Below are 66,970 nucleotides of genomic sequence, written 5' to 3'. Positions count from 1 at the left end.
CCTCTCTCTCTCTGTGTCAGGAGGAGAAAACCCACCATACTCTCTCTCTCTCTCTCTCTCTGTGGCAGGAGGAGGAGAAAACCCACCATACTCTCTCTCTCTCTCTGTGGCAGGAGGAGAAAACCCACCATACTCTCTCTCTTTGTGGCAGGAGGAGGAGAAAACCCACCATACCCCCTCCCTCTCTCTCTCCCTCTCTCTCTGTGGCAGGAGAAAACCCACCATACCCCCTCCCTCTCTCTCTCCCTCTCTCTCTGTGGCAGGAGAAAACCCACCATACCCCCTCCCTCCCTCTCTCTCTCTCTCTCTCTCTCTCTCTCTGTGGCAGGAAAAGGAGGAGAAAACCCACCATACCAGTGCCGAGGACCCAGTGATGCTAGTGCGTCGCTGCATTACGTCTCTGCCCTGCTCACAGTGTGTTCCCTCGGTCCAGATTTGTTTCCATGGCAACTGGCAAGCAGAACGCATGTGTCCCCATCTAGAGGAGAAATAAGAAGCTGCAGGATGAAGATTTCTTCTTGTGTTTGTAGAGCAGGTACAAAGCCAACAGCCATGGGACATCTTGCTGGCACTAAAAGAAAGATGTGTGTGTGAGAGAGAGAGTTATAAAACACTTAAAAAAAACTATTTGCGTTGATTAAGTGATGTGCATCGATGAACAAAATAAGAAATAAGCATAAAAATAACACTAAAATAATACATAAAATAGCTATCAGAAGAAGAACAATTTTATTCAAATTCCTCTCTGCATTTAACCCATCTGAAGCAGTGAACACACACACACACACACACACACACACACACATACCCAGAGCAGTGGGCGGCCATGCTAACAGCGCATGGGGAGCAGTTGGGAGTTTGGTGTCTTGCTCAAGCGCACCTCAGCCCAAGGCCATCCCATATTAACCTAACTGCATGTCTTTGGACTGTAGGGGAAACCCATGCAGACACAAGACACCAGCAGGCTATCTGTTGGTACCTCGTATAGTGAAGGCTACATCAGGGGGCAGAGCCTTTTCTTACAAAGCCCCACTGTTATGGAACAGCCTTCCAAGTAATGTTCAGGAATCAGACACAGTCTCAGCGTTTAAGTCTAGGCTGAAAACATATTTGTTTAGTCAAGCCATGTGTTAATGGTGTTTGTGAGGTAAAGGTGTAGATCTGGAGGGTCCTCAGACAGAGTGTTTTGGTAAACTGGGATGTATGGATGCTGTCAGTCCCCACTCGCTTGCTCACTCGAGTTTGTTGACGGTGTAGTGGCTGCTGCTTTATGTCCCGGGGCTCCCTCATGCCTGTGTTACCTTTTGGCTCTCCCCTTTTAGTTATGCTGTCACAGTTAGTTGCCGGAGTCCCTGCTTGTACTCAGTGCAATATGTATACTGTTCCTACTTATTCAGGTGACATTGGGCATACCTAACAACCTGTGTTTTCTCTCTCTTCTCTCCCCCCAAATCTGTCCCTCTGAGTTACGTGTCGGTCCTGGGATCGAGATGCTGACCTCTTCTGCTCCTCGGACCTGCCTGATCCATCCTGGTGCCCTGTGTCTGGTTGGACTCTCATCGCATCGCTCCTGTGGAGGACGGCCCCATGTGGACAGTTGAAAGTCGCACCTGGAGGACGCTCTGGACTCTTACAGTAATGATCTTATGGCTGAGGACTACAGTTGACTTGCTAACTTTAGGACTGCAGTTGTCATGAACAGTTTTGCACTCAAGTTTCCATCAGTGAAGAGTTTATAACATCAACGAAGCTGACTTCATGTTAAAACTGTGAATGTTATAGTCCGCCACTATACAGAGGTCCAGCAGCTGCTAAAAGAGAGGAACACCGCCTGGTGGTCTGGCAACAAAGACCTCTACAGCACAGCTCGAACCAACTTAAAGAGGGGCATCAGAGAGGCCAAGGCAGACTACAGGAGGAGGATAGAGGACCATCTAAGCAGTAACAACAGCAGGCAGGTGTGGCAGGGAGTCCAGCATCTGACCAGCTACAGGACCAACTTTGAAGCTGCTGAAGGTGACCCCACCCTGGCAGAGGAGCTGAATACCTTCTTTGCCCGCTTCGAGGTCACAGCACCAGAGTCGGTACCGCTACACCATACGGCATACAGCAGCGTAAACCTCACAATTGAAGAGCATGAGGTGAGGCACACGCTGCGGGCCGTCAACCCGAGGAAGGCGGCTGGTCCTGATGGTGTCCCGGGACGCGTGCTGAAGGACTGTGCAGATCAGCTGGCTGGAATCTTCACAAAGATCTTCAACCAGTCCCTGGCACAGTCCACTGTCCCACCCTGCCTTAAATCCTCAATTATAGTCCCCCTGCCCAAGAAACCTCACATTTCTAGCCTCAACGACTACCGACCAGTGGCACTCACCCCAGTCTTGATGAAGTGCTTTGAAAAACTGGTCCGTAGTCACATCACAGCAGCCCTGCCCCGCAGCCTTGACCCCCACCAGTTTGCCTACAGAGCAAATCGATCCACGGAGGACACCATAGCCATAGCACTCCGTACTGCACTATTACACCTGGAGCAGCAGGGGAGCTACCGTATGTGCCGATGCTCTTTGTGGATTATAGCTCTGCATTCAACACCGTCCTCCCTCACAAGCTAGTGGTCAAACTGGGGGAACTGGGGCTTCCACACACTATCTGCATGTGGATCAATAGCTTCCTCTCTGATCGCAGAGGGTTAGAGTGGGCCACTACACATCCACAGCCCTAAGCCTCAGTACCGGCTCCCCCCAGGGCTGTGTGCTGAGTACCTTGCTCTACTCCCTGTACACACACGACTGCTCCCCTGTCCATCACAGCAACACCATGATGAAGTTTGCGGATGACACCACAGTGGTGGGGCTTATCCCCGGGGGGGGACGAGTGTGCCGACAGAGATGAGGTGGAGCAGCTGTCAACGTGGTATAGAGCCAACAACCTGCTCCTCAACACCTCAAAGACCAAAGAACTCATCACAGACTTCAGGAGAAAGAAAACAGAGGTACTATCACTAATCGTCAATGGGGACTGTGTGGAGAGGGTGGCAGACTTCCGATTCCTGAGAGTCCACATCAAGGAGAGCCTATCCTGGAGTGTGAACACCTCTGAGCTGCTGAAAAAGGCCCTGCAGAGACTGTATTTCCTGAGAATACTCAGGAGGAACAACATCACAAAAGACTGCTGGTATCCTTCTACCGTGCCTCCATTGAGAGCATACTAACATACTGCATGTGTGTATGATACACCAGCTGCACAGCGGCTCAGAGGAAAGCGCTCCAGAGGGTCATCAACACCGCCCAAAAGATCGTCGGCTGCCCTCTTTCCACACTGGAGGAACTACACAGTTCTCGTTGTCTCAAAAAAGCACAGAACATTATAAAAGACACCTACTATCCTGGTCTCTCCCTGTTTGAATTGCTGCCTTCAGGCAGATGGTACAGGTCAATACACACAAGGACAAATAGACACAGTTTTTATCCAACTGCAATAATAACCCTCAATGCTGCTAAATAATGTGCAATACAAAACCTGACTGTGAAACAGACCAATGTAATGACAAAGTATGCATGTCTGCAGATGTATGTTTATATGGTTACTATCTGTCCGTACTATCTTTTTTTTGATGACTGGGTGTGTTCGTAATGACAGGAAGTATGCATGTCTGTAGATGTATGTTCATATGACAACTGTATGTCTGTACTGTCTTTTTTTGCAATGACTGGGTGTGTTTGACTGTGTGTTCATGTATGCTGCTAATACTGTTACATGTTTTCTATGTATTCTTTTTAACTTAAATTATATTTTAGAGACTCAATGAATGAGGCACTGACTGGAGAGCACTTTAAATTTCGTTGTACTTGTGACAATGACAATAAAGACCTATTCTATTCTCATCTCATCTCATTATCTCAAGCCGCTTTATCCTTCTACAGGGTCGCAGGCAAGCTGGAGCCTATCCCAGCTGACTACGGGTGAAAGGCGGGGTACACCCTGGACAAGTCTCCAGGTCATCACAGGGCTGACACATAGACACAGACAACCATTCACACTCACATTCACACCTACGCTCAATTTAGAGTCACCAGTTAACCTAACCTGCATGTCTTTGGACTGTGGGGGAAACCGGAGCACCCGGAGGAAACCCACGCGGACACGGGGAGAACATGCAAACTCCGCACAGAAAGGCCCTCGCCGGCCCCGGGGCTCGAACCCAGGACCTTCTTGCTGTGAGGCGACAGCGCTAACCACTACACCACCGTGCCGCCCTATTCTATTCTATTCTATTCTATTCTATTCATGTTGTCTGTTGTTGCCCAAATGAGGATGGGTTCCCTTTTGAGTCTGGTTCCTCTCAAGGTTTCTTCCTCATGCCGTCTGAGGGAGTTTTTCCTTGCCACCGTCGCCACAGGCTTGCTCATTGGGGATAGATTAGGGATAAAATTAGCTCATGTTTTAAGTTGTTCAAATTCTGTAAAGCTGCTTTGCAACAATGTTTATTGTTAAAAGCGCTATACAAATAAACTTGACTTGACATGGGCAGAACATGCAAACTCCACACAGAAAGGCCCCTGCCGGCCTCGAACCCAGAACCTTCTTGGTCTGAGGCAACCGTGCCGCCCATGTACAACACTTACACTCAGTGCACAATGCGCTTAACACTTAGGTGATACTAGGCATACCTAACAATCTGTGTTTTCTCTCTGCCCCCCCTTGATTTACATGGCGATCCTGAGATACAAGTGATGCTGACCACTTCTGCTCCTCGGACCTGCCTGATCCATCCTGGTGCACTATGTCTGGCTGGAGTCTCATCACTTCGCTCCTGTAGAGGACGGCCCCATACGGACAGTCGAAAGTTGCACTTCGAAGACGGCTCAGGACACTTACAGTTTTGCTACAATCAACATGATAACTTTAGGACTACAGCTGTCATGAACAGTTTTGCACTCAAGTTTCCATCAATGAACAGTTTATAATTTCAACAAAACAGACTTCATGTCAAAACAATAATGAATTTCCTGGTTACATATTTGTACTTTTTGACCATACAGGACACAGTTATAGAAGTGAGTTATTTATAACAACACTATCTGTTATCAACCAAATGAGAAAGGGTTCCCTTTTTAGTCTGGTTCCTCTCAAGGGTTCTTCTTCGTGTCGTCATGAGGGAGTTTTTCCTTACCACTGTCACCTCAGGCTTGCTCATTAGGGGTAAATAAATGTATTAGTTCATCTCATCTCATCTCATCTCATTATCTCTAGCTGCTTTATCCTGTTCTACAGGGTCGCAGGCAAGCTGGAGCCTATCTCAGCTGACTACGGGCGAAAGGCGGGGTACACCCTGGACAAGTCGCCAGGTCATCACAGGGCTGACACATAGACACAGACAACCATTCACACTCACATTCACACCTACGCTCAATTTAGAGTCACCAGTTAGCCTAACCTGCATGTCTTTGGACTGTGGTGGAAACCGGAGCACCCGGAGGAAACCCATGCGGACACAGGGAGAACATGCAAACTCCACACAGAGAGGCCCTCGCTGGCCACGGGGCTCGAACCCAGACCTTCTTGCTGTGAGGCTAACCACTACACCACCGTGCCACCCATATACACACATATACATACATATTTGATATACTGTGTATTTATATAAAGGGTCTAACTAAGGCGGCACGGTGGTGTAGTGGTTAGCACTGTTGCCTCACAGCAAGAAGGTCCTGGGTTCAAGCCCAGCGACTGACGAGGGCCTTTCTGTGTGGAGTTTGCATGCCCTCCCCCTGTCTGCGTGGGCTTCCTCTGGGTGCTCCGGTTTCCCCCACAGTCCAAAGGTTACGCTAACTGGTGGCTCTAAATTGACCGTAGGTGTGAGTGTGAATGGTTGTCTGTGTCTATGTGTCAGCCCTGTGATGACCTGGCGACTTGTCCAGGGTGTACCCTGCCTCTCACCCATAGTCAGCTAGAATAGGCTTCAGCTTGCCTGCGACCCTGTAGGACAGGATAAGCGGCTGCAGATAATGGATGGATGAATGGATGGGTCTAACTAGACCAAAATATCAGTGTAGTGCTACCAGTCATGATGGCTGGGGGTTCGGGGGATCTCAGGGTGATTCATTAAGGTAGAAGGGAGCCAGGTTATTTAGAGCTTTAAAGCTATATGGCCTTTTGATTTCATAAAATCGGTGAAATTTAGTCCCCTCTGAAATTTGGTCATTGTGATGTACGTTTATTTCTGCAATATCTCAAAAAAAAAAACCCCAGGCCATTCTGTGGCTGGGAAATTATTTAATTTGAGGGGATTAAAGCAAATAATGTGCATGAAATCACTCGCTTCATGCAGTCAAGCAGACAGAGGAAGTCCGTGTGTGCATGTATAGATTTACCTTATTCTTCTTTTCCTTCTTCTCTTGGGTTTTACGGCAGCTGGCATCCAGTGTTGCATTACATCTACATCCATCTACAGGTTTATCTTTGACCGTGCACTGACAGTTACATCGTTCTGTCGCTAAACAAACAGCTGATCACACCAAGGTGCTTGCTGACCGCCGATATTTATTCGTTTGGTCCTGCGTTTCCTTTCCTTTGTATAGAGCAACTTTTCTTCTCGCTTTCCGTTACTGGAGTCAGTCTTTCACATTTCATTCGCACACTCACGTCCTCCATTTTTCTCTCCTGTTTCAAATTTGTATCCCACAATGCCTTGTGCGAACGGGGAACGCCCACCACGTGATACATGACATAGTATCTTGAATTGGGTCATGGTGAAGCAGGAAAAATAGCAGAGAATTTAGGACCATGTGGCCCTAAATTCATTAATGGTTCTGTTTAAAAAAAAAAAGCGACGAATAAAATTGGAAGACTGATTCGAATTCAGTAGCATTTGGTCCACTAAACAAAAATAATTGGATCTCATCTCATCTCATTATCTCTAGCCGCTTTATCCTGTTCTACAGGGTTGCAGGCAAGCTGGAGCCTATCCCAGCTGACTACGGGCGAAAGGCGGGGTACACCCTGGACAAGTCGCCAAGTCATCACAGGGCTGACACATAGAACCATTCACACTCACATTCACACCTACGGTCAATTTAGAGTCACCAGTTAACCTAACCTGCATGTCTTTGGACTGTGGGGGAAACCGGAGCACCCGGAGGAAACCCACGCGGACACGGGGAGAACATGCAAACTCCACACAGAAAGGCCCTCGCCGGCCATGGGGCTCGAACCCAGACCTTCTTGCTGTGAGGCGACAGCGCTAACCACTACACCACCGTGCCGCCCTTTTTATGACCTAAACTTGAAAAATCTGAAAGGCATCTTAGAAAATTGGGAGGATGGACCTACACAAAGCAAAAATGAAATTCAGTACATTCTTGACCTGAGAGCAAAACTCCACACACTGATTTACATGACTCAGGAGAATTTGCTATAAGCGCCAGAACGTCAACCCCACCTGTACAACAGAGGGACACAGCAAAGAAAATTTGCACAGGAGATGAAGTGCTCATTTTACTGCCCATGTCAAGCTCAAAATTACTCGCCAAGTGGCAAGGGTCCTTTGCGGTTACATGGTGAATAGGGGAAGTCGACTGTGAGGTCAGGCACACAGATGGGGCGATGCATGTCAAATTTACCACCTCAGTCTCCTGAAACTATGGAGAGAGGAGGTTCCTGTGGCTCTGGTGATGGTAGTTCCTGAAAGGGCGGAGCTGGGATCGGAGGTAAGTCCAAAAGGTGCAGCCCAATTTACCCAGGTCCTCTGTGAAGTCAACCTCTCACCGTCCCAGAGAGCACAGGTTAGCAGGTTGCAGGAGAAATTCTGCGATGTGTTTTCGCCCCTTCCTGGTCACACTGACCTCATAGAGCACCACATAGAGACTACCCCAAGGGTGGTGGTATGCAGCCACCCAAATTGGCTCCACGAGCACAAGAAAAATATGGTTCAGGATGAACTCAAGGTGATGCTTGACATGGGAGTAATTGAGGAGTCACACAGCGACTGGAGCAGCCCAGTAGTCTTAGTTCCAAAGACTGATGGGATGGTCTGGTTCTGTGTGGACTATAGAAAAGTCAACGTGGTGTCTAAATTTGATGCATATTCATTGTCTCGCATTGATGAACTGCTCGATTGGTTAGGTGCGGCTCACTTTTATTCAACACTGAATTTAACAAAAGGATATTGGCAGATCCCCTTGACTCCATTATCCCAGGAAAAAATAGCCTTTTCCACTCTGTTTGGTTTACATAAACATGTCACCCTTCTGTTTGAGTTGTTTGGGGCCTTAGCGACGTTTCAGCATCACATGGACTGAATCGTCCATCCCTATAATGTGTATGCCGTTGCCTATTTAGATGACATCATTATTTATAGTAATGATTGGCAGTAGTACAGTGGTGCTTGAAAGTTCGTGAACCCTTTAGAATGTTCTATATTTCTGCATAAATATGACCTAAAACATCATCAGATTTTCACACAAGTCCTAAAAGTAGATAAAGAGAACCCAGTTAAACAAATGAGGCAAAATATTATACTTGGTCATTTATTTATTGAGGAAAATGATCCAATATTACATATCTGTGAGTGGCAAAAGTATGTGAACCTTTGCTTTCAGTATCTGGTGTGACCCCCTTGTGCAGCAATAACTGCAACTAAACGTTTGTGGTAACTGTTGATCAGTCCTGCACACCGGCTTGGAGGAATTTTAGCCCGTTCCTCCGTACAGAACAGCTTCAACTCTGGGATGTTGGTGGGTTTCCTCACATGAACTGCTCGCTTCAGGTCCTTCCACAACATTTCCATTGGATTAAGGTCAGGACTTTGACTTGGCCATTCCAAAACATTCACTTTATTCTTCTTTAACCATTCTTTGGTAGAACGACTTGTGTGCTTAGGGTCATTGTCTTGCTGCATGACCCACCTTCTCTTGAGATTCAGTTCATGGACAGATGTCCTGACCTTTTCCTTTAGAATTTGCTGGTATAATTCAGAATTCATTGTTCCATCAATGATGGCAAGCCGTCCTGGCCCAGATGCAGCAAAACAGGCCCAAACCATGATACTACCTCCACCATGTTTCACAGATGGGATAAGGCTCTTATGCTGGAATGCAGTGTTTTCCTTTCTCCAAACATAACGCTTCTCATTTAAACCAAAAATTCTATTTTGGTCTCATCTGTCCACAAAACAGTTTTCCAATAGCCTTCTGGCTTGTCCATGTGATTTTTAGCAAACTGCAGATGAGCAGCAATGTTCTTTTTGGAGAGCAGTGGCTTTCTCCTTGCAATCCTGCTATGCACACCATTGTTGTTCAGTGTTCTCCTGATGGTGGACTCATGAACATTAGCCAATGTGAGAGAGGCCTTCAGTTGCTTAGAAGTTACCCTGGGGTCCTTTGTGACCTTGCCGACTATTACATGCCTTGCTCTTGTAGTGATCTTTGTTGGTTGACTACTCCTGAGGAGGGTAACAATGGTCTTGAATTTCCTCCATTTGTACACAATCTGTCTGACTGGATTGGTGGAGTCCAAACTCTTTAGAGATGGTTTTGTAACCTTTTCCAGCCTGATGAGCATCAACAACGCTTTTTCTGAGGTCCTCAGAAATCTCCTTTGTTCATACCGTGATACACTTCCACAAACGTGTTGTGAAGATCAGACTTTGATAGATCCCTGTTCTTTAAATAAAACAGGGTGCCCACTCACACCTGATTGTCATCCCACTGATTGAAAACACCTGACTCTAATTTACCTTCAAATTAACTGCTAATCCTCGAGGTTCACATACTTTTGCCACTCACAGGTATGTAATATTGGATCATTTTTCTCAATAAATAAATGACCAAGTATAATATTTTTGTCTCATTTGTTTAACTGGGTTCTCTTTATCTACTTTTAGGACTTGTGTGAAAATCTGATGATGTTTTAGGTCATATTTATGCAGAAATATAGAAAATTCTAAAGGGTTCACAAACTTAAGGGTTGTCCTAAGGTTGCTGAAGCATGCGAGGCAAACCCAAAAGAGTGGGCAATTGGACGGGTGGAAGTCCAGTATCTGGGCTTCCACTTGGGTCATGGGCAAGTGCATACCCAAATTGATAAGACTGTAACAATTGCGGCCTGCCTAAGACCTAAGACCAAAAAGGGAGTGAGGCAGTTCCTGGAGCTGGCTGGCTATTATAGGCAGTTTGTGCCTAACTTTTCAGACATCACCAGCCCGCTGACTGACCTCACTACAAAGGAGGGAACCAGATCTGGTCTAATTGACAGAGCCATGAAAACGGGCTTTTGTGCAGGTCAAAGCAGTTTTGTGTGGGGGTCCGCTATTGCATTCTCCTGACTTTTCTCTGCCTTTTGTTTTGCAGACCAACGTGTTGGACAGAGGGCTAAGCCAGTTTTGTTCCAGGTGGAGGAGTGCCCAGTGTTGTCCATCAGCCGCAAGCTCTCAGTGCAAAAGTCTAAGTACAGCACCATCGAAAAGGAGTGTTTGGCCATCAAGTGAGCAGTCCTCACTCTCTGATACTACCTGCTAGGGCACCCTTTCACCCTCTGTTCCAACCATGCCCCACTCCAGTGGCTCCACCACATGAAGGATGCCAATGGGCAGATCACTCATCGGTAAAGGCCCTTAAAGCCCTTTAAATCCAAGGTGGTCCACAGGCCGGGGGAGTAGATGGTGGTGGCGAATTACCTCTCCCGCCAGCGGTGGCAAACAGCTGCAGGCCAGATGGCTCCCTGGCCTGGGTCAGGTGGTGGGAGTATGTGGCAGCAGGGGTGTGGTCAAGTGTTGGCTGTGAACAGGGAGGAGTCAGGCTGAACCAGCAGGTAACGTGATGAATTACACCGGTGTCTAATTACTGGCTGTCGATTAATGTGTTTTTCACAGAGTAAGTAACAAGAGAGATATTGTTCGCCAACATGTGTGGTGTGTGCCTATAGGGAGTCTGGCCAAAGTGAAACTTGTGAAGGAACATTTAACCAAATATTAGTTGTGCTGTATGTATAATTATAATTTTGACCTTGTGTTGACTTCAGAAAACCCAAAATAAATAAAAACTTGTGCACTAAATTCTTTATTTTATTTTTACATTAGATGTTTGTTGTGTACATGATTATAATCATTCTGCCTCAGGGAAAAAAAAAACAAAACAGTTCAAAGGAACACTGAAAGCCCACCATTATCATGATATTCATGTCCATGAGGTGTATATGGGGGCGGCCTGGTGGTTAGCACTGTCACCTCACAGCAAGAAGGTTCTGGGTTCAAGCCCAGCAACTGGCGAGAGCCTTTCTGTGTGGAGTTTGCATGTTCTCCCCGTGTCCGCATGGGTTTCCTCCGGGTGCTCCGGTTTCCCCCACAGTCCAAAGGCATGCAGGTTAGGTTAACTGGTGGCTCTAAATTGACTGTAGATGTGAACATGAATGGTTGTCTGTGTCTATGGCCAAGTTTACATTAGACCGTATCTGTCTCGTTTTCTTCGCGGATGCACTGTCCGTTTACATTAAACCGCCTGGAAACGCCGGGAAACGGGGATCCGCCAGCGTCCACGTATTCAATCCAGATCGTGTCAGCTCCGGTGCTGTGTAAACATTGAGATACGCGGATACGCTGTGCTGAGCTCTAGCTGGCGTCGTCATTGGACAACGTCACTGTGACATCCACCTTCCTGATTCGCTGGCGTTGGTCATGTGACGCGACTGCTGAAAAACGGTGAGGACTTCCGCCTTGTATCACCTTTCATTAAAGAGTATAAAAGTATGAAAATACTGATGCAAATACTGCCCATTGTGTAGTTATGATTGTCTTTAGGCTTGCCATCCTTCCACTTGCAAGTGGTAAGTGATATGCGCTGGGATCACACACAGCGGCTCAGTCCCGAATCACAGCTTGTTCACTTCACTCGCGCGCTCTGTGAGCTGCGCAGGGCTGGAGTGCGCACCCTCCAGAGGGCACTCGCTGTTCAGGGCGGAGTGATTTGGAGTGCAGGATGCCTGCGGAGCCGAGCGTATCCGTGTATTGGTGTTGCTGTGTGCACGCAAATCGTGTATTGGTGTTGCTGTGTGCATGCTAATCGTTTTAAAAACGTTAATCTGATGATCCGCTGATACGGTCTAATGTAAACATGGGCTATGTGTCAGCCCTGCAATGACCTGGCGACTTGTCCAGGGTGTACCCCGCCTTTCGCCCGTAGTCAGCTGGGATAGGCTCCAGCTTGCCTGTGACCCTGTAGGACAGGATAAGCAGCTACAGATAACGAATGGAGTATATGTAAACGTCTGACCTCAACTGTAACTACAAGATGGTGAACACTTTCTGGAGGCTTTATATCTAACAAGGGGGTTACTCATTTATCTTTAAAACTTTGTAGGTTAAACCCCCCCCAGGCCTGCTGCTTTTCCACCTTTCATTTTAGTGCAAGTTTCCACTATTTACTCATTTTGTTGCAAATCCAACTGATGTTTAACTGCAACAGTCAAGAAATGATGAGATTGTTTCAGAACCAAGATTTTTATTTCCATTCTAATTTATCCAGGGCTTGATAAAACAAAGTGTAGAATATCATTTTGGACCTGCTGATAATTGTCTAGATGCAGTCTTAATGTTTGCGTCCAGCCTTTACCTTTTATTTTTGAAGGTTATTAAAAAAAAAAAAAACCCTCCCTGCTTGTAAGATTTCTTTAATGTATATGAGGCTTCCTCTGAGAGAGGGAGAGCGCTCATTAGAACATGAAGACTCAGTTCTTGCTGTAGAGACTGTGATCCTGTGAAGTCTGCAGAAACCTGAAGTTACTTCTCTTTTATGTCTCCTTGAAAGAAATCAGTCATCAGAACCTTACCTTGAATTTGTAATGTTAGAAAGAAAACCATGTAAATGTGATGTGAAAATATTCAATGTTACAGACACTTCCATTTCCCATATGGCCCAGAAGGCTTATATTTATTTGTCAAATCAAACAGTTTTTACATTTCCAATACAGTGCTGAAATTTTACAAAGCTAACCAGAGAATGCTAGCACCTCAATTCTAAGATCAAGTTTATTTGGAGACACACACGGCTCTCTTTTTCCAGGACGGTCCAAGTGAAAAATGAGGACCAGAAAGTCATAAAGGTAAAGCCAAAGCTACAAAACATTCAGATAATTAAAACAGCCACGTACACAATTCAGAAGTTGTTAGTGGTCATGGGTGGATGATCTCCGTGTTCATCTGAGCTCACGTCCAGCTTCCTCTGAGGGATGTACAGGCTCTTACTGGCAGTGGGCGTGGCCATGGTGGAGACTGGCGTATGGAAAAAGCACTGCTGAGGGACAGAGCCACTTTTGGGTGTGGTCAGGGCCGGCTAAAGACAAAAATTAGGAAATACATTTCCCCAATTTATAGTTATTATATAATTTATATTTAATAACTTTTCATGCCACAATAATTACTCAAAGTTGCATTCGTATCATGACATGCAGGTCACAGCATGTGTGTGTATATCTGTATTGTGCTCACCTGTTGCAGGCTGATGAGTGTGAGCGGCGAGACGGGCTTGATGAAGATCATGCCATGCGTTTGGAGCGGTGTGTGAGCATGTGTGCAAGGTATGGGGCTCGGCTGCTCCAGTGCTGGTGCGGTGTGTGTGGTGCTGTGTGTGTTGTGGATCAGAGCAAGGTTCTGCAGGGTGAAGTTCAGGATGGAGGGGTTTGGGCTGATGCGATGGGTGGGGCGATGGACAGGTAGAGGAGATGGGGTGAACTCCTGAGGAGGAGGAGCTACTGAACCTTTAAAACCACAAAAGAACTCCATGAATAATTAAACAGAGAAGCTGGACACCATGATATCGACAGGTCTGTCCAAGTCCTATTAAAATCATGAATTAGGATTAGTATTTAATATTAAAGAGCATTTTACTCTATCCCGCAAGAAATAAAAACATCCATGATAACTATGTAACAGTACACAAAAGGCCATGGAGTACTTGTTTCTGATCAACTGACCAGTGTGTTATTTTTCTTTTATACCACAACACTTCTGACTTCTTGATTCTGATTGGTCAGAAAGTGTTGGTTAATGTTCAGTAACAGCATGACTCGGACAGTAATTCCAACTGTAATTCAATTCGGTTTTACTTTAAAGCACCCGTTCTAATACTTTATCGTTTCCATAGTAACTACTCATTCAGAAGGGCTATGGTGGATGCTTCCCATAATCTATTAGTATTGACTAATAATAAACGGGTCAAAAGGCACATTATTTTACGGAAGCCGCGAGAGGCCCTTCATATAATCTTTTTTTTTTATTCACCTTGTTATCCTGAGATAACGACATAATTAATTCAGGATGTCGAGAAAACACCACAACTAATTCGAGATCTCAAGAAAAAATTATTTCATGATCTCGAGAAAACAGCTGAGATTTGTAGCAGAGCTGCGCCCCCTGTGGGTCAGACAACGAAGACTTGGGGCCTCTGCATGCTCTTGCGACAAGGCTTTCGCAGATAGCTTTTCGCAGACAGTTGTAATTTATCGTTGAGCGGGGAGTAATAGGCGTGCGCGATGTTATTCACCGCCACAACGCAAGGGGGTGCGAAGTCGTGAAATCGCTAGGAGTAGTTGGTGGGTGTGGTTAGTGGAGTGTTTATCCTCTGGTTACTTATAATGACTAGAACTGGAGTCGTATAGATGTACGTACTTCCTCACTTCCTCGATCAACCGCTCTTCGTGCCGCTCCATCTTCGCTCGTGTTTTTAAAAATGCGATCGTGAAAACAAACCAAACCGGGAAAGTAGGGAAGCGGAAGTGCGTGTACAGCGGATGTAGAGTGGACCAATCGGAGCCCTCTGGTCTGCGAGGCTTCTGTGGTGGTCACAATTTTTGGGAGGTGCGCGCAGAGCGCTACGCAGACGCCATCTGCGATGCCATCTGCAAGGACTGCGTTGTCAGCATAAATTGGCCTTTAGAAATTGGCGGACATGCAACAGAGCAGAAATGGCTTTTTACGATGCCTTGGGGGGGGGGGGGGGGGGGGGGGCAGTCTTCTGCGGAGGTGCCGCAGACCAATTTTGAAATGATCCCTTATTAAAAGACTTAATGCAATCTCTCCCGTGTCAACCCCTGATCAAAATATTGCCTTATTAGGTGATCGATTATTCCAGACATTCTAATGACCAAAGTTGCGTCTAGACAGAATGAGAAATAGCCCCAAAGTCAGCATATCACAAGTCTCTTGGCGCACCTGAATGAACCATTTCTCAGCTGTTTACTCGAGATCATGAAATAATTGTGTTTTCTCGAGATCCTGAATTAATTGTGTCGTTATCTCGGGATAACAAGGTGAATTAAAAAAAAAAAAAAAAAAAAAGGATTATATGAAGGGCCTCTTGCGGCTTCCGTATTATTTCACAAAGAAAAACATTATGCTTTACATACTGGAATAATAACTAAAATAATTTCTACTAGGGCGGCACGGTGGTGTAGTGGTTAGCGCTGTCGTCTCACAGCAAGAAGGTCCGGGTTCGAGCCCCGTGGCCGGCGAGGGCCTTTCTGTGTGGAGTTTGCATGTTCTCCCCGTGTCCGCGTGGGTTTCCTCCGGGTGCTCCGGTTTCCCCCACAGTCCAAAGACATGCAGGTTAGGTTAACTGGTGACTCGAAATTGAGCGTAGGTGTGAATGTGAGTGTGAATGGTTGTCTGTGTCTATGTGTCAGCCCTGTGATGGCCTGGCGACTTGTCCAGGGTGAACCCCGCCTTTCGCCTGTAGTCAGCTGGGATAGGCTCCAGCTCGCCTGCGACCCTGTAGAACAGGATAAAGCGGCTAGAGATGAGATAATTTCTACTTATCTGACCAATGTGTACATTCTGGGTTTTGCACCATGGCAATGTTTTGAGATGCTGATGAATATTATTGTACTGTACAATTTCACACGACCCTGTGAACAGCAATCATTTTCAGCATGGGATCAAGGTAGGCGGGCAACTACTGATCCCGCCCACCCCAAACAATATTGTACAGAATACTCAATCTATAGGAATAAGAAAATCTCAAGACTTTTCATGTTAATCATTTGATTAAAGAAAACCAGCCATAAAATACAAATGAAAAGGTTGGTTTATGGATTGCTATTTTAAATAAAAACAAAACCGCTAAAATAAATAAGCAAACCAATGAAATTTTTTTTTTTCCTCTCAAGTCTCGTCTTGTACTTCTTTGAGGACTAAAATCTGTACAGCATCATTCACGCCATAGCACCTTTGAAATCCGAAATATCTAAGAGTAAGAGCGAAAGTACTGTGTGTGTGAGTGAGAGAGAAAGAGAGATTACCTGCAGTTGGTGTGCGATAGATGTATGCTGGGGTTTTATTCGTCTCTCCACTGGAGGTCAGAGTCTCTTTAAAGCTAAGCAGAGGCTGTTGGGAAATTGGAATGTAATAACCTGTAGGGATCAGAGTCTGACACACATACACACGAATTAGAAGATATCTCAGGGGTGTAATTAGACACTTGCTGTAAGGCATGTGCTTTAGATTGTGACAGTTAATTATTTTACTATAATTTACAATATTATCAGGACAGATTTTTATATTAAAAAAACAAACAAACAAACAAAAAAAAAAAAACATTATTTTATCTCTAGCTCTACTCACTGGACAGTGTCTGAACAAGAATTAAACAGGGACACCATCTCCGCTCTGCAATGCTGTTGGTCATGCTGCCTCCACCCAAAGGAGGTAAACAAGGGGGACGGGAGACATCCATACTAATAACGTGTTGAATATTGTGATCTATTATATAACTGGTTATGGCTTGGGAACATGACCTCACGCAGTGGTGAGATCAAATACATTCAAAGCATTGTTACTTTCATGTTCTAAATTTATTATTCATTCTCATGTTAGTATTTAGTCAATTCGTAGCCAAAAGTCCTAATCTAATGGCATATTATAAATAACAAAATAAACCACACACCACTAACATACCCTCTCTGAAAAGACCAGTTTGTTGGTTTACTGCCATGGATGGATGGATAAAAACCCCAAGAACTCTCATTTAGATAAATATTCAGCCCCTTTAAAGGAACAGTCCACCGTACTTCCATAATGAAATATGCTCTTATCTGAATTGAGACGAGCTGCTCCGTACCTCTCCGAGCTTTGCGCGACCTTCCAGTCAGTCAGTCAGACGCGCTGTCACTCCTGTTAGCAATGTAGCTAGGCTCAGTATGGCCAATGGTATTTTTTGGGGCTGTAGTTAGATGCGACCAAACTCTTCCACGTTTTTCCTGTTTACATAGGTTTATATGACCAGTGATATGAAACAAGTTCAGTTACACAAATTGAAACGTGGTGATTTTCTATGCTATGGAAAGTCCGCACTATAACGACAGGCGTACTAACACCTTCTGCGCGCTTCGGCAGCGCAATGATATCTGAGCTCCGTATCAATGCGCTGCCGAAGCGCGCAGAATGTTTAGTACGCCTGTCATTATAGTGCGGACTTTCCATAGCATAGAAAATCGCCACGTTTCAATTTGTGTAACTGAACTTGTTTCATATCACTGGTCATATAAACCTATGTAAACAGGAAAAACGTGGAAGAGTTTGGTCGCATCTAACTACAGCCCCAAAAAATACCATTGGCTATACTGAGCCTAGCTACATTGCTAACAGGAGTGACGGCACGTCTGACTGACTGGGAGGTCGCGCAGAGCTCGGAGAGGTACGGAGCAGCTCGTCTCAATTCAGATAAGAGCATATTTCATTATGGAAGTACGGTGGACTGTTCCTTTAAAATTCATTACTTTTTAGAAGCCCCTCTTGGCACTAATTATAGCTTTGAATTTTCTTCAGTAAGTCTCTAGAAGCTTTGCACACCTGGATTTGAGCAGTTTCTCCCATTCTCCCATCACATCACTCAAGCTCAAATCAGACTGAATGGGAATTGCACGTGTGTATGAGTGAGAGAGAGCGCGAGTGTGAGAACCTCCATCTTCAGGTCTGGGCTTTGGCTGGGCCACTCAAGGACATCCATATTGCAATTCTTTTCCCTGTCCCGATTACCTGCACCACTCTAACATGATGCCACCACCATGCTTCACTGTCAGGATAGTATTACCAGTTGAGGAGTTGTACCTGGTTTTTGCCAGATATAGTTCTTGAAGCTCAGCCCAAAGACTTCAATGACGTTTCCCTCATCAGACAGAGAATCTCTTTCCTCATGTTCCCAATCTCCTTTATGTGCCTACCACATTAATTTTAAACAGGGTTACACAGGATTTGTCTCGCTTCTCTACCATAAAGATGGAATATTTCTGAGATGGTGGTCCTTCTGGTAGGTTCTCCCATCTCTGCAGAGCTCTTCTGAAGCTTTGTTAGAGTGGCCAATGGGATCTTGGTCACCTCTCTGTCTAGCCCAGTTACTGAGTTTGGCCAGCTCAATGAAAAGTCTGATGGGTTCTAATGTCTTCCATTTCACTTACCCCTTTTCCACCAAATCAGTTCCAGGGCTGGTTCGGGGCCAGTGCTGGTTCACAACTCGTTCAACTTGCGAGCCAGCTGAGAACCAGTTTGCTTTTCCATAGCTCGCGGTGCTAAGTGGAGCCACGTCATTACGTTGCTGAATACGTCAGTGTATACGTCAGTTACGGCGCTATGTTTACGTAAACCTTGGCGCGAATATCAAAGCAAAAACACGGAAGAAGCAGCAGCAGCAACAACAATAATAAATGACTTCGCGTTTGTACAGCTGCTGGTTCTCGTCGCTTAAAAATGGTGGTCTTGTTATTGTTGTTGGTCTTAACAACTCCGCCCCCCCCGCTGACGTAAGCGGTTCTTTCCTCTGGCCCAGCAGAGAGTTGGTGCTAGCCTGGAACCGGTTTTTCTGGCCCCAGAGCCAGTTCTTTGTCAGTGGAAACAGAAAACCCGGTTCCAAACTAAGCACTGGCCCCGAACCAGCCCTGGAACTGCTTTGGTGGAAAAGGGGCAACAATGATGGAGCTGAAAGTGTCTCCTATCACACAACAGCTACTAACCAGTGAGAGTGAAGGTCCATACTTCCAGCCATGACAATGGCCTTGGAACTGCAATGTTCAGGGGTGCACATCGTCCATGACTGGCTACTGCTGCTGTAACCGACAGAGGACAGCATATGCCACCTCTCCCTCCCGGAGAGCAGGGGCCAATTTTGCTCTCTCAGGCTCCCAGCTGTGGCATCATCAGGATTCAAACCAGCGATCTCCAGATGATCAGGCAAACACTTTTTTGTTGTGCCATTTCTGTATTAGTAGTCAACTAATCTCAGTGACTGACAGGGTTGTTGATGCCTGTGATTGTGCTGGTTTGAGTATTTTAAAAACTATCCAGGGATTTTCACACACCGATTGGTACCAAAAAAAAAAAATCCAGCGCGTATCAGTTCTGCTGACAAACGACTTCATGAGAGATCAGAGGAGAATGGTCAGACTGGTTGAAAGGCTCGAGTTGAAAGGCTACAGTAACTCAAAACCATATTTGAGTGCCATGCTGTCTTTCCGCTCTCCGTGCATCAAGCAGGCTTAATGATTGATGTAAATTTTGTCCTGAAATAGAGAACATAGGCACCCAGTTTTTGGAAACTTTTTGGCAATTCAGTGCATTTCGTACCAATTTTAGAACCTGATCTTGTAACTTGTTTTGATTGCTCTTTGGTCTTCATGATGCTGATGATTTGGGTAATGTGAGGGCACGATATCTAGTGCAGCAATTCAAAAACTAGGGATCACGAAAGAAACTTGGCTTGGGGCCATAGAGAAAACATAACGTGGTATTTTTGCCCAAAAAGTCTGGAAAGCCCTGTATTAGTTTGCCTGAATGTTTTTTATATACAGTGTTGGGTTGTTCTTTTGTGTGCGCATGTGAGATTCTCTCTACCTCTGCGTTTGTGTGTCCAGTCGAGTCTTGCAGAGTAGGTGTGGCCCGATTCTGGATTTTCTCTTCCCGCTCCTCTGTCTCCAGGAAGTGCTGTAGCTCCATGTTCTGCTCCACAGTGTCAGGTTTATTATGGGTTTTTTTGTTAAATTCAGGTTCAAGGTGCAGCGCTCTCGCTGAGGCACGGCTGGAATTCAGGGCTCCTCTACAATCTTTCAGACGAGCCTGTAGGATCTCACACAGCTTAGGGGACAAGCTCTGGAACATGCAAAGATACACAGACCGACATCTTAGTAACATCTGCAAAATCTCCTACTGTGTTACAGCTCTGAAGGAAAAAAAAAAAAAAAAGTGTCAGCAAGAGAACTAATGCTAAATGCATACCTCGAGCTCATGGTTCTTAGTGAGGTAGGTGGGAAAAGCAGGTGATTTGATATTGTTGTAAGTTATTTGTTTTGCAGTTATGTCCAATTGTGTGGCCACTTGAAAGTCCTGTTAAAAAATGTTGTAAAACACGCTGACTGTAATTGATTTGGGTTCTGTGGGTGGAAGGTCAGAAATTTAAAAAGCTCTTATGACTCCAACAAATAAAAAGTGGTAATTTGGCGAACATGTCCAATATTGAAATAGGTGCATTATAAAATAAATGTGTGCTGCGAGTCAGTGGTATAACTACAACCCCGATTCCAAAAAAGTTGGGACAAAGTACAAATTGTAAATAAAAACGGAATGCAATAATTTACAAATCTCAAAAACTGATATTGTATTCACAATAGAACACAGACAACATATCAAATGTCGAAAGTGAGACATTTTGAAATTTCATGCCAAATATTGGCTTATTTGAAATTTCATGACAGCAACACATCTCAAAAAAGTTGGGACAGGGGCAATAAGAGGCTGGAAAAGTTAAAGGCACAAAAAAGGAACAGCTGGAGGACCAAATTGCAACTCATTAGGTCAATTGGCAATAGGTCATTAACATGACTGGGTATAAAAAGAGCATCTTGGAGTGGCAGCGGCTCTCAGAAGTAAAGATGGGAAGAGGATCACCAATCCCCCTAATTCTGCGCCGACAAACAGTGGAGCAATATCAGAAAGGAGTTCGACAGTGTAAAATTGCAAAGAGTTTGAACATATCATCATCTACAGTGCATAATATCATCAAAAGATTCAGAGAATCTGGAAGAATCTCTGTGCGTAAGGGTCAAGGCCGGAAAACCATACTGGGTGCCCGTGATCTTCGGGCCCTTAGACAGCACTGCATCACATACAGGCATGCTTCTGTATTGGAAATCACAAAATGGGCTCAGGAATATTTCCAGAGAACATTATCTGTGAACACAATTCACCGTGCCATCCGCCGTTGCCAGCTAAAACTCGATAGTTCAAAGAAGAAGCCGTATCTAAACACGATCCAGAAGCGCAGACGTCTTCTCTGGGCCAAGGCTCATTTAAAATGGACTGTGGCAAAATGGAAAACTGTTCTGTGGTCAGACGAATCAAAATTTGAAGTTCTTTATGGAAATCAGGGACGCCGTGTCATTCGGACTAAAGAGGAGAAGGACGACCCAAGTTGTTATCAGCGCTCAGTTCAGAAGCCTGCATCTCTGATGGTATGGGGTTGCATTAGTGCGTGTGGCATGGGCAGCTTACACATCTGGAAAGACCCCATCAATGCTGAAAGGTATATCCAGGTTCTAGAGCAACATATGCTCCCATCCAGACGACGTCTCTTTCAGGGAAGACCTTGCATTTTCCAACATGACAATGCCAAACCACATACTGCATCAATTACAGCATCATGGCTGCGTAGAAGAAGGGTCCGGGTACTGAACTGGCCAGCCTGCAGTCCAGATCTTTCACCCATAGAAAACATTTGGCGCATCATAAAACGGAAGATACGACAAAAAAGACCTAAGACAGTTGAGCAACTAGAATCCTACATTAGACAAGAATGGGTTAACATTCCTATCCCTAAACTTGAGCAACTTGTCTCCTCAGTCCCCAGACATTTACAGACTGTTGTAAAGAGAAAAGGGGATGTCTCACAGTGGGAAACATGGCCTTGTCCCAACTTTTTTGAGATGTGTTGTTGTCATGAAATTTAAAATGGCCTAATTTTTCTCTTTAAATGATACATTTTCTCAGTTTAAACATTTGATATGTCATCTATGTTCTATTCTGAATAAAATATGGAATTTTGAAACTTCCACATCATTGCATTCCGTTTTTATTTACAATTTGTACTTTGTCCCAACTTTTTTGGACTCGGGGTTGTATACATTACACCGATAACCTCTGTATCAGCACACACAGGCAACTTCCTGTGAGCTGCATGTGACCGACATATATACATCAGTGTAATATTTCACTAACTGTGAAATTCTGAGGCATGAGAAAGCACAATCTATTTTTGAATATTTGAATGCATTAGCCGATTACTGGAACACACACACACACACCTTAGAGTTCATCTCAGTCCGTTTAATCTTAGCTGGACTTCTTTCTAAACTTTCTAAACACATCCGTTTCAGAGTAGGACTTGCCGGCTCGGAACTGTGCAGCAGCCTCTGGCCCGTCATTGTTACAGATGCTGGCGATTCCTGTGCATTTGCTCCTCTGGGGCTTTCAAAGGTCATGGAGCGCACAGCGGTGCTGGAGGGCAGAGGCCTGGCAACAGGACGAGGACGGACCGGGGTGTGGCTCACATACACAGCATGGGGAAGCAGCACAGGAACAAGGGAGCAGCAGGGAGGAGGTGCAAACGATAACTGCACTGTCTGGGAACAAGCTTCTGCCCCTGAGGTCATCGCAGGGGTGATGGGTGACAACACTGAATTTTTCTGTTGCAACGGAGCAGCCTCTTTCGGATCGTTCTGCTTCCGAATATTCCTAAAATTAATAGCAGTAACAAGCAATATATCATTTAATGATAATCAAAATTTATCAATTTTATTTAAATTAGTCATATGGTTTTATCAAAGAAATCAAACTTCCTATTTATAGGAAAATACTTCCTCTGAATACGTGTGGGAATGTGGCAGTAAAAATTAAGCACCCTCAATGAATGGAAACCAGTTGAAAAACGTTAACTGGTAGAAGTTAATTTTTATTAAATAGCTGTTAGCATTTTTGCATTAAAAAAAAAAAAAACCCTGAGGCTGATTGTTTAGCCAACTGGAGTCTATTAAATAAAACAAAAATAAATTTGAAATAAAGATATTAATTATGCAATAGTCTCTAGAATAGTTTTACTGCCAGCATTTATTATTGGAATGAAGTAGTTAAGAATTTTTTGTTTTTACACAGCTTGCTGGTCCAGCTGGATTTTACATATCTCCGCGAGGTGATCCATTTTACTCAGACAAAAACTTCCATTAGCTGCATCACCTGAAACAATAAAAAAAAAGAAGTATAAGCACCACTGGGACATCTTTTGTCAGGGTGGAAATGGAAAAAAAAAAAAAACATCTGAAATCATGCACTCACTTGTGATTTTAATGGGGCTCGATGGAGCGGAGTTGATCTTCCGGCGATCCTCCTGGATGCTTTTGGCCAACTTGACCAGTGAATGATGTCGTGTAAAGCCTCGTTTAGTGCTGGGAGAGCAGAAAAGATTTTTGGTGCAGTTATCTACAGATGAGCGGGATTCGAGGGGCTGAGGGCAAGAAGCCGCCTCAACATGCAAACCTGAAACAAAGCAAGACAAATCAAATAACCTACAGGATTATCATAACTTCATAGAACAGGGTCTATATAGGTTTTTTTTTTTTGGGGGGGGGCAATTAGTTAAATGGACGGTCACATGGTGTTTTGTATAGAAAGTACACAGATGTAGAACCCCATTAGGTGGCACTGACCCTGTAAGGACAGGTTCTCTGGTCCCGTCCATTTAAATGCTGGTTTTCTTCCTCGTTCTTCCGTCACATGCACTTTCTTAATCAGTTTAAGACTACTGAGGACATTAGAGATGTCATATAGACGACGAATCTTTGCTAAAAGCAAAATGGAAAAGAAGAGGAAAATTAGAAAACGAGTCCATTCAACAGTTAGCATCAGACCAAATCATGCAATCCCCTGTCATGCGTTTCAACCAGTTTGTCAGTATTATGGGATTACTCTGAAGCAGAGCCTTTGAAAGCAGCAACCTCTTGAACAAAGTAGAGCAGAGGGACACTATTAGAGCTTGTCTGAATAGTATTTTATAGGATTTCAATATTATTATTATTATTATTATTATTATTAAACTTTAAAAATTAGTTGGTGCTTCCAAGTACCCAAATACTCCCTCGATTATTTTCATTTTTAAATGAGATTAGATATAGTTTGTTCTTTACTGTATTTCAAAATATATCTAGTAGATGACAGTGAAGTATTAATAGTGTCTATTGGTGATCGCACAAATAAATTAAAATGAACCGTGTGTATGACAAGAGTTATTATTGAAAATAACTTGCTAAATTACTGCAGAAATCACTTTTGGAAACTTAAGATTAGCAAGTCCACACCACTGGCAGGAAACAGCACCTAATACACTAGAGGGGAGGCACAGCCAAATGTGCGAGGCTGGCAGTTACTAATAATGGTGCGCACATTCACTCTCCAGGAGACAGCGCCAGAGTATATAAAGAGCTGCATGCTGCATAGAGAGTGAGTACATCCTCCCAAATGCCTTTATCGGACTATTTGCTGCTAGCGGATACGAGTTTGGACGACGGCTTCCCCCACTGGGAAGACTATGAAGCTGCTCTCCTGCACCCTTGAAATGAGAGTGCGCCCCTCCTCACACCGTAGGATTCTCCGGGCCAACTTCCCTACCTTGGACCTCACCTCCCCACACTGACACTCGCCTCACAGACTGAACTTTTTTTTTTAAATAAAAGTTTGCTGGCCCATAGCAGGGACCCTGCTGAGCCCTAGAGACCCACTGCCTAGCTATAAAGGCAGAAAATATCCTGGTTGCTATAGGAGGACAAAGAATCCACCAGCCCCTGGTGCAGCCTCCATCGTTGTCGTGCCCAGACCTGACCGAAGCTTCCAGTTGTGCAACACCTACTGGAGGCTGAACAAGATACCGGACTTCAAGAGCTACCCCCTGTCGCAAGTGGATGTCCCTAGGGAAGGCCTTAGAGTGCCACCTTAGAGTCCCTAGGGAAGGCCTAGGTTATATACACACACCCTCAACCTGACCAAAGGGTATTGGCAGGCAGCCCTGGCCCAAGACAGCCTTCAGCACCAACTCCATGCACTGGCAATACTGGGTCCTTCCCTTTGGGAGCCATAGACCGCCTGTGATGTTCCAGAAGCTTATGGACATTGTATGGAGACCCATCGCCCATATGCCGCAGCCTATCTGGACATAGTCTTCCACTCCAACAGCTGGCAAGACCACATCCATTACCTCAGGGAAGTGCTGTGCAGACTCGGCAAAACATGACTGACCGCAAACCCAAAAAAATGCCATCTGGGGCTGACTGAGGCACAGCACCTGGGGTACCGGATCAGCCGGGTCTCCTCAAACCACAGGAGAAGGAAACTGAGGCTGTCCGAAACTCTGCCCGACCTACCACCAAGAAACAGGGACATACCTTTTTGGGGATGGCAGGCAGACTACTACCGATGCTTTGTGCCCAACTTTGACAGCTTCCCCCTCTCAGGTCTCAGCAGGAAGGGAGAGCCGAGGGGAGAAGAGAAATCCAGTGGAGCCCCCCCCAAACTGAGGAAGTATTCCAAAACCACCCTCACCAGCTCACCACTCCAGAGGAACCCTGTCTGGTACACACAGATGAATCAAAGACTGGCCTAGGAGCTGTGCGGTCACAAGAATTTGAGTGAGAACATCATCCCATAGTCAGAAACTGACAGAGCAGAGGTATGCAGCAGCAGAACAAGAAGCCCTCGCCATCAAGTGGCTATATAGGAGTTCTGGTACTACTTGACAGGAATTCAACAGCTACCCCTTTGTCACCAACCATGCCCCAACTCCAGTGGATGGCCAAGGAAAGGAGAAAAAAGAAATAAGTATTTTGAGCCCATAATGGCAATGCAGACAGCCTCTCCCAATGGCATGTGCTCTGAGCAAAGTCATCTGGGAGCTGGTGTGGGGTGGGTCGGACAATGTAACAAACAGCAAGCTGGCAGCCATTTTTTCCTCTTGTTGCAGGCACTCCTTGCTGCGTGGTCACTGCGGTACTGAAACGACAGTGCCTCACTTCCCAGCCCGAAACCCAGCAGCAAGTCAGCAATACGAGCCAAAAACACTACCCAACACAGATACATGAGGGGAGGAGCAGCCAAATGGAGTGTGGGTGGCAGCTGCTAATGACGGAATGTGTATTCATGCTCCAGGCGATAGTGGCAGAGTAGATAAGGGCTACACACTGAACAAAGAGGTAGTACGTCCTCCTGAATGCCTTTATTTGATGTGCTATATTTTCTGCCAGCAAATACAAGTTCTGACAGTGCCCTCCCCCACTGAGAAGACTGCAACACTGCTCTTCTGCACCCTTGAAAAGAGCACGTCACTCCTCACACCATGGGATTCACCAGCATGGCTTCCCCACCTTGGGCTTCACTCCCCACACCAAATAAAATGTCCAAAAAAAAAAACCTAACTTTACACGGGGATGCACAGTGGTGTAGTGGTTAGCACGGTCACCTCACAAGAAGGTCTTGGGTTCGAACCCAGCAGCCGATAAGGGCCTTTCTGAGTGGAGTTTGCATGTTCTCCCTGTGTCTGCTTGGGTTTCCTCTGGGTGCTCCAGTTTAGCCCAAAGACATGCAGGTTAGGTTAACTGGTGGCTCCAAATTGACCATAGATGTGAACGTGAATGGTTGTTTGTCTGTGTATCAGCCCTGCAATGACCTGGCGACTTGTCCAGGGTGTACCCCACCTCTCACCCATAGTCAGCTGGGATAGGCTCCAGCTTGCCTGCAACCTTATACAGGATAAGCTGTTACAGATAATGGATGGATTGTTTTTTTGTTTTTTTTTTAAATACACCCCACACCAGTCTGTCACATCCTGCCACCAGAGGGTGCTACAATACGCATTTAAAAAAAAAAAAAAAGTGTTATAGGCATTCACTGGGCAGCACAGTGGTTCACACTGTCACCTCACAGCAAGAAGGTTCTGGGTTCAAGCCCAGTGGCCTTTCTGTGTAGAGTTTGCATGGGTTTCCTCCCACAGTCCAAAGACATGCAGTGGAGTTAACTGGCTACTCTAAATTGTCCATAGGTGTGTGTGTGTGTGTGTGTGTGTGTGTGTGTGTGTGTGTGTGTGTGTGTGTGAGAGAGAAAAAAAAAAAAAAAAAGTTTGTTTCCCAAGTCCAGAAATGGGAGGGTTGTGACAGGAAGGACATCTGGTGTAAAACTATGCTCCGATTAAATATGACATGGATCAATAAGGGTCCACATGGACCCCAACCTGGAAACAGTGCTGGACAAAGATGAGGTTCTTTTCATTATAGCCATCCTTTAAAAAAAAAAAAAAAAAACCCTACCTTGAGTGTTTGCCAAAAAGCTTCATTTTTGTTACACCAGACCATAGAACATTGTTCCTGTCGAAGTTGTAGTAGCATTTCACAAACTCCAGGCCTGTACATTCGTGGTTAACTGACAGAAAAGGCTTTTTTCTGCATACCTTCCAAATAATCTGTTGGCATGGAGGTGGAGTCTGATGGTGATTTTGGAGACTTGGAAACCCCAAGATTTTACTTTTTCTTGTAATTTCACCAATAGTGATCCTTAGAGATTTTTTTGGCCCCTCACTGTAGTGGGGGAAAAATAAACTTGGGTCCTCTTCCAGCTGGTGTCCACTTTTTTTATTTTTGCCTTAACAGTAGAAATGGACATTCACACGAGTAGCTATTTTAAACCATTCAGGGCTCGACATTAAGCACTGCCCGATTGCCCGGGGCAAGTGAAACATGCATTCAGGCAAGTGGGATATGTCCCCGACATGCCCGACCAGGCAAGTTGGAATGCGCATACACTACCGTTCAAAAGTTTGGGGTTACCCAGAAAATTGTGTGTTTTCCATGAAAAGTCACACTTGTTTACCACCATAAGTTGTAAAATTTATAGAAAATATATAGTCAAGACATTTTTCTGGCCATTTTGAGCATTTAATCGACCCCACAAATGTGATGCTCCAGAAACTCAATCTGCTCAAAGGAAGGTCAGTTTTATAGCTTCTCTAAAGAGCTCAACTGTTTTCAGCTGTGCTAACATGATTGTACAAGGGTTTTCTAATCATCCATTAGCCTTCTGAGGCAATGAGCAAACACATTGTACCATTAGAACACTGGAGTGATAGTTGCTGGAAATGGGCCTCTATACACCTATGGAGATATTGCACCAAAAACCAGACATTTGCAGCTAGAATAGTCATTTAGCACATTAGCAATGTATAGAGTGGATTTCTGATTAGTTTAAAGTGATCTTCATTGAAAAGAACAGTGCTTTTCTTTCAAAAATAAGGACATTTCAAAGTGACCCCAAACTTTTGAACGGTAGTGTATATTACGAACTAGCACCACAAAAATCGGGCTTTTTGATCTTTTATTTCAGTTCCTAAGAGCGTCCCTCACTACGTATCCACCATTATGTTTTGGCCGTTTTCTTAGTCTCGGTTTCATTTACTGCTTTGCAAGTTATTTTCTATACCCCTGCTGGTGTAGTATGGTATGCGTACTGTTTATAGACCGCTTGTGCGCGTTGTCATGCATTATGTGATGATTACAGCTGGGGTCAGACAGACACCATCTTTCATGCAAGCAAGGCTTAATCTGTCTTCAATATGGTTAAATTTTTGCGCCGTTTTTGCTTATTCAAACAGAGAAATAGACAAGGCATTACCATCTCCCCGCCATCATGAAAAATGTTAACAAAATAGAAGTAAATGCTTCAAGAACAAGGAAATGAGTGGTTAAAGAATACGAGGAGCTCAGCCTGAAAACTCCAGAGAAATTCACGATTGTATTTAAAATGCATTTTAAGAGTTTGCTTAAGAATCTCATTTTATTTTTTTCTGCTCGGATTCGAGTTAGCTCCTTCATGAAAAAGTGTTTGATTTGCGATAAATCCTGAAAGAACAGAACAGATTAAAAGCAGAGAGAGTTGAAGCTTTGTTTCCGTTATCAGAGGAACACTGTCCTATACAAAATATTTGTCGTTTTTAGTTTTTTTTTGTTACATCATCCACCTCTAGGTTTATTTAAAAACAAACAAACAAAAACCACACGCTGCTTCATGACAGACCAGCTGCACCAATTCAGTTACAGGTTGCCAGGTCTGTATAAAAACACCCACAACCTACACACTAAATTTTAAACTCAAACATTATCCTGTCTGTCATGACGCAGCGCATTTTTTTTCTGAACCTAGAAGTGGAGGATTGATTTAAAATAAAAAAATAAAAATTGTCAAAGTTTTGTTCAAAAGTCTTGGCACCCTATTGTTTTCTTCATACACACTGTTATAGATTTCTATTTTATGATTTCTACATTATCGAGTAATGAACCTACAGTCAGAGAGTTCTGCACAAACACACTGAACTTTACAACAGCTGCATGCATGGGAAATGGAAATAAATCGACTAAGGCAGGAAAAACTATTTTGGATAAAATTGTTATTGTCTGTTACAACTAAAAAGTAACGGATAACCAAACTTAATAACCAAACTTCAACTCGGTGTGTGATCTTCATTTTATGTTGCAATTCACAACTATTCTATGGTTTTCCTCAAAAAAAAAAAAAAAAAAAAGATTACTTGTAAAATAGGGGGAAGTGATTATATTGGGGGGAAAGTGGAAATTAACCTCCACTTGCAAGGGGGTTTAGAAGTTACAGTCATGCCCTACCATCCCCTGACTTACAAAGGTCAACACACTTCTCCCTCATTTGGTTCGTGCGTTCTCTTTCTTTCCCATGTTGATGGATGAAAAAGGTAATTTGGCCTCTGCATCACCTCCTATTTGCTCCCAGTTAATCAGAAAGTCATGGATTACAGCTTGAAAGTTCCTACACACGCCAATCAACTCAAATATACAATTTAAATAGGAAACATGCTTCAGTTCCATTGTGTTCATCATTTCCAGGGGTGCCAATAATTATGGAGGGAACTGTATACAGGGATTAGGAAGGTAAAGATGAAGTTTCTGTACATTAATTAGAGAAAAGAATACAAATGTAATGACTGAGCCGGCGGCATGGTGGTGTAGTGGTTAGCGCTGTCGCCTCACAGCAAGAAGGTCCGGGTTCGAGCCCCGTGGCCGGCGAGGGCCTTTCTGTGTGGAGTTTGCATGTTCTCCCCGTGTCCGCGTGGGTTTCCTCCGGGTGCTCTGGTTTCCCCCACAGTCCAAAGACATGCAGGTTAGGTTAACTGGTGACTCTAAATTGAGCGTAGGTGTGAATGTGAGTGTGAATGGTTGTCTGTGTCTATGTGTCAGCCCTGTGATGACCTGGCGACTTGTCCAGGGTGAACCCCGCCTTTCGCCCGTAGTCAGCTGGGATAGGCTCCAGCTTGCCTGCGACCCTGTAGAACAGGATAAAGCGGCTAGAGATAATGAGATGAGATGAGATGACTGAGCCTAATCTAGGAAGTTGAAAATAGGGGACAGATCCCTCACTAGTTGTAGAAACAGGGGACAGAAAATATTAACCTGGGTAAAAATATCCCTCATTTGTTCCAGTTAGTGGGGACAGAAAAATAAGTAATACATTGGTAGATATTTTCAAGAGTACATCTATAAACAGAAGAGTTTTATTAATAAAACTAAATACATGGAACAAACATTCATATCAGATGTTAATCTATATAATATAATTATGGCACTATACATATCCTTTAACCTCCTAAGACCCAAGCTGTTTTTTTTACATGCATTTTTTTTATTTCTTTTTGCTATTTGGGCTTATTAGAACCTGATTAGAATAAAAACTAAGCATCATCTTTGATAAAATGTACTTTTTGAGAAAAAGTATGTAAACATATGTGGATTCTTGTTCTGAATTTCTAAAAAGTGCTGTCCACGTATGTGACCGCTAGGCCCTAGGAGGTTAATACAGTGATATGAAAACCATATCAGCAAACACTTATCCACAGTTTATAGTATTGCACAAACATTATGATCAGATCTGAACTTTAAAAATGTAAAGATTTTAGATCAAAAACTATATGAAGAATTATATACTGCAAAACCTTACAAATATGACTAGTTTTCTGTTATATGACTAGGTTACTGTTTTACTACAAGTCATGTGACTAGCCTATTTTTTACCAATTTGACCACCAGTAATATAATGTTGCATATCAAATATGACTAGGTTAATATTACATTTGATATAGTTAAGTCTAAAATCCATGTAGTCTTGCCACGATTAATTAATAATATGAAAAATCTGACTGACTTTCTGAATAAAATCAAATCACTATCAAATATTTAAAAATGCGATCATATTGGTTTTGTTCAGACCACCTTTCATGAAAGTGAAAAACATTAAACAATCTACCCATGTTTAAACTAGATTTTGACATAAATGACTGGAGATAATCTCAAAATTCAGACTTCCTAAAAAGTCTATAATCTCCATCATTTACAATCTTACAGTACCTACAATTACACAAGAACGGATTAAATATATTTCATAATATTTTTAAATAAAACTTACATAATACCAAACATTATCAAACTAATTGTATATTGGCATTAGGAAAATAATATCAAATTCAAACTACAAAAACCATCATCAATCAGAATCAAATGACTTGGTATGTCTTCACACTGTCGTATAATTACTCTAAGGGCGTATTCACACCTACGTTATTTGGTCCGGACCAAACGAACCAAATTTCCCTTGGTCCGGACCTTTTGGGTTGGTCTGAATACAAACCACCGAACTCTGGTCCGGACCAAACAAGCGGACCGAGACCGAGCTGCAAGGTCAGACTCGGTCCGGACCAAAAGAACCCTGGTGCGGATCTTTTGGAGGTGTGAAAGCAGACCGGACCCAATCCGACAGTTTTGCTTTTTTGTACCTCGGGAGCTTCCGTCGTTTGTCGAGCATTATGGGAAACAGAGTCTCGACACTCCACCGCAAAGTGCAAACACTGTTTCGGTTGTCAAGGGAACCTTACAACAGTCGTTCAGTCATTCAGACCAGTGGCAGGCTAGACTACAGAGTACAAAAAATGAGTAGGGGGCAAACGTGGGCCGAGGAAGAAACGCGTACCCTTGTGGATATATGGGCAGATGTCCACATATCTGAGCTTTTGGAGAGAACACACAAAAATGCCGACGTGTTTGCTGTATTCAGTGAGAAAAGGAAGGAGAAGGGGTTCACGCGCTCCCCAGAACAATGTCGGCTAAAAGTGAAGAAACTCCGTCAGACCTACATTAAAATCAGGGACATTCTTTCAAAAAGTGACAGTACTAGCGACTTGCGTGAAGAGCCAGAACTGTCACAACATGATGTGCGCTCATCAGCGCTATCCTCCGTGACTACTTTTGAACTTAATGCTTTGTGCGCGTGTCGTCTCTGACCAATAGCTGAACGACCTCAGGGCGCGTGGCTTGGTTGACAGAGTTTGGTCCGCTTACTAAAATGTACAGTGTGAAAACGAACCGCACCAAAATGGAAAAAAAACAAAACAAAAAAACATTTAGTTCGGACCAAAGCAAGTGAACTATCGAACTATCCTGGTCTGAATACACCCTAAGATCATATTTGTACACAAACTTATGTTTGTATGAGACAGAACGATATGCCATGTGCTTTTGGGTATTTTTAAAACACTTCACACGACTGGTTGAGATACACTGTCTTCCGGTTCAGTGACCAATGATATAATAGTTCACAAAACTGTTTTACCCGCTAAATAAACCATTCGGAATACTTCGGTCCTTTCCGATTGGTGTGTAAACAACGCTATATTTACCGCAGTGCTTGCTAGCTGGTGCTGACAAACTGATACGTACAAGATTGAGTAAAACACGACTACACGCTCTCTACTTATAAATGCGCGACAAAATGAATAGATACGCGACATCACTCTCGCGCACAAAAAGTGGATGTGCGACCAACAGATAAAAAAAAAAACACGTATTATCGCGCATTACGCACCCTAGATTAGGCTCTGTGACTGAACCCTCAAGTATTTTAATTATTTGTACCAGCACTCAACACTACTGACCATAACAACGCCGTGTGAATTAAAGACCATGTTAATAAGTGCGTTACTCACTCTTGAACTTGCTCTTGTCCTGGTCCACCACCTGGTCTTCTCCAATCAGGATCTTGGCTGCGATTTCCAGGCTCACCACACGTGGACTTGACACCAGGAAGAGCATAACAAACTTCTGACTCATCACACGCAGGGACTTATCCTTACGGCTGGCTGCGGGTGCAGTAGGTCGTGGGAAATAGAAATATTAGTCCTGTCATACATGTATCCCTCTTACAAATTAAATTAAAATCAGACACCCATGCATGCTTCACACACTTTAAGCCACAATAACACACTATAAGACAGATCCTCTTGAATAGGAGTCTGAAACCTCGACAACATTTTAAGTAAAAAAATGTTAAAATGTACAATGCGCATGTACTCTGGCCTCTTAACGAGAAAGACTGGGCTTCACACTGACCCCCTTTAGCGTCGACGGAGGCTTCACTGAAGTTCGACTCCCTCTGTAGGATTTCTCCATCGGGGTCCTCATTCTCTTTCTCCTCTCCCTCCATCTCCAGCACATCCTCTGCATGTCTCTGCCGTATCTGCTGGATCTGCTGACTATAGTGGTGTTTCTCTCCCTCTCTTTGCAGTAATGCTAGTGTGCGCGCTAGCTGGGCACGACCATGCCACGTGTAGCGGTTTTTAGCCAAACGGCTGACCATGTTCAGGCTTTCCAAGACGTTCATGATGTCGTAAATGCGCCGCCGTTCCACATCTGAGTGAGAGAGATCCAAAACATACAATTAAAACCAATATCTACAGAGCTGTTGGCCCATGTAATAACCTCATGTATACACTGATCAGCCATAACACTATGACCACGGACAGGTGACGTGAATAACATTGATTCTCTCATTACAGTGGCACCTGTCAAGGGGCGGGGTTTATTAGGCAGCGAGAGAACAGTCAGTTCTTGAAGTCGATGTGTTGGAAGCAGGAAAAACGGGCGAGCATAAGGATCGGAGCAATTTTGACAAGGGCCAAATTGTGATGACTAAATGACTGGATCGGAGCGTCTCCAAAATGGCACATCTTGTAGGGTGTTCCCAGGATGCAGTGGTTCGTAAGTTAATGCCGGCTAAAACAGAAAAGTGGCAGCATTAACATTTTCAGCACTTTGTGCTACAGTAGCTCTTCTGTGGGATTGGACCATATGGGCTAGCCTTCGTGCCTCATGCAAATCAACGAGCCTTCGACACCCATGATGCTGTTGCCGGTTCACCGGTTGTCCTTCCTTGAACCATTTTTAGTAGGTACGAACCACTGCATACTGGGAACACCCTACAAGAGGAGTCATTTTGGAGATGCTCAGACCCAGTCAGCTAGCCATTACAATTTGGCCCTTGCCAAATTGCTCAGATCCTTATGCTTGCCCATTTTTCCTGCTTCCAACACATCAACTTCAAGAACGAGAGATGAAAGTGGAGCAAAGAAAAAAAAAAAACCTGAACTTTTGAAAGTCAAAATAAGATTTGGGGGGGGGGGGGGTGGCAACGTCCCCCGAAAATATTTTAATAACAAACACGCAAAACCCTACATTCTAGGGCAGGGGTTTTCAAAGTGTGGGAGAGTCAGCCCCCCCTCAGAGAGAAAATAAACAGCGCCCCCCCTTACAATTTTTGTTGCTGCTATACTTAATGTTCCATTCGTATTTAAAAAAAAAAAAAAAAAAAAAAAAAAAAAGGTTGTTGTAAACATTTTTTCTTTTACACATTTTAAACATCTGCTTTTTTTTTTTTAAAAACATCTTGTTTTACACATTTTAAACATCTCATAGCATCGTTAGCTAGCACCTCTTGGCAGACAACACACTGTGGCAGTGGAGCATCTTCAGATCCAGTCCATGAAAATCCAAACTTTAAATAATCGTGCTCATACTTCTTTTTTTTCTGCTTGGCCCAGACTCTGTCTCCTCACTCACTGTAGCTTAAGGTTCTAAAAATCGATCTATTTTGTCTCTGGTAAAGGCTAGCTGAAGTTCGCTAAATGTCCGCAATAGTAATTTATTCTGGTTTATTTTTCCTCACGTTGTGCCCCCGCTGAAGAACTCTGGCGCCCCCTAGGGGAGGCGCGCCCCACACTTTGAAAAGCCCTGTTCTAGGGCATTCTAGTACTTATTTTCACTAAAACAAGTTATAACTTTTAAGCCTTTTTCTTTCATGTATATTAAATGATTAATATATGTCAAAAATATCAAATTTAATTCCCCTAGTTAATGAGTAATTTTCAGGAGTGCATTTAGAAAAAACGGTGATTTTCCTGCTACACAGTTCATTACTTTGGGAGGAAAAAAAAAAAAAAGACAGTTGAAGGTAAACTCAGCAAAATCCCAAAACAGTCCTGTTAAAAAGTAAAGGTCTGTTAGAGTTTCTAAAGCTTTCAGGTTTCAGTGTTGGGGACATTGAGCCTCGTTTATCAATCTTTTAGTAGAGTTGTGCGTTTGCAGAAGCTAAAGTGAACTAAAAATTTCCAATTCATATTTATGCGAGTTGAAGCCGATTGTTTACATTAGCTCGTATTGTCTGTAAATTTAAACACCAACGAATACCAAATTTCTCATATAAATCAGGGGCGTGGGGTGTGTGTGTGTGTGTGTGTGTGTCACACACTGACTGGCAGCCTGAGTACATTATGTAACAAAAAATAATTACCATTGCTAGTTTTAGGCAGCTTAGAAACTGACTCTTCCATTGTCGCTGTTTCTTCCACGTTTTCTTGATGATGTGTTCTAGAAACGGCACTAAAACTTAGCTTCGAAGCCACAAAATGCAACTTTGATGGGAAAAAATATATATATAATAAATTGCTTACCTCTCTTCACGTCAAAAGAAGGAGGAAAGTTTTGCTTGTTTTGACATGGCGAATCATCAACACAAGACGAAATACTCGTAATTCGCAACTAAAAAGACTGCAGCTACACTGGCAGCTTGAACATGCTTTCTAGTGCGATTGTGTTGCGCTTGTGCAGAACGGTGTCAGTCCTGCGTGCGCGCGCCTAACGAGCTCCGGCACGCGTGCCGTTAACAAAGAACACCTGTCTTTAAATCAGTGAACTGTGTTTGGGCTGTTTAAGGACTGCGCCCATGCAAGGACGATGTAAAGTATTACACCACGTCTAGGAACGCAAAAAATCAGAAAAATAAATTTCTCCATTCAGAAAACCGGAGATTTTCAAGAATTTTGTCAAATATCCGGGTATTTCCGGAAGACCTTCATCCCTGAAGAACTCTTGCTGGCTAATACAGGGTTCTAACTAGGCCTTTTCAGCGTATTGAGCCGATACACAATGTTTCCTTACCGCTACACCCACAATATTGCCAACACGCCTGTAAAAGTTGCCGCTACACTAATAAAAAGACTAGTCAATCTTGAAAATGTGGTCTTTCATTTAATTTTCTCGTTATCCCATGTGGCGGCGACGATGCACCACCATGCGAATGTTATACATTCGGACAAACTCCACTCCCCGTCCATGTATAAGCACCCAGTGCATAGCTGCCTGAGTAGCTCTACAGTGGTGCTTGAAAGTTTGTGAACCCTTTAGAATTTTCTATATTTCTGCATAAATATGACCTAAAACATCATCAGATTTTCACACAAGTCCTAAAAGTAGATAAAGAGAACCCAGTTAAACAAATGAGACAAAAATATTATACTCGGTCATTTATTTATTGAGGAAAATGATCCAATATTACATATCTGTGAGTGGCAAAAGTATGTGAACCTTTGCTTTCAGTATCTGGTGTGACCCCCTTGTGCAGCAATAACTGCAACTAAACGTTTGCGGTAACTGTTGATCAGTCCTGCACACCGGCTTGGAGGAATTTTAGCCCGTTCCTCCGTACAGAACAGCTTCAACTCTGGGATGTTGGTGGGTTTCCTCACATGAACTGCTCGCTTCAGGTCCTTCCACAACATTTCCATTGGATTAAGGTCAGGACTTTGACTTGGCCATTCCAAAACATTCACTTTATTCTTCTTTAACCATTCTTTGGTAGAATGACTTGTGTGCTTAGGGTCGTTGTCTTGCTGCATGACCCACCTTCTCTTGAGATTCAGTTCATGGACAGATGTCCTGACATTTTCCTTTAGAATTCGCTGGTATAATTCAGAATTCATTGTTCCATCAATGATGGCAAGCCGTCCTGGCCCAGATGCAGCAAAACAGGCCCAAACCATGATACTACCACCACCATGTTTCACAGATGGGATAAGGTTCTTATGCTGGAATGCAGTGTTTTCCTTCCTCCAAACATAACGCTTCTCATTTAACCCAAAAAGTTCTATTTTGGTCTCATCCGTCCACAAAACAGTTTTCTAATAGCCTTCTGGCTTGTCCACGTGATCTGCAAACTGCAGATGAGCAGCAATGTTCTTTTTGGAGAGCAGTGGCTTTCTCCTTGCAACCCTGCCATGCACACCATTACTGTTCAGTGTTCTCCTGATGGTGGACTCATGAACATTAGCCAATGTGAGAGAGGCCTTCAGTTGCTTAGAAGTTACCCTGGGGTCCTTTGTGACCTTGCCAACTATTACACGCCTTGCTCTTGGAGTGATCTTTGTTGGTCAACCACTTCTGGGGAGGGTGACCGTGCTCTTGAATTTCCTCCATTTGTACACAATCTGTCTGACTGGATTGGTGGAGTCCAAACTCTTTAGAGATGTTTTTGTAACCTTTTCCAGCCTGATGAGCATCAACAACGCTTTTTCTGAGGTCCTCAGAAATCTCCTTTGTTCGTGCCATGATACACTTCCACAAACATGTGTTGTGAAGATCAGACTTTGATAGATCCCTGTTCTTTAAATAAAACAGGGTGCCCACTCACACCTGATTGTCATCCCATTGATTGAAAACACCTGACTCTAATTTCACCTTCAAATTAACTGCTAATCCTAGAGGTTCACATACTTTTGCCACTCACAGATGTGTAATATTGGATCATTTTCCTCAATAAATAAATGACCAAGTATAATATTTTGTCTCATTTGTTTAACTGGGTTCTCTTTATCTACTTTTAGGACTTGTGTGAAAATCTGATGACGTTTTAGGTCCTATTTATGCAGGGAGATAGAAAATTCTAAAGGGTTCACAAACTTTCAAGCACCACCATGTGGAGATAGTCACTGATCATGCTAGTCCGGTTTACCTCCTTCCTTATGCTGCGTTCACGGTAAAGTGGCATCCATGTTAAGAGGCGCTTACACGCCATGCATGTAATACGCACCGGTCCTCGAGTTAGATCTGGACAGTCGTGTATTGCAATTGAATGACTGAAGCTGAAAACAAAGCTGACACTTTGTGATCACCTGGTCTTTTATTCTTATTCCATAAATGTCACTAATATAGTTGAATATTAAATTATAACAAGTCTTCAATTTTTTTTTTTTTTTGGGGGGGGGGCACCCTCTATCATAAAGAGTGACTTTCAGGGAGGCCTGCAAGTAGGGCTGGGTATCAGTCAATTTCCTAGATTGATTCGATTTCGATTCTTAGGGTTTTAAATTGATTAATCATGATTCAATTCAATCTGAATCAATTCAATCTGCTCTTAAATAATGAAAATCTCTCCATACAACAGTTTGCAAAATACACGTCTTTATTTTGTAAATCTGACAGTTCACATTATCTCCACTGCCCGAACCATATTTGCAGCGTTGTCCGTCACGACTGCTGTGGTTTTGCTGGTCAGCCCCCACGCCTGTATGGCCCTTGTCAACATAGCTATATTGACAGCAGTGTGGCTCGTGAGAACCTCGGTGGTCTGTAGTACATGAGACTAGTCTGGCTAACGTCATCCCATTGTCGCTAACGCAACTTCAAAGCTCTGCGAGCATTTGGTCTGGCAAAGATATTAAGCCCAACCGTTTCCCAGAGCCCATGGTTGACCCGCCTCCCTGAAATGCCTCAGTTTGCTACTGGTCGAAGCCAGAAAAGGCTGTGACGAAGCTTAAACCAATCACATCACTCTTTCCTCTGACGTATGCGACGCGACGGGGCTAACTGGTAGATTAAACTCTTACCGAAGCCGGTCGGGAGCAAGGCGAAAACGTCCTTCCTTTCAATAAATACCTCCAGGGCTGCTCTTTGCTCCGTTTTCAGTGAGAACTTGCTCCATGTTCGTAATGTTTCTAGTGAATGAAGCGCTTCCGGCATGGATTCTGTAAACAATCTACGGCTTCCGGTCGCAGTTCTACTACGTCACTGCCTTGAACACGCCTCTACCCAGGGCTGTTGGAGATGCTCAAAGTTGATTGGCTCCCGATTTTTCGGGAGCTTGGAAGAGCTGGAGATAGCTTGCCTTGCCAGACTAAGCTCGCAACAGGTCCTCGTGTTGCGTCACACTTAAGATGGGCGGGCCCAGGCTAACATGAGGCACCACTCTGTCAATGTAGTGAGATGTCACCGTTAAGTAGGACTGCGTTGACAGCGATGTCCAGGTGTCACACGTGATAGCGACTGTTTGCTGACTGCATTTTTCATTCGTATTGTGTCTTTCACAGATGTATACATCATGGGTATCACAGTTTCAGTCAGATGTTTACGTTGCACCATAACGTAGTGTGGTTCGAGTACCTGAATCCTTCATTTTCCACTACCGAGTATGGGTGTAAATCTCTGCAAACAAAAGTTGTGATGGCCTCTGTTATCTTTATGGCCTGCGGAGACTCTGACGGTAATGCTAGCAGGTCTTTCAGTTTCTTTTGTTTTGCTCCGGGCGGCTTGTTGTCGGAAGCTAAGGTTAGCGTAGTGTGGTACCTTGTCAGGTGGTTTCTGAGGTTTGTAGTATTCCTACAATAACGGAGCTCTGCTTGGCATATCTTGCAAACTACCTTGGTTTTATCAAGCTCTTCGTCCTTTGTCGTTTTAAATTTGAAATGATTCCACACGTCAGATTTCATTTGAGACGGCTTGCCGAGCGGCGTTTTCCCTGCCTCAGCCATTTTGTGTGCGTGCTTGAACGTCACAACGTACGACTGCGCAGCTGCGTCATCACGCATGAGACGGCTGAGTGAGGGGAAAGGGAAAAAAAAAAAAAAAAAAAAAACCCTCGATCTCATGCCCTGTGAATCGATAGTGCGAAATTTAAATGAAATTGATTAAATCGATTTTTTTACCCAGCCCTACCTGCAAGTGCCAGGAAATACACTAGAATCCATCTTCGAGCACGTAGAACCCGTGAGCTTTGTTATGACTGGTGCCATTACGCTGATATTTTGGTCTAGTTAAGACGCTGTTTACACATACCCGGGTATTTTTAAAAACGCATATTTTCTAAACTCCGTTTTCCAAAATAACTTTGTGCACACAGCTGCGTTTTTTTTTTAAAATTACGTTTATATTGATCCGCATAAATACGCTGTCAAGAGCTGTTAAACTACGCCAAGACTATCGGTGGCAGTGTTAGAAGAATGACAATTCCACACAAGCCAATCAGAAGCCTCATCGAGAACCGCCGACACGAACGTCTTCCTGTTCCTCCGGGACGACAACGCCATTCTCGAAATTCTCCCACCAGATAGCAGTCCGTCCAGGTCGAACCCAAAATCGCCGACGCTGGCGGTGGTACGGTCGGGCTCTTTTGGTCACCAGAAGCTCCGCAATTGCTGCCCTCCGAGCCCTAATGCGTCTCTGCTGGTCAATGAGCTTTATGAGCTTTATTCTCAAAAGCAAACAGGCGAATATAGCTCTTAACAGAAATGCTGCTACTCTGAGTGTTTCCATGCTTGTCATATGTACAATGGTCGCTCTTTTGTGGCACGAAGATTGCCTAATGGCCCTTTTCCACTACCCTTTTTCAGCTCACTTCAGCCCGACACGGCTCGCGTTTCGACTACCAAAAACCAGCACGACTCAGCTCGTTTCAGCCCTGCTTAGCCCCTAAAACTCGCACCGTTTTGGAGTGGGGCTGAAGCGAGCCAAACCGTGCCGACTGAGGTTGGGGGCGTGAGCAGACACTCCCCTGTGCACTGATTGGTGAGGAGGCGTGTCCTCACATGCCCACACACGCCCCGCGAGCGCGCTGGGATCTGTAAACACCGCAAACCCGGAAGGAGAAGAATTACGAATTACGAGAATTTCTGAAGCCTTATGCGCCTCGCCTCATCTATACGCTCTTGCCAGTATCTGTTGGCGTTGTCGGTGACAACAAGCCACAGAACCAAGACCAGCAACACTAACGACTCCATGTCCTCCATGTTTATTGTTTACTATTCGGGTCGTGAGACTACCGCTTAAAAGATCACTGAATCAGTGACATACAGAGCATCGTGGACGAGTTCGCGGAGCGCAAGGCTCGTCGTATGCCCTTCAAATAATGCGCGCAGTAGGCTATTGATGTTTTATTATGAGCCATGTACAGTATGTCGCCGAATGTTTTTTTGTTTGAGTTACATGTTCGTTTGAAGGACTTAATGTACAAAATAACATAGTTGCACCCCGGAGTGTTGAAATTGGTAAACACAGTGCATTCAGTGAGGTTTGCACCGCCCTCCTTTTATTTCTGACTCTTCCTGTCACCACTCTGAGCGCTCATTCGTATGCCCTTCAAATAATGTGCGCAGTATAGGCTATTGATGTTTTATTATGAGCCATGTACAGTATCCTAATGTTTTTTGTTTCTGAGTTACATGTTCGTTTGAAGGACTTGATGTACTAAATAACATAGTTGCACCCGGTAGTGTTGAAATTGGTAAACACCGCAGTTGCGGACATTTTGTAGCCTAAAATGATGTTATGATAAGCTTTAATAAAGGGCCCGGTCATTTGCCCCGCCCCCGGCCCGGCTCTGACTTGTTCCGCCACTGTCACTGATGTCACTGTTTGCGCTGCTTAACGACATCACCTGACGTCCACCCACTTTCGCTAACTCCACCCAATGTGTCCACCCACTTCCAGCCAGCACGGTTCAGCGCGGTTGTAGTCGAAATGCAACTCCAACAGCCCCGCTCAGCTCGACTCGGCACGGCACAGCCGCGTTTGTAGTGGAAAAGCGGCATTAAACTCCGTTTTGGTCTCTTTACACACAAACGCAAAACGGAGTTTTCAAAAAATCTCCACTTTTGCCGGGGTTTAGAGAAAGAATCGTTTTCAGAGGAAAAAACTCTGTGTGTGTATAAACAAAAGGCACAAACGAAGGCAAAGGTCTGCGTTTTTAAAAATACCCGGGTATGTGTAAACGGCGCCTAAGACTCCTCCTAATATATCCCACCCCTTGACAGGTGCCATTACAAATGAGATAATCAGTGTTATTCACTTGTCAGTGGTCACAATGTTATTTACATACATACATCTCATAGCTCAGTAATCACACTACCGTATTTTCTGGACTATAGAGCGCACCTGTATATAAGCCGCATCCGCTCTATTTTAAAAAAAAAAAAAAAAAAAAAACTAAGAGATACAAGCCGCACCGGGCTATAAGCCGCAGATATCTATGTTGAAAAATTAGATATTTACCGCATGTACAGAACGATTTTGTACTGTAAATGTACATGTATGTACCTGAACAGATTCTTTCCGAACAGTGCCTTTTAACACGGCAGCAACTTTGCTGATTAAAACGGAACAGAACCAAGAGAAAATAACCGGTATTTATTTACCTTCATTTCTCCTGTGTTTGAAACCGCAAGTCACTTTAATCATCTTCGCTGGATTTGAAAATAATTACCAGTTAGTAATTTGTCGTGCGTGTTCTATCTGCTAAAGATCTGCTAATTCTTCTTTGCATTGATTTTTCGTCTATCTTATTTTTGATTCTACTTCCGGTTAGAGCTCCCCTAGCGGTGGAAGAAAAATCCACAGAATAGCCGCACCTTTGTATAAGCCGCATGGTTCAAAACCTAGGAAAAAAGTAGCGGCTTATAGTCCAGAAAATACGGTAATAGGTGTCGGTTAAGAGACACCAGCCAATTGCAGGTTATGAGAAATAATTTAAAAAGTGTACAAACACAACAGACTGCGAGATGCAATGCAGCAACCATCTGATCAGAGTAGTTGCCCGATTTCTTTGAAGAGGAGAGCATGACCTGCTGAAATGACCAAAGTGTGCACTATGCATTTATCCTGTTTATGAGAGACTTACTCAGTTCAACAGCAACATCATCAAGGCAAATGTCATTGTTTACAGCTGGATTCGGATAATCTGGATATCGAGCCAAAAATTTGTGACACAGCAACCCGAGGCTTTTCTCTTTTCGGCTGAGCTGCAGTCGCTCCGATTCTTCCCCTTGTTCAGTATCCTGTAAAGGGGACACACACACCCCAACACACACATTAGGACAGGCAGACAGTCAGGTCAGACCCAGCATGCGTCAGTCCCTGTCACTGTACAGCTTCACAGACAAAACAATACAGTATGCAGTATTCAGCTGAGAAACAGAAAATGCTCTACTGAATACTGGGGGAAAATGATCCTGATCGGATTCCATAACAAATCTGTCCTGAAATTAGGGCTGCTCGATTATGGAAAAAATAATAATCACGATTATTTTAGAGATGCACCAATACCACATTTGTGAAAACCGATACGAGTATGAGTACTATCATTTCAGTACTTGCCGATACCGAGTACTACTGATACCGATACTGTTGATGTTATTAAAACCTACATATCTATAATCTAACACCCGCGGGCCGCCGCAATGCTCGCAACCACCCACTACAACTCTGCGCACTGACATTCAGTACCCAGCAGAGGGAGACAACTAGTCATGAACGAGTGTATAGAGAAGAAGACTCAGCCGTTACAACCAAACGAACATGTCGTCCTCAGCAGTTTGGCGTTTTTATAAAATTTTGGAGGAAGACAGGAGCAAAGTGAAATGCACCATATGCAGTGCAACAACAGCAAGAGGTGGGAAGGAAAGTACTTCATTTAACACCAGCAATTTAATTAAACACCTACGGATACGCCACGCTGAACAGCATGGTCAGTTTGTCAGTGCTAGTAGCAGTCACCAGCAGCAGCCAACTGTGATTGACTTCTTCAAAAAAAAGGAGAAGATGGCAAAAGACAGCCCCAGAGCAAAAAAAGGCGCTTCACGGAACACTAAAGGCGCATGGTATAGCCTATCATATTATGCTCAAGCCTGAGCTCAACAATGCTTCAGTTTTTTTTTCTCTCTTGAATGGAACAAAAAGCGCTGCGGGGAACATTGGTATCGGCGCATGGGATCGGCACTGGTATCGGTTCATGGTATCGGCAACTGTTTGACAAGTACGAGTATATTAGTGGAGTATCGGGGCCGATGCCAGTATCGGTATCGGTGCATGCTTAGATTATTTCAGTCAATATTGAAATCACGATTATTCAAACGATTTTTTGAAACACTGCATTTATTCAGCATTTCTCTTTAAAAAAAAAAACCCTCTTTGTTATTGATCAGGCGGCACGGTGGTGTAGTGGTTAGTGCTGTCGCCTCACAGCAAGAAGGTCCGGGTTCGAGCCCCGGGGCCGGCGAGGGCCTTTCTGTGCGGAGTTTGCATGTTCTCCCCGTGTCCGCGTGGGTTTCCTCCGGGTGCTCCGGTTTCCCCCACAGTCCAAAGACATGCAGGTTAGGTTAACTGGTGACTCTAAATTGAGCGTAGGTGTGAATGTGAATGTGAATGGTTGTCTGTGTCTATGTGTCAGCCCTGTGATGACCTGGCGACTTGTCCAGGGTGTACCCCGCCTTTCGCCCGTAGTCAGCTGGGATAGGCTCCAGCTTGCCTGCGACCCTGTAGAAGGATAAAGCGGCTAGAGATAATGAGATATGTTATTGATCATTTACGTTCACCTTTCTTTCAAACTGAAAATAAATATAGTCTAGAAAAACTTAAGTTTGCGATGTATAAAACAAAATTCTTCCAGTTGATATTCTCCAAGCAAACTTCAGATTTGGGTCACCAAGAGGTTATCTACTTCGTCATTTGTTGTGTTTCAATAACAAAAGTCGGACAATAAAGGCACAAATGACAGATATTGGATACTAATTAGACAACCAACAGTCATTACGGCATGCTGCTGCCTTAAGACCCTGATTGGCTGGTGTATTATAAGCCAGCCAATCAGAATGAGGGTTTCAAAAAGTAGTCTGGATGAAAAAAAGGCTCATTTCTATTGCGCATGCCCCGAGTAACTGGAAGCGCCATTTGTAAATAAAAGCGTTTTTGGTTGGAACAGGTTGCAAGCATGAATTTCCGTCAATTTCTGGCATGAAACATGTTTTAAATCGAGTGAAAATTGACGATAACCTGATACAGAACCGGGAGATGTGCATGAAATGTGTCATATATGGGATTTTCGATTTTCAAGTGAGTAGACGATATTGTTAGAGCCAAATTATAGAAAGTAATTTTGATGAATAATTTTGAATTTACACAAGTCAGAAGAATATTTAATGTTTTAGACTAGATATAATTTAAACGTGGAGATTTAGAACCGTATTATTAATGCTGAATTTTGATTGGTTAGTGGGATTCTATGGGATGCATGTGATTTAGAACGAGAGGCGTGCCGTTCAGTGGACGTGCGTGCAGTAATGAAGGCACATAGCTTTTTGACCGTGTCCGTGTCCACAGCCATCCCGTGCCTTATGAGAAGATGAATATTTGACTATAGTGATATCGCTGTTTTATTTTTGCCTTTTTGTGTTACCAAGACGATCAAGAATTAAAGAAAACAAAAAGAAACTCAACTGGTCTGTGAGTAGACTGAAGTAACATGGGTAATGAAAATGCATTGGATACGAGTCAGAAAACCTTAGGCTGCCCACACGAAGAAGTGGTTGAATTAATGAACACCATTACTGAAATTTTGTCACTACAGATATCGTATCGTACCCCTGAAAATCGCGAGCTGTGAGCACAGCCCTAATCTCGCATGACGTCACATGGAACCCGTTATCTGCGTCACTTTGGTTCATCTGACTCCGTGTTTGTTTACTCACTGAAATTGGATGTTGTTGGACTCTTACAGAAATGACGATGGGAAAGCGCCGCGTTGTGTTTGGATGTTCAAATTCATATACAACAGGACTTTCAGTTCACGAATTTCCAAGGAACGATTGCAATCTAAAGCGACAGGTTTGTGCAAACGAAGCGGGCAGATTGTGTCGCCTGCTAATAATAAATCTGATTCATCAAGTGTTCATCACCACCAGAACGACCACATGGGAATTACTGGAGCAAAAAGAAACCCATTTATTAAATAAATGACATTTGATCTGTTTGTCGATTCCCCTATCATCACCTACTTCATATTTTCTTTCAGTAGTTACACTGAATAAGTGTACATTTTAAAGATTATATTTCTGCGTTTATTGAGGCACATGATGTATGACTTCCCTATATTTTGCAGTGACCAGCTTCGAGTAAAAATCCACAAACCAATCTGTGCTCCCAGTTCTCTCTGGCTGGTGGTGCGCTATCGGCGGCGAGCGGGACGGTCATGACTTGTGTGAACTGGCATCTGTTTCTCGTCTTGGGGGCTCGAAAAGAGAACCATTTACTCTGAAATATATCTTTGATCTTCTGCCCCTTTATCTGACATTAAGAATCCCAATCACTATCAGAATTCTCTCCAAAGCATGATTCCATATCGAAACTGATCCAACCACTACTGCGCACATGAACGAAATCGATACCTGGATTGTTACACGTGTGACGTCAGGCACCCCTTCGGGATCTTCCGGTTAAGCTCGGCAGATTCCGTGAAAATCGGCTGATCTTATTGATTTGTCAATTTACGGCCTTTTGGATCAGCTATGGCTCGAAAGCACTTGGTCAATCAACAATTGTTGCTTTGTACAAGGGGGAAAAGGAGAAAAGTGCGGTTTAGGGTTATTATATTCACTTTAATTAAAAAAAAAAAAAAAAAGCAGCAGTTCTATATAGGTTTTGTTAACATTATGTACATCTTCCTGTAGGGTAGGAGAGTGCACACTGAGCAGTATGGTCATTCTAAAAACATTAATTATATATTAAAGCAACTTAAAGCAGAGTAGTTGACGAAATTGCGTTATCAACTGATCCACAAGGTTTCGGTACCACGATCGCAAAGAAAAAGTGCAGTCTTGCATCCACCTTATCGTACAGTAGGCTGTCCACCTGGATAAGTGCATCTTAGCATTAAACCAAATTGTCAGACTTTGAGCTTGGCTTGTCTGTTTCACGCTCGCACTTTTCAGAGTAACGAATCTGTGCGACTCTGCTTTGATTTATACTTAAAAAAAAAAAAAAAAAAAAAAAAAAAAACCACCACCCCATTTGAGCAAACAGCAGTTTGATGCTGGGATTTTCCCCCCAGTCTTTTACCCTGTCCACACTAGGGATTTTGTACTGATACGATACTACTTTCGTACCGCAACACCTGTCCACACTAGCAACTATACCGGTACGAAACCCACAAATGTATGGGTTTCGTACCGGTACAGTAGCGCGTTGCTGTAGTGTGGACAGATGAAGCAGTTCTGTATCGATACAAATATAATGCACAAAGTCACACACACCTCAATCGATGATGTCTTCGCTGAATAAAATAGTGAAGAACAGCGATTCGTTTGTTTCTTTCTCAACTGCCTCGCGCGTTTTATACGATTCGACTGAATAAGGCCCACTTTACACGGGGACGGTCTAAAACAAAAACGCAAAAGTCCGTTTTCGTTCTCACTTTTTTCCGCGTCTACACGACCGTTTTCAAGGAGGAAACCTGCGTCTATACGGTGACGCATAAACGTGTGGAATTCAATTGGATGTGCATGCCAGGCGGCTAGGTGGTGCTGTGAAAGACCTCCGCTATGTCTGCACGCATGCGCAACGTCTTCCGTCTTGTCTGATCTGCACATCTGCGCCGCGAAAGCTTTGACTACTCTGGCTATGGTAAGTAAGAAAGTAAGTAAAAAAGTAAGAGCATGCTATACCCGCCTCTGTTCATTAACGGTATATGTGCAGATTCGGTATAGATGTTCGAAGGACTCCTGGACGTTTATTAAAGCTGCCAGAGCAGCTTGAAGGTCCGTTGGATCGATGTAATCAGACATGCTCTTACTTTTTTACTTACTTTCTTACTTCCCGGGCTGGCATGTACAGTATATGACATATGTATGATGTAAACGCGTACCCGACGTGAGCAGATCCGAGCAGAGTTTCGCGTATTGGGTAGTTTAGACGGATATGCAACGGGGGCCGTTTTTAACTTATCCACTCTGGAAGGCGTTTTCAATTTTTTCCGTTTTTCAGCCTCGGAAACGCCGTCCCCGTGTAGACGAAAGGCACTTCTGATAAAATATTTAGTTGTTTTTACCCGACAGCGTCCTCGTGTAAACGGGCCCTGAATGACCACCAGAAATACAGACTGTACATTGACAACAAAAAAGCACAAACACGTTTCATCCGCCATATATTCTCGGAAGGAAGTTACTCGGTAACCACGGAAACATTTCGCACACGCGCATTTCAACTACCGTGAAAGAAAACCGCAAACATTTCTCGCTAGTGTGGACAGATGCACTAAACTGTACCGGTATACTTTGTATCGATACAGTTATACCACTATCGTACCGGTATAAGTGTGAACACAGCAATAGTTTCACAAAGAGTTACTGAAGAGATGAAAAGTTGCTTACAGTCACAGGGCCAAACCTTACAGACAGGAGAGTAGGAATATAGAGTGGCGTACACTACCGTTCAAAAGTTTGGGGTCACCCAGACAATTTTGTATTTTCCATGAAAAGTCACACTTATTTACCACCATAAGTTGTAAAATGAATGGAAAATATAGTCAAGACCAGTGTTGTATAAAGTACTGGGAAATCACACTCAAGTCTTGGTACCCTTCCAAAAAATGACTTTGGTAAAAGTCAAAGTCACTGACTGAAATGTTACTTGAGTTAAAGTCTTAAAGTCTCTGACATTTTTGCACTTAAGTATGACAAGTAATGCAAAAATAAATGTACTCAAGTAATGTAATTAAAAGTGCACGTAAAAGTAAACAAGCAAAGGCAATCTGAATTTGTAATATTTTTAATATTTTGGTAAACTGAAGGTAATTGGTCACCGATGGTTCATGACAAGCAAGAAGCACACACAAAGCTCGTTTCAATTGTGTTAATGTTTATTTCCCATTTTGAACTTGTATGCCAGTTTTCCCTATTCGTCCTCCTTACACTTCCAGCTATGCCTTTCCTTGAGCCGAAAAGGCTCGCAGCTAGGTAGCCTGCTCCAGCCAACAAATGCCAAAACCGCGTGGAACCGAAGAACAAAGTTCGTTTGTACAGGAATGCTCAAGGTTTCACAATTGTCTAGAATATTCCTACTATGGTTGCTGAAATGGGAATATACTGTAACAATTTCATAAACCTACAACTTACCTCGATGTGTTTCTTTAGATTGGACGGGGAGTTTCTATAAGATAGAATTTCCACGTTTTTTGGAAGGCATAAGAGGCACTTCATTCGAGAGGACGAATCCTTCACATCAACGTAAAAGAACGTTGTGTTCAAATACGGCCGGGGTGCTCATCATCAGGTTCCTCTTCATTTGTAGCTGAAGTAGCTGCAGTCTCCGTCTCCTCTTCTATCAGGGCTGTTGATTGCGAAGCTAGCTTTCTGCTTACTGTTACCCCTTTTCCACCAAATCAGTTCCAGGGCTGGTTCGGAGCCAGTGCTGGTGCTGGTTCACAACTCGTTCAACTTGCGAGCCAGCTGAGAACCAGTTTGCTTTTCCATCACTCACGGTGCCATGTCATTACGTCGCTGTATACGTCATTACGTCGCTACGTTTGCTTAAACCTTGGCGCGAATATTGAAGCAAAAACACGGAAGAAGCAGCAGCAGCAACAACAAATGACTTCGTGTTTGTACAGCTGCGGCTTCTCGCCGCTTAAAAATGGCGATCTTTCGCGGTCTTAACAACTCCGCACCCCCCTCCGCTGACGTAAGCGGTTCTTTCCTCTGGCCCAGCAGAGAGTTGGTGCTAGCCTGGAACCGGTTTTTCTGGCCCCAGAGCCAGTTCTTTGTCAGTGGAAACAGAAAACCCGGTTCCAAACTAAGCACTGGCCCCGAACCAGCCCTGGAACTGCTTTGGTGGAAAAGGGGCATGTGTGAAGCCAACAGGTGTAGCCTACTGGTTGTCATGCGCAAGTGGTGAACAAGCCCAGGCACGTCCTGACTTCGTTGCAGTCAGTGGGGTTAAAACACGGTTTTTTTCCCTTTTTTTTGTAACGAGTAAACGGCTCTTTGAAAATGTATCGGAGTAAAAGTATGCAATTAAGTTAAAAATTTTTTATATATATATATATATATATATATATATATATATATATATATATATATATATATATATATATATATATATATATATAGTGAAGTAAAAGTTCTCAAAAATTTGAAAACTCAAGTAAAGTACAAAATCTCCCAAAATGTACTTAAGTACAGTAGTGAAGTATTTTTACTTCGTTACTATACAACACTGGTCAAGACATTTTTCTGGCCATTTTGAGCATTTAATCGACCCCACAAATGTGATGCTCCAGAAACTCAATCTGCTCAAAGGAAGGTCAGTTTTATAGCTTCTCTAAAGAGCTCAACTGTTTTCAGCTGTGCTAACATGATTGTACAAGGGTTTTCTAATCATCCATTAGCCTTCTGAGGCAATGAGCAAACACATTGTACCATTAGAACACTGGAGTGAGAGTTGCTGGAAATGGGCCTCTATACTAGCCTGGGCCCGCCCATCCTAAGTGTGATGCAACACGGGGGCCTGTTCAGGGTCTCTGCACATTTCTGACCAGCAAAAATAATACTTTTTAAGACCATTTTAAGACCACTGAGTATAAAAAATAAGACCACTACCGCGGAACAAACACGTACAGTAAAAAAAAAAAAGCACACTCTAGGTTAAGTTCAAAGCATTTTTTTAAAATAAATAAGTGCATCTTCTGCAGAACCCACAGTATTTCTGCCTTCAGCGTAGCGGTTGGGGCGAATGCCGCGAAAGCACTTGTGCTGGGACCCGGAGACCAGGGCTCGAAATTAACTTTTTTTCTTTGTGTCCCCCAGTGGTCCCGAATTCTGTGTTGCATTGTCCCGAATGGAAGCAATAGTGTCCCCATTTTTTTCCTCTCTGAAATAACCAGTGGTTAATATTATCATATGAAGTTACTATTATATTTGTAACTATGCGATTTTGAACCCTTTATATCATTTTTACACAAGCGACACATGTCCTATACATCATCTACTTCAAAATTACAGTTATTGCATTTTCAGTTTATTAAACTTTGGCGATCTCACTGTATGAATAGATACCCGTTTATTTAAAGGGGCCAACTAGCTCATTCAGAAAATGTTTCAACTCACTACATCTGCAGTACACTTTAGTTGAAAATAAGACCCCTTTTATGTTCATTTCATCTACTTATACCTTCAATATCTGTTGGCACTTATAAGGCCAACTTATAATTTTCACCATTACCATTATCCATTTTATGAACTTTCCGTTATCCATTTTATGAACTTTCCGTTATCCATTTTATCCATTTTTTCCGTTATCCATTTTATCCATTATCCATTTTATCCATTTTTTCCGTTATCCATTTTATCCGTTATCCAGCCACATCATTCCTGTTGTATTTTATAACGTGTCTAACAGTGTTCATTCAGTTGCTAGCGTTGCCTGCAGACCAGGCGATGACACTTTGGATCCTGAAGGTCCCGGAGACGTTATGTCTGGGCTTTCAGTTTCTTCCCCGCGGTCGGTCCGCTTCAACCACTTCAGCATTTTTGTTCTGGCAAGAGTCGGCGCAGCGTGTGCGGTAGCAATTCCATTCCAAGTCCATATAATGCGGACTCCGGCCGAAGATTCTAGAACAGAATGCGCTGCTCTGTAGCCTACGGATGCAGGGGCATCGAAAGTGTAGCTACTATGTATTTTTCGCTGTTAACGTTTTAAAATTAAAATTGACAAATTAGGTGAATGTCTACGTATGTGTTACGGCTTTGTAAATAATATTAATGTAGAACTTTTTTTCTAGATCTATTCTTTTTCCATTGTCCCGGGATTGTCCCAGATATGATAATTTTGTGTCCCGATGACATTTTTTATGGTCCCCGGGATGTCGGGACACCGTTAGTTTCGAGCGCTGCCGGAGACGCTAAAGCTGGCGTTGCACTTTTTGTGACCGTAGAGGCGAACATTGGCATGGGGACTGTTGTTGCCCGACTAGCAGCATAGCGCATATGCTTTTCCCCTTTCGAGTGAGCGTCAAGGGCTTTACAGCCCATTGTTGTTAACTTGATGTCTTTCCGACATACCTTACATCTCGCTTCATATTCTAAAGTTGCTGTTGTTAGCCAACTTTTGTATTTTGGCTCCTCAAGCCACTTGTTACTAAACTTACACTTCCCCATATCCGCTCATGTTCAAGTTCAACCACTTCTTCCTCGTCTGCTCTACTCTCAATGGTTCTACTACATGGATAAAAGAACACACTGCCCCCTGTGGCGTGGTTCCTGCGCCATTAGAACTAGTGCTAAACACACAACGGCTCTTGTGCTACTTGTTCAGCATCTTGATAACAAACGACGCTGGTTGAATAAATAACGTTAGCGCGGAAAAAAAAATCCAGACATATGGTTTTTTTTTTTCATTTACCATAGGCTACCCGGATGAAATTTAATACCTCCCATGTGAAATTTAATACCATAGCTCAAAAAATAGCGAAATATAATGCTTTTTAAGACCTTAAAAAACACATATTAAAAATAAGACTTTTTAAGACTTTTTAAGGATCCGCGGAGACCCTGCTGTTGCGAGCTTAGTCTGGCCAGGTAAGCTATCTACAGCTGTTCCAAGCTCCCGAAAAATCGGGAACCAAATCAACTTTGAGCATCTCCAACGGCCCTGGGTAGAGGCGTGTTCAAGGCACTGACGTAGTAGAACTGCGACCAGAAGCCATAGATTGTTTACAGAATCTATGCCGGAAGCGCTTCATTCACTAGAAACATTACGAACATGGAGCAGCGGCAAGCCTTTGACACAGCGGTAGATGCTGTATTGAAAGCATTCAACGGGAAGTTCTCATTGAAAACGGAGCAAAGAGCAGCCCTGGAGGTATTTATTGAAAGGAAGGACGTTTTCGCCTTGCTCCCGACCGGCTTCGGTAAGAGTTTAATCTACCAGTTAGCCCCGTCACGTCGCATACGTCAGAGGAAAGAGTGATGTGATTGGTTTAAGCTTCGTCACAGCCTTTTCTGGCTTCGACCAGTAGCAAACTGAGGCATTTCAGGGAGGCGGGTCAACCATGGGCTCTGGGAAACGGTTGGGCTTAATATCTTGGCCAGACCAATGCTCGCAGAGCTTTGAAGTCGCGTTAGCCAGACTACCTCTATACACCTATGGAGATATTGCACCAAAAACCAGACATTTGCAGCTAGAATAGTCATTTAGCACATTAGCAATGTATAGAGTGGATTTCTGATTAGTTTAAAGTGATCTTCATTGAAAAGAACAGTGCTTTTCTTTCAAAAATAAGGACATTTCAAAGTGACCCCAAACTTTTGAACGGTAGAGTCATAATATAAATATACAGTGCCCTCCAAAATTATTGGCACCCCTTGTAAAGATTACTAGAAAGGGTTGGGGGGGGGGGGGGGGGGGAATCCACCTTTTGGTGAAGTCACTTCATCTCACACTGAAAATAATGAGAAAAATCAAACTTTTACTTGAAATAAATTTATTTATTCAGAGGAAAATAAATTCCTCATCAAGAAATAATTATTTTCAACAAAACCATAATTGTGGAGGGCACTGTACTTCATAAAACACAAATGTTAATATACTTCATTATATCCATCACATTTTACAGGCATTTGTACAAACACACCCAGAGCAGCCCGGAGAGCAGTTGGGGGTGAGGTGCCTTGCTCGAGGGCATTACAGCCATTCCTGCTGCTCCAGGGACTGAACCAGCAATCTTTTGGTCCCAAAGCTGCTACTCTAACCATTAGGCCATGGCTTCCCCAATGTTAATATACATCACGGCCCGTGCAGACAGTCACACAATAGTAAATAACGTCCCTACAAAACACTCGCAGCACCATGATGTGTATTCAGTTTCTTTATGTGCTCCTAGCTCAGAGCTTTACAGACTAGGGCTCACAACCTCATGTGGGGTCATGCAAATTCAAATTCTGATCTTAAAATTCAAAAATATTTAATAATCTAGAGCAGGGCTTTTCAAAGTGTGGGGCGCGCCTCCCCTAGGGGGCGCCAGAGTTCTTCAGGGGGGGGCGCAACGTGAGGAAAAATAAACCAGAATAAGTTACTATTGCAGACATTTAGCGAACTTCAGCTAGCCTTTACCAGAGACAAAATGGATCGATTTTTAGAACCTAAAGCTACAGTGAGTGAGGAGACAGTCTGGGCCAAGAAAAAAAAAAAAAAGAAGGCAGTATGAGCACGATTATTTAAAGTTTGGATTTTCATGGACTGGATCTGAAGATGCTCCACTGCCACAGTGTGTTGTCTGCCAAGAGGTGCTAGCTAACGATGCTATGAGATGTTTAAAGTGTGTAAAAAAAAAAAAAAAATGTTTTAAAAAGAGCAGACGTTTAAAATGTGTAAAAAAAAAAAAAGGTTTTAAAAAAAGCAGATGTTTAAAATGTGTAAAAGTGTACAACAACCATTTTTTTTTAAATACGAATGGAACATTAAGTATAGCAACAACAAAAATTGTAAGGGGGGGGGCGCTGTTGTTTATTTGCTCTCTGAGGGGCGCTGACTCTCCCACACTTTGAAAAGCCCTGATCTAGAAAATCCAGGAGGTAGCAAGATAGACCTTGTGGTGGGTTTGAAGGCTACATGAGGGTTATTTTTTTGCCATTTTAAATGAATCGTAAGAAGAAAACCAGTTAGTAACCGAGTTTTGATTGCAGCTCTGCACAAAATAGAAGTGATATTTTAAACATTTTGAGAAAACACAACGGAGAATGTTCTGCGTTGCCACGGAGTGACGTTATGCAATGAAAGCTGAGTTCTCGCCTCTCAAGTTCTTCGAGGGTGCTCTTTTTTTCTTTCAGAAAAGTAGTTGCTCTCCATATCATGCGACTTAAAGGTCCCCTTGCATCATTTTTTCATTAATTGTGCGGTGGTCTCTAGTATGAATGAACGCCCTGTGAGCCGGTTTTGGTGAAAAAAAAAAAGCTGTGGTTCTCCTGTTTCAGGCTGTTCTAGTTTGGTGGAGCAGGTGGGGAGAGAACGACAGGATTTCAGCTCTTACTCATTATTCATGACATGTAAACATGTTACCTCTGATTGGCTAACAGCACTGTGACACTCCCTCCAGTGGGTCAGAACAAGCGGATATGGGTGTCTTACTACAGCGAGAGAGAAGGAACAAACCGCGAAAGGAAAAATACTGCGCGCTGACGTCATTGATGTGCGACGCGAGGAAATAAAATAAATTCAACAAATGTTTGGGTTTTACTGAACAAAAACGAATAAAATGAACGAGTGACTTAAAAAAAAAAAATGTGGGTGTCTTTGTAAAAACTGTTTTGATTGGCTATTATGGTCTCGACATCGATGTTTTGACCAATAACAATGTAGATAAATTTTACATCACATTCAACGAGATAAACGAGACTAAAGATGGCGACTTACAAATAATGTGTAAACATCGTTGGAGTTAATAAAGTTTGAACAGCATGAAGGAACATACCCCAACCCCCCGAAATTAAAAAAAAAAAAAAAAAATTTCTCAACGGATTTGGCATAATATAAAAAGGTCGTTTCTTTACTCAGAAAAAGCAGGAAACTCATCCCTGCCGAGCTTGTGACCATGTCATGCATGCTAACGTTGAGAATATGAACATGCTATTTTGCAACAAAAACCTTCAAACAAAAAGTTCATGTTTTACTTACAGCTTGTTAGCTGGTGGTTGATCGTCTTGACGGTACAGATCCAGGGATTAAAAACAACCGCGAAGCAAAACCACTACTGAAGGCACCGGAGTTTGAAAGGTCACTGTGGTTGAAATGATCAGAACGCAGTACGAACGTTGCATTATACTTCGCTGGTGGTGTTCCAAAGATAAATTCCAACCATTTCTTCTTCAGCTCTTCTATCGTGGGCAAGAAATGCAACGTTGATGTGTTACTGCCACAAACTTGTTCAGCCATGTTTTCAACTTGCTGTTAGGTCCTCTTCGTTAGCTACTGACGAGATGGGCTCTGCTCAGTGTTGCCAGATACTGCTGATATTTTCCAGCCCAAAATATGTTCAAAACCCACCAAAATGCACTTAAAACCACCCAATCTGGCAAAACTGGCTCTGCTCTCTCTCCTCGCGCTTAAATCCGAACTTCCTTCCCGTAGGCGGTCGCAAGCCAAGGTGGGCGAGGCCATGAATACTAATTTACAAAGTGACGCAAGATTGTATGGCTTTTTCAGATCCGCTCGTTTTTCCGACTATTTTCTTTCAGAAGCTAATACAGGGAATGGAGGTAGAATTACATTTTCACATGCAGCATGCATATGCAACTCAGAGTGAACTATGGTATTTCAAAAAGAGCCAGTATTAAATGTTTTTGGTGGAAGGGCACCTTTAAGTACGGAAAATGTTTCCATTTCAATTTTGTGAAATACAGCTTTATCAAATCACCTGAAGAACCACTTCATACGAGTGTAAAAATGTTGAGAGATTTAAAGGGGTTATTTCATCGTTTTGTTTTGTTTTTCATTGTGTGGTGGTCTCTAGTATGAATGAATGCCCTGTGAGCCGGTTTTGGTGAAAAAAAAAAAAAAAAAAAAAAAAAAATGCTGTGGTTCTCCTGTTTCAGGCTGTTCTAGTTTGGTGGAGGAGCGGGTGGCGGGAGAACGACAGGATCAGCTCTTACTCATTAATATTCATGACATGTAAATGTGTTACCTCTGATTGGTTAACACAAGGATCCCAGCAGTAATTGAAAAAAAAAAAAAAGAGGAATGTAAGAAACTATCAGCAGGGGTCAAGGGGGCTGCAAGCCCCCTGAAGCTGTTGAGATTTTAACATTTAAAGATGCTATAGAACACATTTTTTACATAGATTTAACATAGAAAAGCAACAGAATTTAACAATAATGTGTATGTATTTGATGGCATATTTTGTAATCAATGACATAAGTGGCAAAAAAAAAAAAAAGCTATAAAAATTAGATGAAAATGTAGCTTTGAAGAATATACTTCTAACCCGGACACTGTTCCGCTATCTCTTATGGACGATATCTTTTTTCCACGACATATTCAGGGCTGTGAAATTGTAAATAAGAAATCCAAGGAAAAGGGGGGGTCTGGGGGGCACAGCCCCCCTGCATAAGCCGGACACCAAGCCATTTTAGGTGTTATATGGTGTATTCTGAGCATTTCCTGCAAGTAAAAATTTTCTCAACAAGTTAATATTTGACTAGTCTTGGTCTTCATTTTGCCATATAAAATACCCATCAACAGTTTTCTCTTTTAAAATGAAAGATCCATGTAAAATACCTTGAAATATCTAATAAGTGCCCATGTCTCTCTTAATCAAAAATAAAAGTAAAAAGTGTAAATAATTTAAAGAAATGTTAATAAAAGAAAACTTTGATAGGCCTTTCAAAATGACTTTGTGAAAAATCATGCTCAATATTTAAGTGAGAGATACCTGTTGTCTTCCAAATTACACTGAATTCGTGTATTATGTCCTGGCTTTTTCCAAGAATCTGTCACAATGTCTCTTGTCTACAGAGCAAAAGTTTAAAAAAAACTAATCTTTCTTATCTAATATATTATTTAGATCTTTTCTCTTACTTCTGGCTCCTTCTATTCCTCTTTGCATCACTCCCAGCCATTTCTTTCAATTCATCTTTCAGTAAGGCTATTAGTTATTAGTTCTATAGTATTTGCATTCCTCTATTAAAGCTATTAACAGCACTGTGACGCTCCCTCCAGTGGGTTATGGGTGAGGCCATGACTACTAATTTTCGAAGTGACGCAAGTTCATAGGGCTTTTTCTGATTTGCTCGTTTTTCCGTCCATTTTCTTTCATAGGCTAATACAGGGAATGGGGGTAGAAGAACATTTTCACGTGCAGCATGCATATGCAACTCGGAGTGACCTATGATGTTTCAAAAAGAGCCAGTATTAAACAGTTTGTCGTGGAATGACACCTTTAAGTATTTCCATTACTTTTTTTTTTTAAGTTCACAATTTCAAACTGCGCAATAAGCAAGTTAATGGAAACACAGCTAGTGTTAACACTCCGTAACAGTCCAGAATACATGAGTATGTGATCTGAGAAACAACCATAGTTTGTTTAGATGGACAGAGAAATTTGTCTTTGTCTATTGTTGAAAGCCAAGTGCAGCGATCAGGATAGAGGAAAAAAAAGAAAAAGGCATGCACACTCCTACTTGAATGTGGGATGAGTCACTGACTCCCAACATTTCAAAGTCTGTTTTCAACCGAGTGATATTTGTAACATTAATGTGTAAAGTAGTCATAAGGTCCATAAATATTTGGATCGTGACAAAGTTATTTTAGCTGGACACCACGGAATATTTTAGTTCAAATTAAATAAGATTTGCAACCACATTAAAATTAGCAAATTAACAAATCATCGACGTTTGTCCAGTTACTTTTGGTCCCTTAAAAAGGGGAAATCGCATACAGTGCAAAAAGTGCTGGAATTCCCACAATTTTCATCCAACTGGCACAAACGGTAAATACCCTCAAATTAAAGCCGAACATCTGTTCTGTTCGTGATTCAACTCCACTGTCCCATGGCACACAGCTAAAATAACGAACCTGTCGGCGTCTGAATATTTATGGACCTGTGTGCAAATGAATAAAACAAAGAGGAAACTGAGCTTCTCCTATGAACACATTCATAAATCATTCAATCTGAGACTGGAAATCCTGCAGTACACATTCCTCTACTGAAACACACACGACGTATTTCCACCCATCCATTATCTCTAGCCGTTTATCCTGTTCTGCAGGGTCGCAGGCAAGCTGGAGCCTATCCCAGCTGACTACGGGCGAAAGGCGGGGTTCACCCTGGACAAGTCGCCAGGTCATCACAGGGCATGAAGTACGCTACCGTTCAAAAGTTTGGGGTCACTTTGAAATGTCCTTGTTTTTGAAAGAAAAGCACTGTTCTTTTCAATGAAGATCACTTTAAACTAATCAGAAATCCACTCTATACATTGCTAATGTGGTAAATGACTAGCCTAGTAAACTAGACCCAACCGCCTAGCGGCCAAAAATATTTTTTGCCTAGCGAATGGGTCTAGCCTCGCACCATATAAACAAAAACACCCCGGGCATCAAATCGTGCCCGCCAATCACAACGCAAGGTTTCTGTTTGGATTCTTTGGGCGGGCTTTTGCAGGAGTGACGACAAAGCTGCGCGACGCTGGAGAAAGCACAGCAGGAAAGATGGCTACGGCTAGAGAACAGCGCGCGTTTGACTCCGCTTTGGAATCAGTTTTAGAAGAATTAGACTTGGAGTTTTCGTTGAAACATGAGCAGGAAGAGGCTCTCCGCTCATTCCTTTTCAAGAAGGACGTTTTCGCTGTTTTGCCGACCGGCTATGGCAAAAGTCTGATCTACCAGCTGGCTCCGCTCGTAGCCAAAAGGATGGGGCTAGTTTGTGCAGTACGAAGAATTAATAAACAGCTTTGAAACATTACTTTTTGATTGTTTCTTATTTTCCCGTTATTTTAAATTTAAGGGAAATTATTTCACCAAACACCACTAAATAAAAACTCTCAAACAGTTTAAGCAAACCCTTGAAAAACACTTGGAAAAAAATGTGTATGTGGTACAGACTCCAAACTTGTGGTCATTATCTCCAAACTTCTTAATATCTGGAACCTGTTTATTAATTAATACGCATTTTGAAAAGTTATTTATTTCAAGGCCTCCCCCACTGCTTTCTGTCGCTCTGACTACATCACAGTTGTGCTGATTGGTCAGAGCGTTGGCCTATACGCACAGAGACAGTTTGAAAGACAGCAGGTTGTTCCTCCTACCCGCTTTGGAAATGTCTACGGATCGAGGCCAGACCAAATATTCACATTTAGTCTGGCTTGCCAGGCTAGTAAATGACTATTCTCGCTGCAAATGTCTGGTTTTTGGTGCAATATCTCCATAGGTGTATAGAGGCCCATTTCCAGCAACTCTCACTCCAGTGTTCTAATGGTACAATGTGTTTGCTCATTGCCTCAGAAGGCTAATGGATGATTAGAAAACCCTTGTACAATCATGTTAGCACAGCTGAAAACAGTTGAGCTCTTTAGAGAAGCTATAAAACTGACCTTCCTTTGAGCAGATTGAGTTTCTGGAGCATCACATTTGTGGGGTCGATTAAATGCTCAAAATGGCCAGAAAAATGTCTTGACTATATTTTCTATAAATTTTACAACTTATGGTGGGAAATAAAAGTGTGACTTTTCATGGAAAACACAAAATTGTCTGGGTGACCCAAAACATTTGAACGGTAGTGTAGATCATATGGACTCATTTCAATTCATGCTTACCAAATTTTTTTTCCATACAAAAAAAAAAAAAAACTTAAGCAAAATCTTTCATATATTTAAATATTGTTAGTATGAACATGATCCGCTTACTTTTCTGGCAATATTGCACGTACAGGGGTCACAACATATATCTGTATCCCATCTCATCTCATCATCTCTAGCCGCTTTATCCTGTTCTACAGGGTCGCAGGCAAGCTGGAGCCTATCCCAGCTGACTACGGGCAAAATGGCAAATAAATTCCACAGCCTCCTCAGCAGTATGTAACTCGAGCCAGCTGAACGAACCCTGGACAGATTTGCTTTCAATTTCACAGTTACCTGAGAGGAGCTCTCCGTTTCCTCAGCGCTGTTCTTCTCCTTCTCTCGGTTGCGTATTTCCGGACTCGCAGCACTGATCAGCATTTTCAGGTTGGATGTCGGTGTCCACGGTTCCCCTCCCGAGGCCTCGGAGCCCTTCGTAGGTGTGGATAAAGGTCCCATGACCTTTCCTAAAGTTGTTAACTGTTTTTGTGGCTCCAAAAACACAACTTTCTTCTGTTAAAGAAGATGAATATTCACAATCACTGGGACTGCAAGTCAACAGCCAATAAACTAATGCAGACTTGGCTGCTCAGGTGTGGACAGGAAGGTAAGAATGGCCAAATGTAAAAGAGCATATCCTGGACCAATTTAGTGTTTTTTTGTTTTTTTTTTAATATGAAAGCATGTCCCTTTACACACTCATCCAGAAGGGTGATTTTGCACAAGGCCATCTGTCTACAGCAGAAAAAGATAAAATAAAACGCGTCTAGAGCCATATTGATCCAGATTCGTGACGTCACGTGCGGATCCGCCAGCAGGCTGAGAGACCCTGCATGGGTTCAGTACACAGTCTGTGTACACCAAGTTTAGCAGCTAGCGATTTTGCATTGAAATGATGATCGTTAAAAGCTTCAGCTTCTAAAACCCATGGATTCATGTATCAGTGCTCATCTACCTATTGCAGGGCTGTGAAATAGAAATGACAAAATCCAAGGAAACAATTTTAGCAGGGGGCCTAGGGGCCCCAGAAGCTGAACAGATTTTGTGTATATTGATAGATTTGAAGCATCTCCTGAAAGCAAATATTTTCTCAACCATGCCATTTAATTTGAAACTGTTTATTATAATAAATTGAATATATAAATGTGAACAAGATGGTCTACCTGGTAATCTATAGTTCAACAGCTTCAATTTCACCAATTCCGCATGTTTTTTTCCTTTAACATGGTCAACCAAATGCGTTCTTCCACCAGAACCGTACTTCACATCCTGATGGCACAAGATGCAGTAAGCTTTCCCCGGTTCTTTTATCTTCCGTATGTGCTCATTCATTACCGACTTTAAACTCCAGCCATCGCCAATTCCATGGATTTCTGATGCCGTTTTCCTTGTCAAATGTTTGACATCGCCGGTCTCACCGTCCTCCGTCTGAACGATGTCCCTCCGTGACACGGACATACCACAAAATTCTCCTTTTCAAAACCGTTGATATCGAAAGCGTGTTTAAAGAGCACAAGATTCGCGCCGTGGTTTGTAAGCATGGCGCAAACACCGTAAACCGGTCTGTCATTATCGCAAAAGAACACCCCCCCCCCATTTTTTTATTGCAAAATTAGATGACTTACTAAAATTATATTTTTGGCGGCCAAATTCGCGGAATTTTCACAGCCCTGCTATTATTACATAAATCATATTTTTTCTAATTACTATTATGTATTTATAAATTTCTTAATTTAGAAGAGTACTGGCTACTGTAGGAGAAAGATTTCATAAGCTACACACATAGAATCGGCTAAGCAGGGTTGTATATACATTTAATGTGTTTGACAGGTCCCAAGATCTCAAGCCCTGACACACCGCATATCCCTCGATACATGTGAAGTAAGCGTATTGTCGCCCAGCGCTTTCATGTTGTTTACTTTGGTGTGTGTCAATAAATAACATTATCCGTGTACCACACAAACATCTAATTTAGATTATAGTCTCTCTTATTTCTTGCCCTGGCAACAGTCTCATCTCATCTCATTATCTCTAGCCGCTTTATCCTGTTCTACAGGGTCGCAGGCGAGCTGGATCCTATCCCAGCTGACTACGGGTGAAAGGCGGGGTACACCCTGGACAAGTCGCCAGGTCATCACAGGGCTGACACATAGACACAGACAACCATTCACACTCACACCTACGCTCAATTTAGAGTCACCAGTTAACCTAACCTGCATGTCTTTGGACTGTGGGGGAAACCGGAGCACCCGGAGGAAACCCACGCGGACACGGGGAGAACATGCAAAATCCACACAGAAAGGCCCTCGCCGGCCACGGGGCTCGAACCCGGACCTTCTTGCTGTGAGGCGACAGCGCTAACCACTACACCACCGTGCCGCCCCTGGCAACAGTCAACTTGTGAATTGTCGATTTTCTTGGTCTTTTTCTCGGCTCTGCTTGGTCCTCGGCTTCGAGGGCCTCAGTGGATGCGGCACTTCGCCTTCTGTCAGGGGAGACGAACACGGCTGGCTCCTTTGGTGACGCTGACACAGATGGAGACGGTGTTGCTTTGGGCATTCTGACAGATGGAACTGCATCTTTTTTCAGATCAAGTTGCTTCTTGAAGCCCATTTCCCACTGCAAATAGTTCTCAAAGTCGTCGGGTTTTATGAAATGAGCCCCACATATGATGCTGTGGTCTGTTGCATGTTGCCAGTTTTTCCGGGTGCCTCGCACAAAGCACTCTCACATTTCTCTCTCATAGTCCAGTCTTTTGGAAAATGATGCCACATCCAATGATCCCATCAAGATTGCTACACCCTCCTACGCTACAGCCGTTAACCATTTTAATAATTATGCGATAACATTGAAGAAATTTGCAGAAAACCACCAGGTCATTTTCTCAGAAACAAACCAGCGCTGACATAGGATTCAGAAGGAGGCGTTCCGCACGCAACGTCACGAAAAGCAGTGTTTGCCGGGAAATCCAAATGGCAAGTTTTTTCAGAGGCAGACCAATTTGCCTCAAATGGCTTGATTTCAACTGAATTTTTCTGGCACAAGGTTAAAAAACAAACAAACAAAACAAAAAAAAGTGCAAAATGTGACATTTGACCAAAGTTTGATGTACAGTGGTGCTTGAAAGTTTGTGAACCCTTTAGAATTTTCTATATTTCTGCATAAATATGACCTAAAACATCATCAGATTTTCACACAAATCCTAAAAGTAGATAAAGAGAACCCAGTTAAACAAATGAGACAAAAATATTATACTTGGTCATTTATTTATTGAGGAAAATGATCCAATATTGCATATCTGTGAGAGGCAAAAGTATGTGAACCTTTGCTTTCAGTATCTGGTGTGACCCCCTTGTGCAGCAATAACTGCAACTAAACGTTTGCAGTAACTGTTGATCAGTCCTGCACACCGGCTTGGAGGAATTTTAGCCCATTCCTGGGATGTTGGTGGGTTTCCTCACATGAACTGCTCGCTTCAGGTCCTTCTACAACATTTCCATTGGATTAAGGTCAGGACTTTGACTTGGCCATTCCAAAACATTCACTTTATTCTTCTTTAACCATTCTTTGATAGAACGACTTGTGTGCTTAGGGTCGTTGTCTTGCTGCATGACCCACCTTCTCTTGAGATTCAGTTCATGGACAGATGTCCTGACATTTTCCTTTAGAATTCACTGGTATAATTCAGAATTCATTGTTCCATCAATGATGGCAAGCCGTCCTGGCCCAGATGCAGCAAAACAGGCCCAAACCATGATACTACCACCACCATGTTTCACAGATGGGATAAGGTTCTTATGCTGGAATGCAGTGTTTTCCTTTCTCCAAATATAACGCTTCTCATTGAAACCAAAAAGTTCTATTTTGGTCTCATCAGTCCACAAAACATTTTTCCAATAGCCTTCTGGCTTGTCCATGTGATCTTTAGCAAACTGCAGACGAGCAGCAATGTTCTTTTTGGAGAGCAGTGGCTTTCTCCTTGCAACACCATTGTTGTTCAGTGTTCTCCTGATAGTGGACTCATGGACATTAGCCAATGTGAGAGAGGCCTTCAGTTGCTTAGAAGTTACCCTGGGGTCCTTTATGACCTCGCTGACTATTACACACCGCGCCCTTGGAGTGATCTTTATTGGTCGACCACTCCTGGGGAGGGTAACAATGGTCTTGAATTTCCTCCATTTGTACACAATCTGTCTGACTGGATTGGTGGTTTTGGAACCTTTTCCAGCCTGATGAGCATCAACAACGCTTTTTTCCATGATACATTTCCACAAACATGTGTTGTGAAGATCAGACTTTGATAGATCCCTGTTCTTTAAATAAAACAGGGTGCCCACTCACACCTGATTGTCATCCCATTGATTGAAAACACCTGACTCTAATTTCACCTTCAAATTAACTGCTAATCCTAGAGGTTCACATACTTTTGCCGCTCACAGATATGTAATATTGGATCATTTTCCTCAATAAATAAATGACCGAGTATAATATATATTTGTCTCATTTGTTTAACTGGGTGATGTGGGTTTGAGTCACAGCCTGAACAGATGGACACAACACACCAACCTTGTCATGAGCTGAGCTGCTTGGGTTAATCTCCAGCTTCTGGTTCGGCTGCTGGACATCCAATAAAGTGCTGGTCATCTTCCACCTGCATGTGATGCGAGAGAGAGAGAGAGAGAGAGAGAGAGAGAGTTTTACACATACAGGGAGGGGAAGCACTAGTCAGAAGGAGGTAGAATCGGCTGGCCGGTAGCGCGAGCAAATACATTAATGTCTTCTCGATTAATTACCTTTTCTTGACAGCATTATACAACCTGGGAGAAAGCATCGCAGTGACCCGATGACGCAAAGTGGGGAATAAGCGCTCTGAGGAATAACACGCAACTCGCTTTTTCGCAAATTGAAGTTATTTTGATTTCAAAGGCTGCGGTTGCGTCATCAGCACCCGCAGCGCTAACTGACACCGACTACACGCCCACTCCATCAACACAGCCAATGAGCGCAGAGCACGTGACGTCAATACCAAAGTAACCAATGAGCACGGAGCGGAAAACGGAATTCCAGAGCAGCGCGCGCTGGTGCGCACTTTTTTGAAATGTTGGCGCGGAATTTCTAACTCAAGAGTCCAAAGTGACAAACCGGAACTCCTGAACGTCCCAGAACCAATCAGTACACGGAGTTTTAAACCTGCAGAAGCGCGGGCAGGACCCTGGAAATGATTAAAGTCTGCGTTAATATCCAGACTCGCTCGAATCTTAACCCGAACTCTGATTTTGTAGCCGGAGTGCTAAAGCGCCACTGCAAAGCTTCCTCCGGACCGGACCGGGCCGGACCACTGGCGCGACCCGGGCTCAGCCAGTCCCGGAATGCTAGCCTGAACCGCAGAGCTGCGTGTTATTAATCTATAATGGATGACCGAGGCAGCTTTAACAGCAGATTAAATCATCCAGTGCGCGTTTAAAACGAGCTGCAGTGATGAAGCGGAGAGTTCCGACCCACAGCTGCCTCTGCCCGAACCCCGCCGCTTCTGGACGGAGCTGCAAACACGACTTACCCGGCTCAGGAGAGAATGCCTTCGGACTGGGTTTAAAAAGTGACCCAGGATTCTGATAACTCCATGGAAGAGCAGATCCCGCTTCTTTTACAGAGGAAGCTCTTTAGCTGTAGCCCCGAAACTGCTAGCAAGCGAGCTAATAGTAATAAAGCGGTAACTCAAACAAACAAACAAACAACTCCTGTCACCTGAGGAAGCCGCAGGCAGGAAAAACCTCGAGCTTTAAAGAAAACTCTTCTCAGTCAGATACCATTTCGTAGCGAGAATAAAAAGTCGTGTGTTAATCCAGAACAGAAAGTGTTAAAGCAGTGAAACCGGCAGCAGAGAGCAGCCAGACAGCGCGCTTTATCCCGCCACTGCCGCTCATATACACAGGGGGCGGGGTTAACCGGGGGGCGGGGTCAACCGGAGGGGGGCAGACTAATACTCAATATCCTCTCTGTCAATAATATTACACAGTTAATGACAGACAAACATATTTTATTCATTTTCACACAAGTCCTAAAAGTAGATAAAGAGAACCCAGTTAAACAAACGAGACAAAAATATTATACTTGGTCATTTATTTATTGAGGAAAATGATCCAATATTACATATCTGTGAGTGGCAAAAGTATGTGAACCTTTGCTTTCAGCATCTGGTGCAGCAATAACTGTTGATCAGTCCTGCACACCGGCTTGGAGGAATTTTAGCCCGTTCCTCCGTACAGAACAGCTTCAACTCTGGGATGTTGGTGGGTTTCCGCACATGAACTGCT

General features: G+C 43.3%; 1 protein-coding gene across 4 annotated transcripts; it reads right to left on the bottom strand.

Moving 5' to 3' along the window:
• Positions 1-12,895: 12,895 nt before the first annotated feature.
• Positions 12,896-66,560, bottom strand: e2f8 (E2F transcription factor 8). Of its 4 annotated transcripts, none has more exons than XM_060941844.1 (14): positions 66,214-66,560; positions 65,223-65,307; positions 60,954-61,169; positions 43,187-43,343; positions 33,520-33,819; positions 33,117-33,269; positions 23,731-23,865; positions 23,360-23,560; positions 23,176-23,260; positions 22,333-22,762; positions 19,871-20,125; positions 16,288-16,414; positions 13,481-13,749; positions 12,896-13,325 (listed from the first exon to the last, which is right to left on the bottom strand). In XM_060941844.1, exons 2-14 carry the CDS (start codon positions 65,298-65,300, stop codon positions 13,149-13,151), a joined length of 2,583 nt encoding a protein of 860 aa, XP_060797827.1. In that variant the 5' UTR covers positions 65,301-65,307; positions 66,214-66,560; the 3' UTR covers positions 12,896-13,148. The 4 variants fall into 4 exon arrangements, with proteins under 4 accessions (XP_060797827.1, XP_060797828.1, XP_060797826.1 ...); XM_060941845.1 differs by having other exon boundaries at positions 66,402-66,560; XM_060941843.1 differs by lacking the exon at positions 66,214-66,560 and adding an exon at positions 65,450-65,633.
• Positions 66,561-66,970: the final 410 nt, after the last annotated feature.

The sequence above is a fragment of the Neoarius graeffei genome, chromosome 15, assembly GCF_027579695.1.
Source record: "Neoarius graeffei isolate fNeoGra1 chromosome 15, fNeoGra1.pri, whole genome shotgun sequence".
Taxonomy (NCBI): domain Eukaryota; kingdom Metazoa; phylum Chordata; class Actinopteri; order Siluriformes; family Ariidae; genus Neoarius; species Neoarius graeffei.
Note: the sequence above shows the minus strand (reverse complement) of the source record. Positions and strands in the feature narration are given on the sequence as shown.

What these genes read in the sequence shown, in the direction of transcription:
- e2f8 (XM_060941843.1), bottom strand. Translation starts at nt 65,487, where the DNA reads ATGCTTTCTCCCAGGTTGTATAATGCTGTCAAGAAAAG. An exon ending in AAACGGAGAGCTCCTCTCAG is followed by an intron (nt 43,344 to 60,953) that starts GTAACTGTGAAA and finishes TCCCCTTTACAG; the next exon opens with GATACTGAACAAGGGGAAGA. An exon ending in GGACTGAGATGAACTCTAAG is followed by an intron (nt 20,126 to 22,332) that starts GTGTGTGTGTGT and finishes TGCATGTTCCAG; the next exon opens with AGCTTGTCCCCTAAGCTGTG.